At 36.3% G+C, this 72089-nt stretch overlaps 1 protein-coding gene across 4 annotated transcripts; it reads left to right on the top strand.

Annotated features, from left to right (window-relative positions):
- Nucleotides 1-13464: 13464 nt before the first annotated feature.
- LOC142352270 (uncharacterized) lies at nucleotides 13465-69646 on the top strand. Of its 4 annotated transcripts, none has more exons than XM_075404760.1 (5): nucleotides 13465-13570; nucleotides 15054-15387; nucleotides 18255-18515; nucleotides 68928-68959; nucleotides 69316-69646. In XM_075404760.1, exons 2-5 carry the CDS (start codon nucleotides 15135-15137, stop codon nucleotides 69439-69441), a joined length of 672 nt encoding a protein of 223 aa, XP_075260875.1. In that variant the 5' UTR covers nucleotides 13465-13570; nucleotides 15054-15134; the 3' UTR covers nucleotides 69442-69646. The 4 variants fall into 4 exon arrangements, with proteins under 4 accessions (XP_075260875.1, XP_075260876.1, XP_075260874.1 ...); XM_075404761.1 differs by lacking the exon at nucleotides 13465-13570 and adding an exon at nucleotides 14030-14430; XM_075404759.1 differs by lacking the exon at nucleotides 13465-13570 and adding an exon at nucleotides 14031-14417.
- The last annotated feature ends 2443 nt before the right edge of the window (nucleotides 69647-72089 follow it).

Here is a 72089-nt window from a genome sequence, read left to right as displayed (position 1 = left end):
TATAAAATGGTTTTCTTTGTTTGTAGTGTCAACGGCCTAAGTTTTAATGTGAATGACCTCGATGTTTTCCAACTCGAATAATCTTGGTCTTATTTGCCTTGCCCCAAATAGCGCCACAGTTTTGTGTACCTCTTATCAGGTGTTATTTGCCTTGCAGAACACCAATTTTGGTGTTGTTGGGCATTTGTGTGCTAATTTGGTCTTATTTTTGTTAGAACAAGGTATTTAAAATTTATCTCTAAAAATAATTTCATTCTTCAATAATTCTTCAAAAGGGAGAAAAGTTTTTTTTCTCGTTAGTACCACCGTCAGCCTCTGTGGCTATTATTTAGGCGCTGTCCTTTTTACAATCTTATGATTTCAATTACAGTTGGTTTTACTCAGCATAGGGACGCTCACTTTGTACTCTTTATTTCCATTAGCGCTTGTTGCTCAGCTCGTCCAACTTCATAACTTCCGACAAGTCGCTATTATAAGTTGGTTGCGGCTGTTGTTGCTCGCTTTGCTGATGTTGTTGCTCGATTTGCTTCGCAGCGAGAGACTTTATTCTCTTGTTGGATCTACTGTCTTTGTTAGTTTCTTTGTTTTGGTCTTGGAGACCCGAATGTTATGTCCGTGGTGTTTTTCCAGCCACCGGAGGTAGCTTATTGGAGCCTTTTGCCAGTCGCGCTTTTAAAATTTTGTTTTCCATAACGCGAGTGAGCTATAATTTATTAAAGCCTGACGAATAAAGGGGAATGTGGAGCAAGGCCAATTAACTAAGTTCAGTTTTGAACTGAAAAAAATGGGGGCTATAAAATGGTTTTCTTTGTTTGTAGTGTCAACGGCCTAAGTTTTAACGAATGACCTCGATGTTTTCCAACTCGAATAATCTTGGTCTTATTTGCCTTGCCCCAAATAGCGCCACAGTTTTGTGTACCTCTTATCAGGTGTTATTTGCCTTGCAGAACACAAATTTTGGTGTTGTTGGGCGTTTGTGTGCTAATTTGGTCTTATTTTTGTTAGAACAAGGTATTTAAATTTTATCTCTAAAAATAATTTCCTTCTTCAATAATTCTTTAAAAGGGAGAAAAGTTTTTCGTTAGTACCACCGTCAGCCTCTGTGGCTATTATTTAGGCGCTGTCCTTTTTACAATCTTATGATTTCAATTACAGTTGGTTTTACTCAGCATAGGGACGCTCACTTTGTACTCTCTTTATTTCCATTAGCGCTTGTTGCTCAGCTCGTCCAACTTCATAACTTCCGACAAGTCGCTATTATAAGTTGGTTGCGGCTGTTGTTGCTCGCTTTGCTGATGTTGTTGCTCGATTTGCTTCGCAGCGAGGGACTTTATTCCTTTGTTGGATCTGCTGCTCTTTGTTAGTTTCTTTGTTTTGGTCTTGGAGACCCGAATGTTCTGTCCGTGGTGTTTTTCCAGCCACCGGAGGTAGCTTATTTGAGCCTTTCCAAGTCGCGCTTTTAAAATTTTGTTTTCCATAACGCGAGTGAGCTATAATTTATTAAAGCCTGGCGAATAAAGGGGAATGTAGAGCAAGGCCAATTAACTAAGTTCAGTTTTGAACTGAAAAAAATGGGGGCTATAAAATGATTTTCTTTGTTTGTAGTGTCAACGGCCTAAGTTTTAATGTGAATGACCTCGATGTTTTCCAACTCGAGTAATCTTGGTCTTATTTGCCTTGCCCCAAATAGCGCCACAGTTTTGTGTACCTCTTATCATGTGTTATTTGCCTTGCAAAATACCAATTTTGGCGTTGTTGGGCATTTGTGTGCTAATTTGGTCTTATCTTTGTTAGAACAAGGTATTTAAAATTCATCTCTAAAAATAATTTCATTCTTCAATAATTTTTTAAAAGGGAGAAAATTGTTTTTTTTTCTCGTTAGTACCACCGTCAGCCTCTGTGGCTATTATTTAGGCGCTGTCTTTTCTTACAATCATATGAATTCAATAACAGTTGGTATTACTCAGCATTGGGACGCTCACTTTGTACTCTCTTTATTTCCATTAGCGCTTATTGCTCAGCTCGTCCAACTTCATAACTTCCGACAAGTCGCTATTATAAGTTGGTTGCGGCTGATGTTGCTCGCTTTACTGATGTTGTTGCTCGATTTGCTTTGCAACGAGGGACTTTATTTCCTTGTTGGATCTGCTGCTCTTTGTTAGTTTCTTTGTTTTGGTCTTAGAGACCCGAATGTGTTCTCACTGGTGTATTTACAGCCACCAAGTAGCTTATTGGAGCCTTTCCCTGTCGCGCTTTTAAAGTTTTGTTTTCAATAACGCGAGTGAGCTATAATTTATTAAAGCCTGACGAATAAAGGGGAATGTGGAGCAGGGCCAATTAATTAAGTTCAGTTTTCAACTGAAAAAAAATAGGGCTTATTAATTGATTTCCTTTGTTTGTAGTGTCAACGGCCTAATTTTTAATGTGAATGACCTCGATGTTTTCCAACTCGAATAATCTTGGTCTTATTTTCCTTGCCCCAAATAGCGCCAAAGTTTTGTGTACCTCTTATCAGGTGTTATTTGCCTTGAAAAACACCAATTTTGGTGTTGTTGGGCATTTGTGTGCTAATTTGTTCTTATCTTTGCTAGAACAAGGTATATGAGTCCTAAGTGTTTGGTTCATGAACCCTGGTGTTAGGACACATATTTGTATTTGAGACCTGTCAGAAATCCGACCTATGTCTTTTACCCGCAAAATTTTTTGGTGTTAAAGATAAAATTGTGATTAACAAAAGTGTCAACTAACTAAAGAAGCCACGCATGAACTAAATTGTACAGAAATATAGCTAATAACACAAAAATAGCTGAAGACGGAAAGAAACGGTTGAAGTAACGTGAGAAAAACATAGCTCGATAAACCCTGAGTGGGCCGCTGTTTGCCAGCGATACTTCTGTTTTGAGATTTCTGCCCTAAAAAGTCTGCAAAAATTGCCGCTAGCCATTAATCAGACTGAGTGGTAAACATTTTTTCTAACAATGTTTAAAAAACAGGGTCATCAAAGATTTCAGAAATTGCAAATTTTTTGAAAGCTTCAAATCCCAAAGAGTGATAACGAATTGTTGAACATACTACTGAACAAATTGTTTGTTTAGGGAGAATGCTTACTATTTGCTGAATGAAATTAAATGAGACAGAAAATTGTCAACAAAGGTTTCAAAAATTGTATTATTTTTTTGCATTCGAAGTAAGGTCATCAGATATTTTAATTACGCAGTCGCAACAGAAGATTGCTTTTTAAAGTTCATCTCTAAAAATAATTTCATTCTTCAATAATTTTTTTAAAAGGGACAAAAGTTTCTCGTTAGTACTACCGTCAGCCTCTCAGTGGCTATTATTTAGGCGCTGTCCTTTTTACAATCATATGAATTAGAGATAATTTTTACTCAGCATAGGGACGCTCACTTTGTACTCTCTTTATTTGCATTAGCGCTTGTTGCTCAGCTCGTCCAACTTCATAACTTCCGACAAGTCGATATCATAATTTGGTTGCTGCTGTTGCTCACTTTGCTGATGTTGTTGCTCGCTTTGGTTCTTTAACGAGGGACTTTATTCCCTGGTTGGATCTGCTGCTCTTTGTTAGTTTCTTTGTTTTGGTCTTGGTGACGCGAATCTGTTCAGTCCGTGGTGTTTTTCCAGCCCCTGGAGGGAGCTTATTGGAGCCTTTTGCCAGTCGCGCTTTTAAAATTTTGTTTTCCATAACGCGAGTGAGCTATAATTTATTAAAGCCTGACCAATAAAGGGGAATGTGGAGCAAGGCCAATGAATCAAGTTAGGTTTTCAACAGAAAAAAAATTAGGGGTAATAAATTGATTTCCTTTGTTTGTAGTTTCAACGGCCTAAGTTTTAATGTGAATGACCTCGATGTTATCCAACTCGAATAATCTCGGTCTTATTTGGCTTGCCCCAAAAAGCGCCACAGTTTTCTGTACCCCTTATCAGGTGATATTTGCCTTGCAAAACACCAGTTTTGGTATTGTTGGGCAAAAGTTTTGATGTGAAGGATAAAATTGTGATTAACAGAAGTGTCAGCTTCCAAGAAAGAAACCACGCATGAACTAAATTCTACAGAAATAAAGCTTATAACACCAAAATAGCTGATGACGGAAAGAAACGGTTTAATGAACGTGAGAAAAACATAGCTCGATAAACCCAGAGTGGTCCGCTGTTTGCCCGCGATACTTTTGTTTTGAGACTTAAGCCCTAAAAATCTGCAAAAATTGCCGCTACCCATTAATCAGACTGACTGGTTAACATTTTTTCTAACAATGTTTAAAAAACAGGTTCATCAAAGATTTCAGAAATTGCAAATTTTTTGAAAGCTTCATATCCCAAAGGGTGATAACGAATTGTTGAACATACTGCTGAAGAAATTGTTTCTTTAGAGAGAATGCTTACTATTTGCTGAATGAAATATTGAGACAGAAAATTGTCAACAAAGGTTTCAAAAATTGTATTATTTGCATTGGAAGTGAGGTCATCAGATATTTTAATTACTCAGTCGCAACAGAAGATTGCTTTTGAAAGTTCATCTCTAAAAATAATTTCATTCTTCTTCAATAATTTTTTAAAGGGGACAAAAGTTTTATTTTCTCGTTAGTACCGCCGTCAGCCTCTCAGTAGCTATTGTTTAGGCGCTGTCCCTTTTACAATACAAAGAATTTGAATTGTTTTGGTGAGCTTCTTTTCTCTTTACTTTTTTCTTTCTTTTGTCATTGAGAACTCAAATTAGAGTCGAGATTTTAATCACGGTGGAGTAGTATAAGGAGCGAAAAGTGAGTTGCTTTCAGGCGTGATATTCAAACTGCTTCAAAAAACAGGAAAACGTTTTCCGCTCGAGTGCGAACTTTGATCAAATTTCACCCTTCAAATCATTCGAAAAAATAGATCCCAAATCTGATCCGAGTCAAAAAGGGAAATTTCAGAAAAATTTAATTAGGAAAACTCAGTTGCTGATCTTGTTCAGCTAGAACTAGTGAAAGAATTGACTGGGTATTTTTTACTTTTTTTGCCAAACATGACATCGATTTTGGTTTGAATATTGAGCTAAAAGTCAAACTTGAACTTGAGCTAAAAGTCAAACTCTGGAACTTGAACATTCGAAATACTTTAGTCCAGTATTGGCTCAGCGCAAAGAATCAGGCTGGGAATTTTATTTGACGGTTGAAATGTCAATACGTCTGACCTTTAATGTCCCTGTCCGAGGTTTTGCCTACAGATGCCATACTCAAAGCTTACTTGTTAAGCTGCATACGTAATGTCCACATTATATGGATGGCATTGGTGGTGCAAGGAAAAATTTTGAGAAGTATTGATTATATGAGAAAATCTGAATATCTGGAGTGAAATTGTCCAACAGATGTGAAACTGAAACTGTAAAAGGTAATATTCTTGGAAAATACACGAGACCAACAGGAGTATCAGCTAAGAACGCAAAGCTGAAAAACTCACACAGTTGAAATGAGATCCTGAAATAAGTAAAAAAAAGATGACAAACTCGATCTCATCAAAGCGACAAACTTGACGCTTAGATTCCCAAAACGGTGCTTACATTGCGTCCTTTGCTCAATGCAAGTAAGTTAGCATAGCGCATATTTTTGACCTCATGACTGAAGATTACTTCAAAACAGACATAAGCTGCGCCTCATTTGCTTTTGGATATGGACTATTCAACTTATCAACAATAAAATTCGCGGCCTATTACCTAGAATTACTGTGATTGACATCTGTTTTAGATCATTTTACCCACTGTAATTGGGGAGCTGAAATGCCAGTTATTGTACTCCGACATTTCAGGCCAAGGCAATTCCCCCACTTCTGTGGAATTTCCGTTTTCGTTTGCTCTCGGTCGGAACTTCTCGCATTCCAGGGAGATCAAGCTATGCTGCATTTCAACATTTCAAAAACTATAGAGTTAAAATTAACAGATAGATTCGATTCCAAACGATTGCAAAAACGACAGCTGCATCACTAATTTCAATTGATAGAATTGATAAAACATTTGATCAACAAACATTGACGATATTTTCATTCACCAGCTAAGAGAAAAAGGCGTAAGTGATAATATTGAGCAAATAAAACAAACAAATGGAATAACTCTAGATTGTTGAGGAAGTTCATGGTTACATTAGATGCTCAGCTAGAAGTACAAAGATAAATGCAGGTTTGTTGCTTGATCCGAACAATTACCTCGTAAATCTCGTAGATCGAATTGAGTCTTTGCATGTTAAGACAGGACTTGAGAAAGACGAAGTGTTCACAGGAGTATTAAAAAGCAAAGAGGAAAACAATTAGGATTTCAAGTAGGCTTCAAATGAGATGAAAAAGTAGGGAAAATATTTTAGGAGGCGTGTACTGAGACAGCATGCTGTAGACCATTTTTCGACCACAATGGCAGAATACAGTGGTAACCGTATGCTTACCTGAACATTTTTGGGAAGAATTAATTTATAGATCGCATATTTAGATTAGCAGAACATGAAGCAATCGTCAAAACAGCTGCGTTTCGAAAACAATCGTTGTCCAAAGTTTGCAGAGTACTGTCATAAAAAAATGGCCTAACCTGCCTGCAAACAAATTTAATACCCAACAGTTCACTCCATAACTCTTTTAATCAATATCTTCATTACAGTCTCTCCCTGCAGACATGAATCAAATGGAACTGTGTGACCTTTCAAGTCCCCTGTCTTTAAATACTCATTAACCTGTATAGATGTGTCTCCAAACTACTTATTTGGAAAACCATTAATAAGTGCAAGTACTCAAAAATTTGCTACTGAATTAGCGTCAATTTTCTCACAGTTACTGACTTGCAGTCTTAGGCACGAATCTCTACAGACAACTAATTACGCGAAGGAAAACTCAAAGATGTGAAAACTGCCTCTGTTTGAGCAGTTTTCAGGGAAGTATGAATATGCCTCACTTATTGAGCTCAGAAGCTCCGCCACTGATTGCAGGGGGTTAGAGTCTTTGCGCCGTGAAAACTATCTAAGCATAGTTTTGGAAAAATCCTCACTTTTTGAGCGTTGAAGCTCCCCCACTGATTGGGCGAAGCAAAACTCAAAGATGTGAAAGCTCCCTCGGTTTGAGCAGTTTTCACGGAAATATGCATCACTTATTGAGCGCAATGTCCCCTCACTTGTTTAGCGAGGCGGAGTAAAGTTATTTTGTCTGGAACCCTTTGTGCATTTAGCGCAGTTTTTCCAATTCTATTGAGTACAAACAGCTTATAGCTGAATTTTTGGTTAGGCTCAAAACACTTCTCGAAAAGTTGCGGAAAAAGAAAGCCATTCTTTCATGATGACAAACTTGAGAGTGCCTCTAATATATAAGAAACCTTACGTTAAAATCGATTTCGTTCAACAAACGCACAATTTTGCATCAATTCTTGTAGAAATCAGTCAAGAAACGTTCATCAAATGGTTAAATTGGGTTAGATTGGTTGCCTCAAGGTACGTTCAACCATAACTGAGGTTCATACTTTTCTTGCAAAACAGTTTAAAAGTGACTGTTCAGCAACTGCGACATCTTGTAGTTTACGAATGCTCCCCTTTTGATTGGACGGAGTAAAAATCTTTGAGCAGTGAAACTTATCTCTTGTTGAGCATAGTTCTGAAAAAAGCCTGAATTATGGAGCGCTAAAGCTCCCCCTCTTATTGGGCAAAACAAAACCTCGAGATGTGAAAAAAGCACTCTTTTTGAACAGTTTTCACAGAATGCCCCACTTTTCGAGCGCTGAAGTTCCCCCTCTGATTGGGCGAAGCAAAACTCAGATTTGAAAACTCCCTCTGTTTGAGCAGTTTTCATGGAAATATGCATCTTCTATTGAGCGCAATGCCCACTCACTTGTTGAGCGAGGTGGAGTAAACTTATTTGTGTCTGGAACCCTTAAACACTTCGCGCAGTTTTTACCTATTTTATTGAGCACAAACATTTTATAGCTGAAGTTTTGGTTAAGTTTAAAACACCTTTCGATAACCTGCAGAAAAAGAAAGTCATTCTTTCATAATGAGAAACTTGACAGTGCGTCTACTATATAAGAAACCATTTTTTGAAATCAATTAATTGGACAAGCGCATAAAAACGCACCAATTCTTGTAAAAATCTGTCAAACTTTCATCAAACGGTTGCATTATTTGCTTACATTGGCTACCTCAAGGTACTTTCAACTATAAATGAAGCTGATACTATTCTGACAAAAACACTTCAAAAGTGGCTGACCATCTGCGACAACTTCTTGTAATTTACGAATGCTTTCCTTGGTTGCGGACCACGTTTGATGTTCGCAACTTGATTTCCAACTTGATAATAGATTTCCGGAGTCAAATGAATGCTATCTGCGGCCCACTTAATGCGCTTTTCTAATCATGTCGATGAAGTCAACAGTTTCTGACAGGGACAATCTGAACTCTTCGTCCGATTCGTTGCCTCGAGCCACGACATCGTTTCCTCCAAGCATGATTATCACAAGTTTCGCTCTTTTGATTTGCGGCAAATAGGGTTCAACAAGTGACCAACCGTCTCTGGTCTGTGCAAAGATTTCAAATTTCTCGGGAAAGTTAAAACCTACTTTCATTTTAAATTAATGCGAATCACCAAAGACAATTGTCGTCATTTCAACTGAAGAGTAAATGGAACCATGAAGTTAATTCGGAAGGTGAATTCGCTTCTAGCTTTTTCCGTTCTTGTTTTTTGTAGCCGATCTTGTTTTTTGTAGCCGTTCTTGTTTTTTGTATTCCTTTGTGCGTCCATTGGCGCTGGTGAGGTCAGGTAGTTCGATATAGTGCTAGCTTTCATGCATGACTTTCGCAAGTAGAAGTAAGTCGTCCACTTGGAGAAACATAGGCAAGGGGAGAATGTTGAGCAGAATGATGTAATTCACTCCTTTGTTTCCCGAGATCCATTTCACTGCTTTCTTCTGAAAGCGTTTGAGAATTTGTAGCTCGCTTCGTGATGGGTTTATGCAGGTGAAGCCTTACAGCAAAACGGGTAGGATTAGTGATTTGTAAAGCCCAAGTTTGATGAGTGGTTTAACTTGTACTGCGACGTTTCGTCTGAGGAGGTACAGTACTTTGTTAGCTTTCCTGTGTCGCTCTTCTATATGTTTACTCCAGCTCAAGTCATCCTTGATGTGAATTCCCAAGTTTTTTACTGTATCTGCATTTGCCAAATCTTCACCCACAATATCGAAATTTTGCTTTTTCCCTCGACATTTTTTCGCCAAGGTCAGGCGTGCTTGATGTTCGATCGCTACCGTGACCAGAAGGGGTCTAGGTTTCTCTCGCTCGGGGTAGAATTTGCCACGTCTTTTGAACTGGAGAACATGTGGCTCAGCTCCAATCGTAAACAGTATTTCGTTCAGTTCAGTTCGTTGGGACCAAATTTTCGGCTTTAGATTTCGATGGGTCTTCTTTTAACCCTTAGATTCTGAAAATTTGGTTGATATTGTGATTTGACTTTTGGGCTTCTGCATTTTGTGCTCTTTTGGGTTTCGCGCTCGTGGTTTTCTCCACGGCGACGACAGCTGCGTATGTTTTCTCCACTTTGTCGCAAGTGGTCGTCATTGCTTCTCCAATTTTAGAATCGACTAAGTCCGTTAGTCGCTTTTCCATGTTTTTTATTTTTTCACCTACTTCAAGGCTTTCCAGTTTCTCAGAGACACTTGCTAGCGCGCGTCCTCTGATGAATTTATCAGAAGTAAGTTTTCTCTTGGGCCGGTATGCCTCGCTTGCATGTTTTGCAGTTTCTACCTATGACGTGAGATCTTTTATTTCAGTTTCTAGGTTCAATTTGATGGGTTCCAAGGAAATTAATCACTAGGTACTTACAAAAGAAACTTAGAACTGACGACTGGTGGGAAGTTGTTGATTGGTTTTGATCAGTGCCAAGGAAATTAATCACTAGGACCTCACAAAACCAGGAACAACTTCAAAAATGAAGCCCGTACTTAGTACTTCTTCGCTTGCTCTTGCTTCTTTCTTCGTTGGGCTTGCGACGGGCTTTGTCGTTTCTTGATGATTGCTGTCAAGTTGCTGTCGTTTTTCTTGACAATAGAGAGGGTTTTTATTTCAAGGGCTGGTTTTCGGTATTCGGGTATCAGCTGTCGATCCTTGTTTTCGTCTCGACAGAAGGTCAGGAACGACGATTAGGGTGGGGATTCCTGTTGCCTTTAGGTCCTTGTAAACGTTGGGAGCTCCCGCTCGTTCGCAAATAGCTATTCCAACAACTTTTCGTTTTAACTTCTGTATTTCGGTGACTAGCTGTTCCGCAGTTAGGGGGATTCTGGGGTCAGACTTCGGATTGGTCGTGGAGTTGTTTATCAAATCGTACCAGAGGATGACTTCCGCCGAATTGGGGAGTCGATTGATTTGATGAGAAACAATCTTCAACTTATCTTTCGCTTTAGGATGCAGGTTGTAGCCAGACTTCGTGATGACTTCTGGAAGTTGTTGTCTCTGATGTTTCTTCCCAGGGCGTAGTGAAGAGAGCTAACTCCAAAAATATACACCATTTAGAAAGGGCCACCACGGCTGCCCTGATGAAACATATAACCTGAAACTGTTTATAAGCTTATTATGGCAAAAGTATAAGCAAATTATTAATTTATTAATTTTTTTTAGGCAAGCAAAAACAAAATTCCGTTCGGTGTGCACACTACATACGTTGGATATACCCCATACCAAATATGGTCTGATTTGGACAACTCCTTGATCCGACGAAAACTGCTTAATTTAAAATACGTTAGTCAAAAAAATAGCAAATTTGCATTTTAAAAACCAACTTCCATATGAAAAATAGCAAATTTCCATATGAAAAACTGAGCTGAGTATTTTGATGATTTTGGACTCCTAAAAAGAAAAATTCTGAAAAATGAATCCATTTTTTAGTTATAGGCTGCAGATTTTTTCAAAAATTGAGAAATATTGTAATTTAATGTTAATGCCGCAAGGGTTGGAGGAAAATATTTTGGGTTCAAGTTTTAATGCATTCAACGAAGTGGTTAAAAATAGTTTTGAATAATGTTCCTTTCAGTTACTTTGAGCTGTGTAATTTAACAATGTAGATAGAATGAAATATTTCTAATGATGAATGTGAATGTGTCCTTGCTTGACCTTAGTATATCATTGACTGTTGCTGCTTTCATGTAATAGATGGGATTATAATTGCCAGTTTGATTCGGTTCTCAATGCATCTAAGAAGAGACAAAATTGTGTTTGAGATGAAGCAGCTTATGTTAATGATACAGCGAGTGCACTGTATTTTTTGTAGTAACAGATGGTGCTTACGGTGAAAACAGTTTTAGAAAAAATTAATTCTTCTATAACTTTTTTTACAACCATCAGCAATGATTGAGACCTTAATCGACAGTGTAGTGTATGTCGAAGAAAATGCTGAAAATGGTGTGTTTGGAAAAGAAATGCGAAACAAACGTTGATCGAGATTTCGTATGGTGTTTGGAATTCGCAAGAAAGGTAAGAATTGGTAATCAACAAGCCAACATTGAAAGGTGTAAAATGTGATTAAGAAATAGTTTGGTTCGCGCTTTTTGGGACAATTAAACGTCTGGTGCTCGTTATGATTTCTATTTTTATTGGCGTGCTGTAATTATTGCGCTATTATTATATGAAACAATTGGTTGGTAAAGTTGGCATTAATGTAGATGGGAACAAAAAATGGTGCCATAAGCTGCATAATGCATTTGAAAAAGACAAAAATAATGACTTTGAATGAAAATACATCAGTGGGAATTGGCTAGCTTTCCTGTCTCGATTTAATATGGTCAGGGAAGTGTCCTCATTCTTTGGCTGATAGTAAATCAATTTCCTCTGATTAGGCGAGTTGATGCGTGGAGTTTAACTAAAGGCTCAAGGGGCTCCAGCTAGGAGCCTAGTTGATGTTCCGCGTGCACATCCAATAACAATAGGAAATCAAGTTCAAATATTTTTGCGACGTTAGTGCTTTGAGAGGCTTTTAGTTGACAGGTGTTTTCCTAACGTCGTTGAAAAATTGTGTCGTGGGATCAAGAGACACTTTACCTTTGTCAAGAGAATCCCGTCTGCCTCAAGGTACGTCAAATTTGTGCACATAATATTTTTACTGTGTTCTTGGCAATGAAAGAAAGTAGTGACAATCCTGTTGAACAGTTTAGAAATTGGTCTTCTCGTTTCTGTTTAAATTTCTGTTTTTTTTCGTAGCTACAAGTTTGCCATTCGATGTGCGATATATGATTAAAAGGAGAGCTCTTGGTTCTCTCTATGCATGATTATTAATACAGTGTTATTGATACGTTATTCCACCCCATAATACAGGGGAGTGTCCATCCTAATTTGTGCCTCTAAATTGCTTATTATTTCCATAGCCTGTTGTTATACATGGGTGTCCCCCTGTACCGGTAAGCTTACCTGTACTACTGAGGTCATCATTCGGGGACTTTTGGGGAATCTATCGGTGGAGAAATTTGGATGTTTTAAGCAGCGGTGAAAATTAAGAACATCTTACGATAAGCCTATTTATTGCGTTTTGCGACATTTTCAAGTAGTGAAACTTGCAGCCACCACATTTTATTAAGGCATCTTCCTTCTGGCGGAAAACCAAACCATTTAAATTTTTTATTCATGAAATTTATGGTCGTTGGTGACCATATAATTTGTGGTTGTGCTTTCTGATTTTTTTTGCAACTTAATTTGTCCCGGAAACTACAATAGATATTACCTAAAATTACCTACTTTATCATCGATATGGTTTTGGAAATTTCTTTTTTTAAACCAAAGAAATTGATTTATTTGCTGAACAGCGAAGATGTTTGCTCTTTATAAAACGATACAAAAAGTAGATAGAAATTTTTTTTGTGTGCTTAAATCTTGTATTTTCTAGATAGTTTTGAATCGCTTCAGGTTTTTTCTCGTAAGGTTGCATTGTTTTTCTCCCTTGCAACTCCTCTAAAAATTAGAATGCTTGTGAGTTCTTCTGTTTAAAATTTTACCAATATAACAGACCTAGTTGACCACTAAACGAACGTATCATAACAATACTTATTGAAAGAATATTAATCCATAATTATCCTTGAGGGCAAAATACAAAAAAGGGGTCTTCAAATAACGTTTTCAATCAAAATTTAAACTTGAATAGATACATTATATGTGCTCATTGGTAAACCATTCCTCAAAAACAATGGAATCAAGAGTCGTTAAGGAGATTTTCTTCAGGGAAGGACATTCTACCCCTTTTGTTTAAAGTCATTCGACTAGACCGCTGTTACGACGAATAATAGAGAAATATTTTAACGATCACATCAAAAACCAAATATGAATTACCAAGCGGTGATTAAAGAAAAAATAGTGAATGAAAACCGCGTCGTTTTGTCTCCAGAATGAATGCCATTAATTTTGAGAGCCATTTTGCAATCGTATGTTTATTCCTCCGTTTCACCTGTGAGCATAGGTTATTGAATAATTTATAGACTCTTCCATTTTGTTTCCAATAACACAACAAAAAGCAACGCCAAAGCAAATCGTATCGGTCGCTTTAACTCTTGTTTTGAGGAGTATTTATTTTGGTGTGGCTTTCAAAAGTAAGTTCAATTTCACTCCTATTTGAATTGGATTGTTTTTTGTTGAAATTTCTCTTCCAGTTCGGACCATGTATCTGTTCGGAGTGTGATATAAATTTAATTCAACTTTAATATAGCCTGACTATGTAACTTAAATTAACAGAAATTGTGAAACAATTGAAAAAATTTAAAAAAAATAAAGAGCGAACATTTTAGTTTGGTCGAATGGACATTTTTTTATCAGCTTTGTAGTTTCTGCTATTTTATTTTTCCCGTTTTTGATATTTTGATAAGAATTCTATAATAAGTTCTTTTTGCATCTTGTGGGCGAGCTCAAGTAATATAAACATCTTTTTAATCCAATTTTTGCTTCAAATGTGTTAATTTTTGGCCAATTGTTTTCTAAGCACGTTTTCATTTGGCCGTGCTTTTAATCTTCAAACGCTAAACTGTTTGTTAAGTTAAGCGTCATTAAGAGCTCTTTTGGCAATCAAAAAGTCAAATACAGAAAGCACTGTTTAAGACCATTAAAATCTTGTTGAACTGCTGTTGAAAATAAATCAAAATAACTGCAGTTAAGAATAAATCTAATTTAGCTCGGTATGATTCTTGGAGATTTACGTGGTTGTAAAAATTAGCTGGTTAAGTTATATTATGTTAACCAAAACCAGCTCTCTACAGTTTATCTAAAAAGTGCAAATACCACTGAAAGTGAAGCAGTATCAAAAAAGTGTCTTGGAAATTTGACTTCATTGACTGGTGAAGTGTTTATTACATGTATAAGTTACAAAATTAAGCGACGCTTTAGCTTGGCTGATTCTTACTCGATTGCCATCTATCGCGTCATTACACACCACGACCACGCCTGGTTAGTGAGATAGGTTAGTTTTGACAATTCTTCAAAAATTATTTGTGAACTAGATGTTCAACATTTAGGCTTAAATTGTTTTTCTTCTCTATCTAATTGTAGCCAGTAGAAAAACAGTTAGACTATGCAGCAGGTGTAACGAATGTCGTGAACAGGCGCTGTAAATTTTTTCTGTTTCAATTTGACTGATTTTCAAAACTAAATTCATATTAACGGTTTGTTTTTCTTTTGTTCGCTGAGAATTTTTGGAATAAGGTTTGGTAAAATTTTCTGGTATAATTTTTCGATTGGAGCTGTTTTGTTAATCTTTATTGTTCCGTGGTTGCCACAGAAGCGCGTTTTTTGTGGTCGGCGAATTAAACATTTTCCTGACGATCAAGCGCCAAAAATTACAAATTATAACAATTGCGAAACTTGGCAAATTTAAACCTCTATCTCCATTGATTGGCGGTATTATAAAATTTCAAATTATAACTATCAGAAAAACACGAAACATGAGGTAATTTTTAGTACTTGTCAAAAGCAATGTTAAATACCAGCAATTTGAAAAGAAAATAAAATTTATTTGTAAACTTCCAGATGACGTGACCACAAAAATGGAAGGAGTTTTAGCAATTTTCATGTGCCATGTTTCAGGTTAGTCAGACGAAAAACGAAGAAATTGTCGACAGTCGGACACAAGGAATCTGAATTGCCTGCTCATCGTCTGATTGAGACATGGCAGCCCTCTCCACCAATCCCTACATGGATGCCCACTTCAACAACGCCCCCCTCACCCGACCTGGAGTGCCTCCTAACCCCGTACATCGATCCAACAGTCTGGACGTGGTACCCTTGAAAAGGATCACGGGGGTGAAAGTGGACCAGATTTACAACCCCAGACTGCCATCTCTGAGACGCATAGAGATGGATCACCTGCTAGGGAAGTTGCCCTACGAGCACTGCAGGAACACGACATGGCTTTCAAAACGTAAATATTACCATCTAATGTAAAGGTGCTATTGTCTTAAGTCTGCGATTGAACATGAGTGTGTGTTTTTTTCTGATTATTTTGTTCAAAGAAAATGTAACGACAACGACTAGCGCAATAGCACCTATTCAACCGACTAGAAAAAGAAAATCACAGTCATCTAGAAAAATGGAGAGAAAAAAGCTGTCCATTGTTTTAGAGATTAATATCTAACAGTAAGTTTCCTTCACAGAAAAAAAATTGAATTCAGCTGCTTGATTTTGGAAAAAATTTTATATGCTGTATATTGAAGTGTATAAACTGCCTATCGGTTGACATTATACAGGTTCACTATAACAATGAGTTAATTAATAGCCGCCCTCATCTTCTCAGCCGGCTATTATGGCGCTCCTATTTTTTTTTACTTCGTCGAATAAAAAAATGTTTCGCTTTACCTCATTTTGCCGCTTTTTCAACATTTTGCGTGATATCTTTTTGACTTCTCTAGGCTAGTTTCTCTCTTCTCTCATTCTGCTAAAAGTGATTTTGAACATCGGTCGCTCAGCAAAGCAATTCAAAATGAACAGAGTCAGTATAAAAAATGAAGTCAGAAGTAGAAACGGGATAAACCCATAAAGCCCAGTTTTAGATGCCCGCTATTTGAACGTCGTTCCTATAAGTCTTAGTTACCATCTCTAATGCTTATTGGTATTGATATTAGCCCCTGTAGCCTCTTTCTAAGAAACAGAAGTACGTTATGTTCAACTACGAAATGCCATCAAAATAAATCGGACTTTTCAATATCTTCTATTCTTTCAATCCCAATCATGCTTATTGGAATCAACGGCGGCTATTTTCCGGCAATCTGTCGGGTATGTTTTGATATTTGTCATTATTCAATTCTAAATAAAAGTAGTAGGGATTTTGTGGGAATTTTTTTGATCAAGATTATACAGCTCAGCTGGTTCCAACGTTTTGCGCTTATCTCACCCTGTCTCTAATTATGGAATGAACTGATGTTAGCATGATTTTCTACTGGTCTGGATAACACAGATTTAAAGACGCTGCGAAAGTTTTTCGAAAGATAATGACGAATAACTAAGAAATACACAAAATTGTTGCAAAGTATTTGTGCGCTCTTAAAATAGAGCCTGATTTTATATTCTAAGATTGTTCTTAAATGGAGTGAGAAAAAATTGGTGCCGGTTTTTGAGACATGAGATGCTTGAAGAAAACAACTGTAATTGAATTGACGACGCTTGCCAAAATTGGGAAGACTTGATATTCACTGCTCTTGTTTCTTTTTCACTTTGGTGGAACCACAATAAAAGTTGTTCCTGTTTCTCAAAATAAACCAAACAGAATTTTGATTACTTAAATATGCAATCGTCGCCAATTAGTGCTTCGCTCACATCGTTTCGGCGAACTTATGGCAGTTGCAACTATATTTATGAGGTATATGCTGAATGAGTGAAATTACGAAAAAATTTTTTCTTTGCTGTATTACAAATTAGGCATGCATTATTGCAGGTTTAAATGAAAATTCAGCATTGTCATAATTTGTCGAGATTTGCATGAGTCCTTGTTGCAGATCTTCGAAAAATTGTCGAAAAATTTTGTTTTTTTTTTAGTTGCCTTGTTGTGTATCTCACCTTCGAACAAAGTCAATTGTTTTGTGCTAATTTAATTGCCATGACCGAAGACGGGATTTTGATTTTATTCTCGAAAACTGTCGGCTAGAATTTCTCGACGCCGCATTGTTGCTCTGAAAGTAAAATCTCGTTGTGTCCTCTGAAAAAAACTTTCGTGGAAATTTTATCTATAAAAACTGCAAAACAATTTTTTTTATAGAAACGAAATATTAAATTTTTTACTGTATAATCAGCATTACACCTGTGCATTGTCTTTACGTGTAGGTTTTAAATGGCATGCTGTTTTAATCTGACTAGTCTTCTATAATTTTGCATTGCTTTTTTGGAAAAAGCAAACAGAAACAGTTGATTTCTGTAAATTTTTTAAGGCATTTTCCCCGTCTTCACAGTTCAGTTGCTGGTTTTTTCTTAATATTTGCCTTTGTTTAATTTTCGTGTTTTAATTGCTCGCGAACGAAGTTTGAAACAATTATTGTAAAAGTGTTGTTCTGTTTCGAGTGACTTTTACGCCCTTGACTTAATCGTTTTGCGTGATCTAAATTTCTCTCATTCACAAATGTCAGTAGTTGAACTCAAGTGGCGGCAGTTTTTTTTTACTAAAAGTCAAATTAAAGGTGCTCCGAAATCGTAATTTTTGTCACTTAAAATATTTGTGGTTATAGTGGTATTTAGTAAGGCGTCATTTCAATCACCCTTTGTGAATTTAAGTACCTCCCTCCTCGACTGAAGCTGGCTGCAATAGATCAGAGCTCCCACTAGTCGTTCGAGAGCAACTTCTCCGACGTTATTTGGTTATTTTTGTTAAATGGGGACACATATGGTTTAACTCACTGCCTAAATTGAAGTGCCAGCAGATGTTTATTGAGTTGTTTTAAGTTCTGTGTTGGAAAAAAGTTCCTTTGTTCAGTATTAAATTGATTAATTGTTCTGTGCAGACGGTTATTTTTGGAAAATATATTAGAATCAATCATGAATGTAAAGGGGCGTTCAGAGTTTTCAGGAGTTAAAATGAAAAACTGTTTGATTTTTTTTCCAGCAGCTTGGCAGTGTCAAGTGCTGTTTCATGGGGACCACTGTGGTCCCTCAAAGTTTCTGGGCAAAATTAAATTCCGTGTCCAGTTGAAAAAGTCGCATCTGAATTTTTATGCTAAAAAGTCTGATACTCTCTAAAAAAGAATTGATCTCAACTAATTTGACGATAAAAATCATAGTCAGGTATATTTTCTTCAATTATAGGCGAGTTCGACCAACCAACAGTAAAGATCTTCGAGGACCGGCAGTTCAACAAACAGGTCTTCAAAGGGTCCTCTACAGACCACGCTGCAACCGGAGTGGGTGTGCCCTCTGGCGATGCTCTCTACGGAACAACAATGGCACAGAGGGTACCCAGTGCAACTGCAATGACCAGAGCACAGGTTGCCAGACGGGAAATGGAAGAGATGGCCAAAAGTCAGGATAGGTTCTCGAAGTACTTGGCAACCAACTTAAACGCTGCAGGTTCGAAAGTTGGACATTCTGTATTTGAACTCAAAAAAGGTCAAGATTAATTCAGAATTTGACTTATTTCGTTTTTTAATGTCTGCACTTTGAAATATGACAGCCCTTTCGAAGAAACTGAAATCGAACAAGGTGTTGCGTACTGGCAAGTAGTTATTAAACTGCTAGCTGTTAAGAAGAGTTTTAACTACTTAAAGCTTAAATAGATCATAAAAAGGGAAGTTATTTAAGATACGCGTATTTTTTCCCTACTAAAAGATCACTGGACTGCTTTTAGGGAAGTGGAACCATCCATCGGTATGCAAAATTATGATAGTTGTCAAAAAAAGTAATTGCTCATCTTGACGCAGTTATTTATTGTTTTTCAATTTTGTCAATCGGATCAACATTTTTACCATTTCTATCATTTTGCTCGTGTTGACTGATTGAAGCTGTGATCGTTAATGATCAATCTCGTATTGCGTAAATCCTCTTATGAAATCAGCATTAAATAAATGTGCATTCGAAACTCTGACGATTCGAAACTATATATAGAACTACCGCTTTTATGATGAATTTGCGTTTTAATGTAACAATACTCTAAGAAAGAGTACAAAAAGATATAGCAACCTTCTATACAAACTCCAGACTTGATCAATTAAAATGGTAATCGAGTAGATATTAAAATACAAAGCTGGATGAACCCAGCACGGGCCGCCGAAGGTTTTATCCGTACTTTATAGCTATTTTATTTGCGCTAGAAATTATATATTGTGTTTATTGCCAAGCTGAGATCATCTCTCGCGCCCTGTTAAAAATAGGGAACGGTTAAAAAGAAGATTTTCATCTGAAGTTGCAAAAATAGCATTTTTCGCTACTTTTACCCCCGCAAATCGTGATTATTTGCTTTCTGGTAGTTTTTATCCTCTGATTTTTCCTCCTCAAAAACGGGATAAACAGGTAAAACCAGTCGGATATTAAATCGCTGAGCAGTTTTGTTAGTTAAACTAGTCTCTATGTGTACGAATCTGCTGAGAAGACATAAAATAATGGTACAAGAAGCTGTTTTTGGCGGTTTAGGCCACCTTCATTCTACTCCCCACACTCACTTCACCCCAAGAATTTGAGACCAATTTGACCGAATTTGATAAGTCGGTTGTTAAACAATTGCAGATTAACAATATCCACGGTTAGGTTGATAGAATAGAGAAATGCTTATTCGATTGGTGAAAACAAGAAAATATTTGAAATTTTAGCAAAAAGTTTTAAAATTTAGCACACTGTTGAAGTCAGTTCTTGAACAATGAGAACATCCGATATTCTGTTTACGCAGACACAACCGAACAAGGCCATTTAATCAATTTTCTATTAAAAAAATACCATTCTGTTTTTTGCGCAAAAAGTGAGAGCTTTAATTTTCGCGATTTTGGTACTTTTGTAAGCAATGTCATCATTGGGCATTGACTTGATGTGATATTTGAGAAAATATCATGCATTGGTGGATAATAATTTTTAAAAACTGGAAACTTTTGTCATGCTCATGCAGCTACGCCTCATGATCATGAGGTTATCGTGACCTGTCATTAGAGCTATTACCTTTTTAAGAGGTTACTTGATTATTATCATTGAACTGTAAATATTTAGTTTAAATATTGAAGTGACTTGCTATTAAACTAATCTTTGTCAGGACATGTTAGACTTCGATAGCTGAAGTTAGACAGCTCTAATAGTGCCTGTATTTTCTCTGACCCTTTGAATTAAAGCAAACATCTAGGTCAAACCTTTCTTCAAGTCTAAGTTGAGAAACACCAAAAAACCCAATTTTCGCATCCGTAGAAAATGAAAATTACAAAACCCCAGGCGAACCGCTAATCGCAGCGCAATAATTTTGGCACCATTCGAACCGCGACTATTTGTTTCGTGTTTTAAACTACTTTCCGGGCCGCTCGTGCCATGGTGACTGGAGTCATTTGGTGTTTGAACAGAATTTTGAGGTTTTTGAAAATTATCATTCAAAATGGCACAACCTACCCAACCCTTTTTGAATTTGCAAATTGACCAATTCGAGCGGCAATTGAGAAGTTGCATTAGTTTGGTTCAAATTGATGCGGCAAATCAACATTTGTACCTACATCTTCAGTTGAAAGGTAACGCTTTAACTTTCTATGATCAACTTGCACAAGCTACAAGAGAAGATTTGGATCTAGCTTTGGCAGCTTTACGTGAAAGGTATGTAGGTCCCGAAATCGTTGAATTTTATAAATTGCAATTTTAGAATCGTAAGTTTAATAAATCAATAGAAACAGTTCAAGACTACCTGAGTTACAAAGATTGGCAAATTTAGCTTTCCCAAATACAGCAGCACAAGCTGCCGCTGGTGGTTTAACTGCAATAGCTGCAGAAGACAGAGCAAATGATAGAACTGGAATAGTTAAAGAAGTTTTTATAAACGGTATGCCAAACAAACTTAAAAAATATCTGTTAACTCTACCAGCAGCGACCCTCGTCGAACAACATTGCGAAAAAGCCTCAAAAAGGTTAATGTTAGATGATCAGTACCCCGAGGATGATTCAGAGTCGGCCTTTAATAAAATATCTACCTCACAGTTTGAAACAATTGTTGCTAGTATTTCAGCTATTAACAAAAGCCAAAAAGAACTAAGAGTCTAATGAAAAACTAAATAAAAAAATGTCAAATTTAGAAAACAAAGCTCAAGTACAAAATGTGAGTTCTAGTAACTGGAACACAGGACGATACGGACAAAACTATCACGGAATCGCCCACGCAGCAGCAATCGACCCTCCTTTCGACTGGCATGGCATGATGCAGCAAATGATAGCAATGCACCAGGGTGTTCAGCCTAACAACAACGGAGGAAACTTTCAATCACAAGGTGGATCTGGAAATGGAAACTTCAACAGATCTAACGGCAGAAGAAACCGCAGAAGGTTCTTTTGTGACATTTGTGGAAAGTATGGAAACACACCGAAGTATTGCTGGTATCGTGAACAAGCTGAGCGTGACCAGAAGCTACCATTCGACAAACAACCAAAAAACTAGGTAAGCCACGATTACAGCGCAAAGTCCCTCATCTTAATTCAGTGCTACCCCCTTATTGTGCTAAATTATTTTATGTCCCTTTATCTTTTCAATCATTCTCAACATCATTTTTAGTCGATTCTGGAGCTTTTTCTAGTGCTAATTCTCCCTTAATTATTGACAAAATCAAGCAAGTATCGCCAACAAGCATCGAAAACTTACCATCTAATCCATTCCCTGTTGTAAAAGTGGCTAACGGTTCCTATGCAAAAACTTTAGGCCTAGTTAATATTTCCTTTACTGTAGCTAATCAACCATTCACTGAGCAATTTTTAATTTTGCCAAAAATGAAAAAACCATTCCTAGGTTTACCCTTTTTTGAACGAAATGATATTTTAATTGATCTTAAGTCCCGTAAGCTCCTCTTGCCCGATATTACTTTGCAAATTAACTCTGTGGCCGAAGCCAACGGCTATAAAACTATTCATCTTAAGAACAAATTTGCGCAAAAAATCACTCTGCGCAAGATTACTATTCAACCACACAGTCAAGAAGTTTTGAAGTGCGCAATAGATAAAAAATTCTCTGAAGAAATCATAGGAATAGTTGAGCCTAATGCTGGTTCTGAAAAGAGTTCGGGGTTATGCTTAACAAGTTCCCTGTCCCAACTGAAGAATTCTGAAACAGAAATTGCCCTTCTTAATGTTACTCCAATAGCAATTACTGTGGCCAAAGACAGCCATTGCCAAATTTAAAATTTCAACCCCAAAACAAGCCGAATATATTCAACCAATTGATCCTAGTTTGTTTAGTTTAGACAATTTGCAACTTAATGAGCTAATAACAAATCATGAAAAAAGTCGATCCCTTTCCCAAAAATGAGTTTTGGTTCCCTACGCCCGAAACCTGATCGTCATCGCAAAACTTGACCGGAATTCATAAAAGAATTTTCGAAACTTTGGTAGAACTGAAACAACTTGAGAAGCTTGATCCTTTACAAAGTCAAGAAGAAAAACTTAAATTTTTAAGTAATTTTAATTGGAATAAATCTGTACTGAATGTTGAGCCAAAATCCAAAGTCGAAGATCTTTTAGTCAAATTTAATGATATTTTGGAAGACATCGTTTCGATGTTGGTGGAAACGACGAGTTCAAAAGCAAATTTACGCCGGAAAAACCCAAACCCGTTTACACGCGAAGTCCCCCAACTCCAATTCATTTGCGTGAAGAAATTTTAGTCGAACTTGCAATAATGCAATATTTTGGACTTATTACAACTTTGCCGTATTCAATATATTCAAGTCCTCTTTTTGCGCTACGCAAACCATCCGGCAAACTCCGTTTGCTTTTAGACCTTAGACGTGTTAACCATTTAATTCGCCATGATTATAATTGGAATAATTTTCCAATTTCAACGCTCGAGGATGTTGGTATCCATTTAACCGGTAAAAGCCTTTTTGCAAAATTAGATTGCCACGAAAGGTACTATGCTGTAAAAATGGCAGACCCCCTTTTCGTTCAACTACTTGCTTTCAATTTTGCATCAAGAATTTTTGCCTACACACGATTTGCGCAAGGATTAAGCCGCTCTGTAAGTGCATTTAGTTCCTTCATGCGTAACTAGCTTGACCCATGTATTGCAAATGAACAATGTTTTCAATACGTTGACGATCTTGGCACCGCTGCTCGCAATTTCGACGAATTGTATTCCAATCTAGAAAGCATTTTTCATTGTATTCGCCTTTCAGGTTTGAAACTTTCGATGGAAAAATGTGAAATAGGAGTACCAAACATTACATTTTTAAGTCGTTCAATAAGTTCCGAAGGAACAATGCCTAACAAAAGTAAGGTTGATAAGTTCCTGTCAACGATTAAAATGCCTAAACATGTAAAACAAACAAAACGCTTGATTGGATTTTTCCAGTATTTCCAACACTATATGCCTAAATTAGCTGATAAGCTTTTGCCATTTTATTGTCAAAAAATGATACGCCTTTTTGAAATTACCAACGAACATCACACCTGTTTGAAAGACTTGACTAAAATGTTGGAAAACTCGTGTAAAATTACTCTTCGACTACCAAAACCAGATTTTCAGTACGTTATTTTAGCAGACGCTAGCTATTATTCGGCTGGGTATGTTCTCATGGTTGAAGATTATGTTCAAAAAGGTGATGTTGAGCACATACTTTATGCACCAGTAGCCTTTGGTTCAAAGATTTTTAACGCTACTCAGCTAAAGCTGTCTATTTATGCTAAGGAATTTCTAGGCGCTCATTTTGCTTTTGACTCGTTTGCCCATATCTTATGGGGAGCGACGAAACCGATTTTAGTTTTAACCGATAGCAAAAGCTTAACGTCATTTTTCCAAGCTAAAACAATTCCAGCGCCACTTTGGAACGCAGTTGACCACGTTTTGAATTTCAATTTTGTTCTTGAACATGTACCTGGCCGCGCCAATACCGCAGCTGACTTTTTTTTATCTCGAATTCACATTAACCCGTCAACAAAATTGAGGCTCAAAATATCAACCAAAATGCCAATTCATGGAGTAGAAGTGGAAATGAAACCTTCCGTACCGGATAATAGCCTGACAGCCCTCCAATGTTACGAAGATGATGACTTTCAAATAAGTGACCTGAACGTGGAAATCAGTGAAATCTTGTGCGACCTCGAATTGAACTCTTTGGCAGAACGGAACCCTTTATATGAGTTTGAGTTTCACGATGACAATCAGCCATTGAACCTCATAGAAGAGCAGAAAAAAGATCTCAACATCCGATGTCTCATTGAATGGATCCAACAATCATAGAAACTGGACTATCCATAGTTTAATGATGAGCTACAAAATTATCGTAAGCATTTACATCGCCTAATTGTCAAAATTGGTATTCTTTATAGAAAGTTTTATGATCATACGGGAAAAATTTTGGATAATCAATTTGTGGTTCCCAAGCACTTGCGTAAAAAATTTTTGTATAGGATTCACAATAGCAGGTTCAGTGGTCATTTAGGTATCAAAGCGACAGCTTCTGAATTTCGTAGAAGGTTTTATTTTCCTAACTTTACTGTAATGCCATTAGATTATATCAAAAACTCTTCTTCATGCCTGCAAACAGAAGCTGTTAAAAATAGTGACCTTAGATCACAAATGCTTTCTGTCGCATCTCAGCAGTGCTATCCTGGCGATTTGCTTGAAGTTGATCTTGTAGGAAAATTGAAACGATCTCATCGATAAACTCATATTCTAACAGCAATGGACGTTTTTAGTCGTTATTTGTTTGCCATTCCTATCCGAAATGCTAGTGCTGAAACTACTGCAAGTCATTTGTTTCATTTATTTATGCAACACTCATACGTGCCAACCACTATTTTATGTGACTTAGGAACTGTTTTCACTTCTAAAATAATGTAAGAATTGTGTTCATTACTTGAAATCAACCTTAAATTTGCAACTGTCAAACATCCACAAATTATTGGTGCTATTGAGCGTAATCATGCAACTGTGAAGCGAATTATGAGTATTTATGAGGATTCATTAGCTAAAGACTGGCATAAATATGTTGATATTGCACCGTTTGTCTTTAACACATCATATCACTCATCTCTGGGTTGTACACCATCCCTGTTATTTCATGGCAGAGATCCATTCAAACCAATTGACTATCGCTACAGCAATGTTGCTCTAAAAACTTGACACCTACACATGATTTTCTTGCTGACACCCAGGAGAACCTGAATAGAGTTTTCGCAACTGCACGTGATAATTAATTACTTGCATATTAAAAATATCGCAAAATCTATGACAAAAAGGCAAATGCTAAGCCACCATCACTCCATAGTTTTTGTTCTTTACTGAATCCAAACTTGTGACCACTAGTGATTTTGCTGGTAAGTCAATCACTAAATGGTTTCCTTTGTATCGTGTAGAAAAGGTTTTAACAAACTCCAACTATATTGCCCGTAAATTTAATTCTAATCATACTCAATGTGTAAATCGAATGCGCTTCCGTCCTATTTCACCTGAGTACGAAATCATTGATCTACCTAATGTCGATTCAAAAAATTTTCTCCCTGATCCATCAACTCAGCGAATGTCTGAACCTGAAATACCTGATGGCGTGATTGATCAAATGATTTCTTACGAACCAATTGTTGGTTATCCAGCGATACCAGGCCATACAGTGGTCTTTGGCTTTGATTGTCCAAATTGAGCAGCACCACCCATGGCAACCCCAGTAGCTGTTGCGCCAGCCGTTCAACCTTCAGCCGAATAACCTGCTTTTGAATTAAATGAACCAGTAGCAGCTGAAATACAAAATCAAAATCCTAATTTTCATGCTCAATTGCAGCCTCAACCTGATAACCCAGACGCATTCATTGTAGAAGGCACTACAGCCCCTGATGAACCTTTTCAACCGGATGTTATAGATGCTGGAGCTTAACAAGTTCCTTGTCCCAACTGAAGAATTCTGAAACAGAAATTGCCCTTCTTAATGTTACTCCAATAGCAATTACTGTGACCAAAGACACAGCCATTGCCAAATTTTAAAATTTCAACCGCAAAACAAGCCGAATATATTCAACCAATTGATCCTAGTTTGTTTAGTTTAGACAATTTGCAACTTAATGAGCTAGTAACAAAACATGAAAAAGTCGATCCCTTTCCCAAAATGAGTTTTGATTCCCTTCACCCGAAACCTGTTCGTCATCGCAAAACTTGACCGGAATTCATGGAAGAATTTTCGAAACTTTGGTAGAACTGAAACAACTCGAAAAGCTTGATCCTTTACAAAGTCAAGAAGAAAAACTTAAATTTTTAAGTAATTTTAATTGGAATAAATCTGTACTGAATGTTGAGCCAAAATCCAAAGTCGGAGATCTTTTAGTCGAATTTAATGATATTTTTGAAGACATCGTTTCAATGTTGGTGGAAACGACGAGTTCAAAAGCAAACTTACGCCGGAAAAATCCAAATCCGTTTACACGCAAACTCCCCCAACTCCAATTCATTTGCGTGAAGAAATTTTAGTCGATCTTGCAATAATGCAATATTTTGGACTTATTACAACTTTGCCGTATTCAATATATTCAAGTCCTCTTTTTTGCGCCACGCAAACCATCCGGCAAACTCCGTTTGCTTTTAGACCTTAGACGTGTTAACCATTTAATTCGCCATGATTATAATTGGAATAATTTTCCAATTTCAACGCTCGAGGATGTTGGTATCCATTTAACCGGTAAAAGCCTTTTTGCAGATTGCCGTCAAGGGTACTATGCTGTAAAAATGGCAGACCCCCTTTTCGTTCAACTACTTGCTTTCAATTTTGCATCAAGAATTTTTGCCTACACACGATTAGCGCAAGGATTAAGCCGCTCTGTAAGTGCATTTAGTTCCTTCATGCGTAACTAGCTTGACCCATGTATTGCAAATGAACAATGTTTTCAATACGTTGACGATCTTGGCACCGCTGCTCGCAATTTCGACGAATTATATTCCAATCTAGAAAGCATTTTTCATTGTATTCGCCGTTCAGGTTTGAAACTTTCGATGGAAAAATGTGAAATAGTGAGTACCAAACATTACCTTTTTAAGTCGTTCAATAAGTTCCGAAGGAACAGTGCCTAACAAAAGTAAGGTTGATAAGTTCCTGTCGACGATTAAAATGCCTAAAAATGTAAAACAAACAAAACGCTTGATTGGATTTTTCCAGTATTTCCGACACTATATGCCTAAATTGGCTGATAAGCTTTTGCCATTTTATCAATTGTCAAAAAATGATACGCCTTTTAAAATTACCAACGAACATCACACTTGTTTGAAAGACTTGACTAAAATGTTGGAAAACTCGTGTAAAATTACTCTTCGACTACCAAAACCAGATGTTCAGTACGTTATTTTAGCAGACGCTAGCTATTATTCGGCTGGATATGTTCTCATGGTTGAAGATTATGTTCAAAAAGGTGATGTTGAGCACATACTTTATGCAACAGTAGCCTTTGGTTCAAAGATTTTTAACGCTACTCAGCTAAAGCTGTCTATTTATGCTAAGGAATTTCTAGGCGCTCATTTTGCTTTTGACTCGTTTGCCCATATCTTAGGGGGAGCGACGAAACCGATTTTAGTTTTAACCGATAGCAAAAGCTTAACGTCATTTTTCCAAGCTAAAACAATTCCAGCGCCACTTTGGAACGCAGTCGACCAGGTTTTGAATTTCAATTTTGTTCTTGAACATGTACCTGGCCGCGCCAATACGGCAGCTGACTTTTTTTATCTCGAATTCACATTAACCCGTCATTGAAATTGAGTCTCAAAATATCAACCAAGATGCCAGTTCATGGAGTAGAAGCGGAAATGAAACCTTCCGTACCGGATAATAGCCTGACAGCCCTCCAATGTTACGAAGATGATGACTTGGCAGAACGGAATCCTTTTGATGAGTTTGAGTTTCACGATGACAATCAGCCATTGAACCTCATAGAAGAGCAGCACAAAGATCTGAGCATCCGACGTCTCATTGAATGGATCCAACAATCATAGAAACCGGACTATCCATACTTTAATGATGAGCTACAAAATTATTGTAAGCATTTACATCGCCTAAATGTCAAAATTGGTATTCTTTATAGAAAGTGTTATGATCATACGGGAAAAATTTTGGACAATCAATTTGTGGTTCCCAAGCATTGGCGTAAAAAATTATTGTATAGGATTCACAATAGCAGGTTCAGTGGTCATTTAGGTATCAAAGCGACAGCTTCTGAATTTCGTAAAAAATTTTATTTTCCTAACTTCACTGTAATGCCATTAGATTATATCAAAAACTGTTCTTCATGCCTACAAACAAAAGCTGTTAAAAATAGTGACCTTAGATCACAAATGCTTTCTGTCGCATCTCAGCAGTGCTATCCTGGCGATTTGCTTGAAGTTGATCTTGTAGGAAAATTGAAACGATCTCATCGATATACTCATATTCTAACAGCAATGGACGTTTTTAGTCGTTATTTGTTTGCCATTCCTATCCGAAATGCTAGTGCTGAAACTGTTGCAAGTCATTTGTTTCATTTATTTATGCAACACTCATACTTGCCAACCACTATTTTATGTGACTTAGGAACTGTTTTCACTTCTAAAATAATGCAAGAATGGTGTTCATTACTTGAAATCAACCTTAAATTTGCAACTGTCAAACATCCACAAATCATTGGTGCTATTGAGCGTAATCATGCAACTGTGAAGCGAATTATGAGTATTTATGAGGATTCATTAGCTAAAGACTGGCATAAATATGTTGATATTGCACCGTTTGTCTTTAACACATCATATCACTCATCTCTGGGTTGTACACCATCCCTGTTATTTCATGGCAGAGATCCATTCAAAACAATTGACTATCGCTACAGCAATGTTGCTCTAAAAACTTGACACCTACACATGATTTTCTTGCTGACACCCAGGAGAACCTGAATAGAGTTTTCGCAACTGCACGTGATAATTAATTACTTGCATATTAAAAATATCGCAAAATCTATGACAAAAAGGCAAATGCTAAGCCACTATCACTCCATAGTTTTTGTTCTTTACTGAATCCAAAACCTGTGACCACTAGTGATTTTGCTGGTAATTCAATTACTAAATGGTTGCCTTTGTATCGTGTAGAAAAGGTTTTAACAAACTCCAACTATATTGCCCGTAAATTTAATTCTAGTCATACTCAATGTGTAAATCGAATGCGCTTCCGTCCTATTTCACCTGAGTACGAAATAATTGATCTACCTAATGTCGATTCAAAAAATTTTCTCCCTGATCCAGCAACTCAGCGAATGTCTGAACCTGAAATACCTGATAGCGTGATTGATCAAATGATTTCTTACGAACCAATTGTTGGTTATCCAGCGATACCAGGCCATACAGTGGTCTTTGGCTTTGATTGTCCAAATCGAGCAGCACCACCCATGGCAACCCCAGTAGCTATTGCCCCAGCCGTTCAACCTTCAGCCGAATTACCTGCTGTTGAATTAAATGAACCAGCAGCAGCTGAAATACAAAATCAAGATCCTAATTTTCATGCTCAATTGCAGCCTCAACCTGATGACCCAGACGCATTCATTGTAGAAGGCACGATAGCCCCTGATGAACCTTTTCAACCGGAAGTTATAGATGCTGGAGCCAATATCTTCATTGACACTCCAGCTCAACCTCATGGAATGCTTGCCAATGCCCGAACGTTACCAGTTCAACAAACACAACGGAAAAAGAGAAGACGCCCTTCGCATTTTTCACCACAGAGTGGTCCCCACTCAGGAACAAACAGAGCTTATGAACTTCGCAGGAATGTCAACCTTGTCAGGAGATTTCAATCGAGTTCAAAGTAAGTAAATATGAACTCTTAGATTAAATGTTACACTTCATAACGCCCCCTTAAACTTTTTTGTTGATTAAACTCCCCTTTTATCAACTGTCCTTTTGTTTGGTGAAACCAATTCCAAATGTGTTTGTTCAACATTTGCTCTCTAACTTTAATCATTATAATCTGAAACTCAGTCAATATCAGTTGATCTTCTTAATCAGTATTTTTTGTCAAACTCCAAAATTGAAAATTCTTTTGATTTTCGCTGTTTTTATTGCACATCATATGTGCAGTACCTGATTCAAATCACAATGGTGTTGTTTTTAACTATCAGCGAAAAATTCTCTTAGCCGAAAAGTTTGAAAAACTACAATTTTTTTTGCCTTTTCCCGTTTTTGATTAATTTGACAAATTTGTTCACAAAATTGCTAATAAAATGGACGAGTTATGGAACACTCCTAACTGTGGTTGCAAATTGGAGTACAGTAACATCAATTCATTGAACTTCACTTGCAGCTGGATACTACAAGATGTTTTGGCTGAAAAGAAACGAGTGAAACAGGATTTGGAACTTCTCCGTTTTGAGGTAAGCTCTCTTATCCAAGTTCTCTTACTGATCATAGAGTTCATTCAAGACATGCCCGAGCTGTTCCTTTTGCAATAATGGCTGGTGCTGGAATTTTTGGCCTTGGTCTCGGACTCAAAGTTAGTTGTCATGTACCCTTATGAGGATCTTTGGTGGATGCAATGAGTTGGCTAAGCAAAATAGAAAGGCAATCAAAGAATGATTTGGATATATCAGTGCAGCGCAAGAGCAATGGACCGCAGTTCAGAACATCACAAATGAAAAGTTTTTCATTGTTGGTAAGGAAATTCATGAACTTCGCAAAGCTTCTGAACATTTAATGGATATTCCATCACAAATTGCTAAGACTTTGCAGAAACAGTTTCAAGTGTTGACCGAAAGCATTCATTAAATTAGAAACTGTGCCCAACTTCTGTATGTTAGAGGTGAAACTAATCATCAGCTTTCTCTCCTAAACTCTTTTTTAGGATCTGTTTACGCTAACTTAAGGTCTTATCGGAATTACTTGTATGCTTTTAGATTAAACTTTTTACAGCTTCACCTGCTATTGCTGAACGAATGCTACCTTTATCTTCGATACCTAAACGTGTTCTTGTCGATATGTTACAAAGCTTTGTAATACGTTCTCAGTTTACAGCTAGCCGGTTAACTTTGTCAATTTCAATAGCAAATATCATGTCTTATTACGAAACTCAGCTGGTTTCAAATGTCATTTCAACTGATTTTGGTTTAAGGTTCACACTATCAATTCCCTTATCTTCAGGCGAAACAGTTTTAGATGTGTTTCACGCTATTCCCCTGCCGATGCCGACGACTGATTCGATCCGAGCAACAATGTGGGTTTTGGAAAACAGAATATATAGCGGTTACCGAAAACCAAAATGAAGCAGCATTGCTTGCTGCTTATGATTTAGAAGAGTGTATAGAATCTAAGTCTTATTCAATTTGTTTTTGGTCTTTTCCTATGGAAAAATCTAAGGATTCTTGCTTAGCGACTTTGCTTTTTAATGATTCTTTGTCTGCTTTAGAAGTTTGCCGAATCCGCAATGTTCAACTTCCGCTGAAAGATCCTTGGGTCATGGTCGGTGGTTGATCACAAGTGCCTCGGAAGAATTCATCATGTCAACAACTGCCTCCGATTCAAGACATCCTCTTAACAAGGAGCACAGAAGTGGTTGCAAAGTCTGCATTGTGGTCAAGAACTGGAGGGTCCCAACATACATCTGCGCGCTGACTGGTCAACATGTCAGAATACTGAACCAACAGTTCTAGATCTTGCCTTGCCAATTCCTCTTGCCTTTTTGTTTAACAAACTACCATCCATTGATGACATGCCACAAATCAAAGATGTGGATATGGCCAGAACTCATCTCATTGAACAAGTACAATTGCAACTCGTACAGGTACCACAACACAAAAAGCGAAGCCTATACGCCATTGAAGAGATAACTCAACCTATTCTTTCTAAGATGAAAATGCTTCATCCTCAACTTGATGCCAAATTTGATAATATAGTAAGCTGGACAACCTACTTAGTTTTTGGAGCTGTTATGTTTGTAACTTCCTTCCTTTTGAATCTCCTTATGAGCTATTTACTCCACAGATATCAAGAAGTTCATAAACGTTTCCCCTTTCGGCTTCAAATTGACAAAACGGCTAAATCGAAACCAATTATTATCGTTTCTGACGCAGGTTTTGAATCGTACAAATCGATGGTCTTGATGATTTTACAAAATCATCAAGACCATCGCTTTTCGAAAAAAGGTGTTGTTATAGCACTTTCTCAATTACAAAGCCAGCTACTAAGTTTAAACCCCAATGACCCCAGTGCTAACAATTATATCCCTAAAGTGTCTCCCGAAGAACTTGGTGGGATTTATCCTCCCCTAGGTGATTCACACTTGTGATCACCTAACTTTCTTTGACGATGCTCTCTATGTAGTCTTGAATAAAACATTTGTGCTGTATATTAAATTGTATTTCAATCTAAAATCTCATAACAAAATTCTTAAAACGGAGCCATAAAAAGTCTGAATCTGTTTTACAGTAACTAAAATTTGCTAAGAGTCTCTGATGAAAAGCTTCTAAAAGTATCTAACACGACGCACACAATTCAAAGAGCTACAGTCTATTGAACGGTTGCAGTAAACAACATCATCAACAACAGCGCGTTATTTGGTTTTCCATTAACTTTCTGACTGTGAAAACAGTCTCCATTTTTAGCCATCAAATTTCCATCCAAGTACAACTACTCCTTCCTTCGCAACATTTCCATTCCAAGTGCTGTTTGTGCTCTCATAACTCTTGCAACAATTCGCATTTTTCATTCGCGCAGTAAATCAATCCAAAAAAAAGCAAAACACCCAAGAACAATCGAAACATTTTGCAATCTGGAAATAATCTGCTGAAGTTACTAACTTTACATAAAGGGCCCCTACGTAATGTTATCGTTACTGTTTAACATGGTTTCAACAACAAGCTAAGGAACTGAACTTCATTATCACACACTTTCATTCTTTTTGTCTTTGGAAAAACTGTTTCAATTGAATCTTAATTTAACATAAATAGCACCAATAAGGCGTGGCAAAACTGAATAATTTCTAAGGCACTGTATATAATTGAGATAAATACAAACACAACTACTGAATCATTTCAAACGTTTGTAAACAAAAAACTGATTCCATCGGCGCAGTTGTCGATTACTGGCTGTTCTCATAAATTTGACAGATTTAATGACTTGACAAGCTCTGAAAGGAAAAAAATCAAAAATTAAAACTTACAAAAAAGTGTATTCATTCTATCTTTTTGCTTATCATTTACATAATATCCAAGTTCTTACTTATTAACTATTAATAAAAAAATATGTATAAAAAATTTTTGATAATTATATATTTGATGCTAATTTTCGAGGTATCAATTGCAAATTCCAAAACCCCTGAGCTTTGAAAAATTGTGCTAATTTCATCGATAGTGATCTGAATTCTCTTAGGTTTGCTGATTGTTATTACCTATCCTCCATGGTGAATGTATTAGTACTTTCAAAGTTATATGCTTTTGTAATTTCATAACACCGATTTTCACGAAAATGCAGTGACTTTAACTTTATAAATTAAAAAACCCTTGCTCTTCGGAAAAACTTGAAATCTCAATGACATGCTTATCTATCTCTCCTCGTTGTGTAGATTGTTATGATCATATTTGCCAGGTGGTTCACAAATTTTGCAACATTTTACACACATTTTAACCTTAATACTACACTATATACCTTGGAATAGCAAAATGTAACATTCATATATTAATAAAACTAGTGTTTGTTTTAACTATTCTTAGTCAGTGCGGTGCTAACTAAATTCTCAAATCACAAGAGAGTGCAGTAAAATAATTTCTTAACTAGTCATCGGCGACCTTTTCGACCAAATGTCGACTTCCTTTTCTTCTTGTACTTCTTCGACTCAGCAGTCGCCTGCCATGTCCAATGGCCGGGAGCCAAGTACCAAGACTTCTGCAGGGTGGTTTCGTCACCGTCCGTCCGGGAGCTCGCTTACCAAGAGGATAGGAGCACTGCGCCGACATCTTCGGTCCTGAAGTCCTTGAACTCCCGAGGAATGCCGCTCACCGTCAGGACCCAGTGACCAACTGCCTTCTCCATGAAAACCGTCTGACCAGGACGCTGCACACAAAGAAGCCAGCTGCTCCATCACCCTACACAACATGCAAACGACAGCCACAGGACAAACAAGAGGATTAGTGGATTAGTATTCATGCGGGTTAATCAATCTTTATTTGGTTTAATTACACACAATTATTACCTGCAGGCAAGCGAGCATCGAGTGAAGATCAAACTCCTGGTTGACCCAAAACTTCGTCGTTGTGCGGTCGGTCGAAGAGAAGATCCACAGCTTGAGACCCCTAAGAAGCACAGCCAACGTCGGGACCAAGTCAGGGATCTCATCAAGATGAGGACTTCTCCACTATGGGCCATCAGCAATCAGGGGCGATGCATCAGGAAGTCGATCCCCGCCAAACACCTCGAATTCATACAGCTGCGGAGCGTTGCTGGGCTTCTTCTCAACAGAGTGTACACGCCCTCTTAGATGGTCGTGCGCCCAAACGCCCACTCTGGCCGAGGATCCTCCACACTGCCCAACATCTGTCGGTTGCTCACTCGACCAGTCGTCGCCACCGCAGCTGCCTTTTACAAAATAAGTTTTATTTTTATTCTAAAAACAAGTTTTTCATTTCATTGGCTCAAGCCAACAACAACAAAAAGAACAACAAAGAGGAACAATCAAGGAGGAAATAGAATAACAAACCTGAGCTTCTTCCGAGGCAAGCTTCATCATTGGGGCCGGCACCTTCCCAAGCCGCACCCTCTCTTCCTCCACATCCTCTTTGGTGATGAGCGGCGCCTCCTCAAACTTGCCGACTTGACCACCAACTCCCAAATTTTAGCTGCAACTCCGTAATTATAGCAGGTGTTGTCGTCAGATAGCCTTTCAACTACCGACGAACGAGCACACTTAGCTGAAGAAGAAGGCATAGCAAAAACTGAAAATATCAAAACTCATGAAACTTGCAATTTTTTTCTCAACGTGCGGGTGTGTCATGCTCATGCAGCTACGCCTCATGATCATGAGGTTATCGTGACCTGTCATTAGAGCTATTCCCTTTTTAAGAGGTTACTTGATTATCGTTGAACTATAAATATTAAGTTTAAATATTGAAGTGAGGTGCTATTAAACTAATCTTTGTCAGGACAAGTTAGACTTGGATAGCTGAAGTTCAGCAGCTCTAATAGTGCCTGTATTTTCTCTGACTCTTTGAATTAAAGCAAACATCTAGGTCAAACCTTTCTTTAAGTTTAAGTTGAGAAACACCAAAGTAACCCAATTTTCGCATCCGTAGAAAATGAAAATTACCAAACCCCAGGCGAACCGCTAATCGCAGCGCAATAATTTTGGCACCATTCGAACCGCGACTATTTGTTTCGTGTTTTAAACTACTTTCCGAGCCGCTCGTGACAACTTTTTTCTGTTTATCTTGTATTATCAATACGGTCACCACCAACTTATGTTTGACTTTAGAGTGCATTTTTTTTCATTAAGAAGAATTTGGTACTCCGACTTTTGGGTTTTTCAATAATTTTGAAAAACTGACCCTTCAGGAGCTTTGTTGGGCAACTGCTAAAATGTAGGAAGTGGTTTTTTTGCAAAAACTGAAAGTATTAGTTGAAAATTAGTTTATAGGTCGCAGTTTAATCTGGATTAGGTTTGGTGAGTTTAGCTGGCATCTCCTTCTAACAATACGATGCTAACTTTTTTTAGGGGTCTGATTCTTTAGGGGTCTGAAATTGCCTCTGTTTTTTTATGTCTTATCTAACCGAATACGGTGACCCGTAATTGTTGTCACTATAAAGAGGTTTCAAAATACTTTTCAAAACGCTTTGTAGATGATTTTTAAAGAAACTTTTAAAGCAAAATTTGGGAAATGTTGCGGAACTGTGACAACGGCCATTTTCGCTTCTTATCCACGTACCTCTGCCAGACTACAAAAATTTGGTGGTCTGAAAATGAGCAGATTGTGATGACGACAAAGAGGCCACCATGTTGTCAAGAAGGGCTTCTGCCCTGCACTGCATTTCACGGACCTTAAAATTGGCGGCTAGTTGACGATGAACCAATAACATCGCCACGCAGACTTTCACGAAAAATTTGGATGTATGGAATGGGCCTAGTAATTAATTGCCTACCCAGGTCGAGGTGGCCAGACCGAAGTGACCCCTGATCAGACGAGTTTCGAGCGCACACATGTTCCGGGTGCGCTCGAATTACATGGTCTGGAAAAAGCTTCGAGCGCACTTTCGTCTGGACAATGGTCTGGAACTTGTCTGATCAGGGGTCACTTCGGTCTGGGACGGTCTGATCAGAGGCAGTTTCGAGCGCACACTAGTCTGATCAGAGACAATTTCGAACGCACACTAGTCTGATCAGGGCGGTTTTCGAGCGCACACTTGTCTGATCAGGGGAGGTTTTCGAGCGCACTTTAGTCTGATCAGAGGACGTTTCGAGCGCACTTTTGTCTGATCAGAGACGTTTCGAACGCACTTTTGTCTGATCAGAGAGACGTTTCGAGCGCACTTTTGTCTGATCAGAGGACGTTTCGAACGCACTTTTGTCTGATCAGAGGACGTTTCGAGCGCACTTTTGTCTGATCAGAGACGTTTCGACCGCACTTTTGTCTGATCAGAGGACGTTTCGAGCGCACTTTTGTCTGATCAGAGGACGTTTCGACCGCACTTTTGTCTGATCAGAACCCAAAAAATCGACAGCACGCCAACTACGTCCCCAACATGAGGTGCACAAAATCCCAGCGGGGGGGGGGGGGGAAACCGACTAACCGGCGTCTCAACGGGGCAGGGAGGGGGGTGCACCTCATGCGGGCCCGAGGCCCTCACCTTAGAATAATAGTAAGACTGAAATAAGCGAAAAAGTCGAGATTTCCGATTGAAATACGAACTTTTTTTCTAGGAAAGCTAAGCCGGCCATTCTTTTTGTATTACAACCTAAACGTTACTGGTAGTCTGGGATATCAATTTGGTTCACTTTGAAAAAGTCCTTGATCCGATAAAGTTTCTCTATTTTTGAAAATAGAATAAGCGAATAAATCGATATTTCCGATTGAAAAACGAACTTTTTTTCTAGGAAAGCTAAGCCGGCCATTCTTTTTGTATTACAACCTAAATGATACTGGTAGTCTGGGATATCAATTTGGTTCACTTTGAACAACTCCTTGATCCGATAAAATTTCTCTATTTTTGAAAATAGAATAAGCGAATAAATCGATATTTCCGATTGAAAAACGAACTTTTTTTCTAGGAAAGCTAAGCCGGCCATTCTTTTTGTATTACAACCTAAACAATACTGGTAGTCTGGGATATCAATTTGGTTCACTTTGAAAAAGTCCTTGATCCGATAAAATTTCTCTATTTTTGAAAATAGAATAAGCGAATAAATCGATATTTCCGATTGAAAAACGAACTTTTTTTCTAGGAAAGCTAAGCCGGCCATTCTTTTTGTATTACAACCTAAATGATACTGGTAGTCTGGGATATCAATTTGGTTCACTTCGAACAACTCCTTGACCCGATAAAAATAAGATATTTTTTAAAATTGATTAAAATTAATTATTCGAATTAATCGGAAATTAACGTACGAAAAACTAACTTCCTTCCTATACAAGCTATACCAAAAAGTCCTTTTGTTTTATGGTCCAATTAGACAGGGAATTCTCCATACCGAGTTTGGTTCGATTTGAACAACTCCTTGACCCGATCAAAAAGACCTATTTTTGAAAAAAATATTCGAAATAATAGCAAATTTCCGTATCAAAAGCTAACTTTTTTCCTAGGCGAGCAATACCAAAAATTCTTTCTGTTTTACACTCTACATACCCAGGGGATACTCCATACCGAGTTTGGTTCGATTTGAACAACTCCTTGACCCGATGAAATTTCTATATTTTTGAAAATAGAATAAGCGAATAAATCGATATTTCCGATTGAAAAACGAACTTTTTTCTAGGAAAGCTAAGCCGGCCATTCTTTTTGTATTACAACCTAAACGTTACTGGTAGTCTGGGATATCAATTTGGTTCACTTTGAAAAAGTCCTTGATCCGATAAAATTTCTCTATTTTTGAAAATAGAATAAGCGAATAAATCGATATTTCCGATTGAAAAACGAACTTTTTTTCTAGGAAAGCTAAGCCGGCCATTCTTTTTGTATTACAACCTAAATGATACTGGTAGTCTGGGATATCAATTTGGTTCACTTTGAACAACTCCTTGACCCGATAAAAATAAGATATTTTTTAAAATTATTTAAAATTAATTATTCGAATTAATCGGAAATTAACGTACGAAAAACTAACTTTTTTCCTAGGCAAGCTATACCAAAACTTCCTTTTGTTTTACACTCTACATACCCAGGGGATACTCTATGCCGAGTTTGGTTCGATTTGAAAAACTCCTTGACCCGATGAAATTTCTATATTTTTGAAAATAGAATAAGCGAAAAAGTCGAGATTTCCGATTGAGATACGAACTTTTTTTCTAGGACAGTTAGACGGACCATTCTTTTTGCATTACAACCTAAATAGTACTGGTAGTCTGGGATATCATTTTGGTTCACTTTGAACAACTCCTTGATCCGATAAAATTTCTCTATTTTTGAAAATAGAATAAGCGAATAAATCGATATTTCCGATTGAAAAACGAACTTTTTTTCTAGGAAAGCTAAGCCGGCCATTCTTTTTGTATTACAACCTAAACGTTACTGGTAGTCTGGGATATTAATTTGGTTCACTTTGAAAAAGTCCTTGATCCGATAAAATTTCTCTATTTTTGAAAATAGAATAAGCGAAAAAGTCGAGATTTCCGTTTGAGATACGAACTTTTTTTCTAGGAAAGCTAAGCCGGCCATTCTTTTTGTATTACAACCTAAATGATACTGGTAGTCTGGGATATCAATTTGGTTCACTTCGAACAACTCCTTGACCCGATAAAAATAAGATATTTTTTAAAATTGATTAAAATTAATTATTCGAATTAATCGGAAATTAACGTACGAAAAACTAACTTCCTTCCTATACAAGCTATACCAAAAAGTCCTTTTGTTTTATGGTCCAATTAGACAGGGAATTCTCCATACCGAGTTTGGTTCGATTTGAACAACTCCTTGACCCGATCAAAAAGACCTATTTTTGAAAAAAATATTCGAAATAATAGCAAATTTCCGTATCAAAAGCTAACTTTTTTCCTAGGCGAGCAATACCAAAAATTCTTTCTGTTTTACACTCTACATACCCAGGGGATACTCCATACCGAGTTTGGTTCGATTTGAACAACTCCTTGACCCGATGAAATTTCTATATTTTTGAAAATAGAATAAGCGAATAAATCGATATTTCCGATTGAAAAACGAACTTTTTTCTAGGAAAGCTAAGCCGGCCATTCTTTTTGTATTACAACCTAAACGTTACTGGTAGTCTGGGATATCAATTTGGTTCACTTTGAAAAAGTCCTTGATCCGATAAAATTTCTCTATTTTTGAAAATAGAATAAGCGAATAAATCGATATTTCCGATTGAAAAACGAACTTTTTTTCTAGGAAAGCTAAGCCGGCCATTCTTTTTGTATTACAACCTAAATGATACTGGTAGTCTGGGATATCAATTTGGTTCACTTTGAACAACTCCTTGACCCGATAAAAATAAGATATTTTTTAAAATTATTTAAAATTAATTATTCGAATTAATCGGAAATTAACGTACGAAAAACTAACTTTTTTCCTAGGCAAGCTATACCAAAACTTCCTTTTGTTTTACACTCTACATACCCAGGGGATACTCTATGCCGAGTTTGGTTCGATTTGAAAAACTCCTTGACCCGATGAAATTTCTATATTTTTGAAAATAGAATAAGCGAAAAAGTCGAGATTTCCGATTGAGATACGAACTTTTTTTCTAGGACAGTTAGACGGACCATTCTTTTTGCATTACAACCTAAATAGTACTGGTAGTCTGGGATATCATTTTGGTTCACTTTGAAAAAGTCCTTGATCCGATAAAATTTCTCTATTTTTGAAAATAGAATAAGCGAAAAAGTCGAGATTTCCGTTTGAGATACGAACTTTTTTTCTAGGAACGTTAGGCTGACCATTCTTTTTGCATTACAACCTAAACGTTACTGGTAGTCTGGGATATCAATTTGGTTCACTTTGAACAACTCCTTGATCCGATAAAATTTCTCTATTTTTGAAAATAGAATAAGCGAAAAAGTCGAGATTTCCGATTGAGATACGAACTTTTTTTCTAGGAAAGCTAAGCGGGCCATTCTTTTTGTATCACAACCTAAATGATACTGGTAGTCTGGGATATCAATTTGGTTCACTTTGAACAACTCCTTGATCCGATAAAATTTCTCTATTTTTGAAAATAGAATAAGCGAATAAATCGATATTTCCGATTGAAATACGAACTTTTTCCTAGGGAAGCTATGACAAAAAATTCTTTCTGTTTTACACTCTAGATACACATGGGATACTCTATACCGAGTTTGGTTCAATTTCAAGAAGTTTTTGACCAAACGAAAAAGACCTATTTTTAAAATTCGTTATTCGAAATAATCGCAAATTTCCGTATGATAAAATAACTTTTTTCCTATACAAGCTATACCAAAATGTCCTTTTGTTTTATGGTTCAATTAGACAGGGAAATCTCCATACCGAGTTTGGTTTGATTTGAATAACTCCTTGACCCGATAAAAAAGACATATTTTTAAAATTCGCTAACCATGAAATTCGCAAATTTCCGTTTGAAACTTTCCGTTTTATGATCACAACGTTTTATGACTACATAATATGGAAGTTCTATGGTTACTACTTCTCCATAACAACAGAAAGGAGGCATTTAACGAGTCTTGGTTTTTCGTGAGTCCTCATGAGCTTCTTAAACTACAAGGAAACAGATTTGACTGTTTTTCTTGCAGAATAAGCAAAAACGGAGGCTCTTTTCTTCCCAAGACATGATATATATAGTTAAAATCCCGGATAGGCCAGGACTAGAACATCATTAAAGCAAAGAAACAAAGCACAATTAAAATACAGCACATGGGAGAAGGTGCCTGTAAGGGCACAAAGGGATGGACATTTAACAAAAAATCATTTTTTTTTTAAAGTTTACCCCCAAAATTTAAACAAAGACGCCAAAACAAAAACAACCTAGTGCCTTACAATCCTTATGGATAGAAGGCACAAGCAAAGCAGTATGGATAACATTGAACAACTCCTCGACCCATAAGGTCACATCATATTTTTGAAATACGAAACGACTTTAGAGAAGCATTTGAAAAAATTGCAAAACTTGACTTCATATATAACTAATCTTGAATTTCTTCAAACCATGGCCAACGTTAGCCTGCCACACGCTTGTTGTATCACTTTGAGCCGCCTAGACTCAATAGTCGAGAAATAACAAGACATTTTACAAAAAAAAAACAGACCAATTTTTTGCGTTTCCGAACTTAACTTTTCTACTCTACCACTTTTTGAAGTATTGACCCCAAAGCAAAAATTGCCAGTTTATAACAATCTAATTGAATAGTAGATTCTATGAAAATAGTCTGAGCAACATTGAACAACTCCTTCACCCAGAGGGTCACATTATATTCTTGAAATACGAAACGACTTTAGAGAAACATCTGTCGAAATTGCAAAACTTTACTTCATATATCACTTTTCTTGAATTTCTTTACATCATGGCCAACGTTAGCCAGCCATAGGTTTGATATATTACTTTGAGCCGCCTAGACCCAATAGTCGAGAAATAACAAGACATTTTACACAAAAAACAGACGAATTTTTTGCGTTTCCGAACTTAACTTTTCTACACTACCACTTTTTGAAGTATTGACCCCAAAGCAAAAACTGCCGATTTATTACAATCTAATTGAAGAGTAGATTCTATGAAGATAAGCTCAGCAACATTGAACAACTCCTTGACCCGATAAAAATTAACTATTTTTTAAAATTGATTAAAATTAATTATTCGAATTAATCGGAAATTAACGTACGAAAAACTAACTTCCTTCCTATACAAGCTATACCAAAAAGTCCTTTTGTTTTATGGTCCAATTAGACAGGGAATTCTCCATACCGAGTTTGGTTTGATTTGAACAACTCCTTGACCCGATGAAAAATACTATATTTAAAAATTCAATATTCGAAATAATAGCAAATTTCCGTATGAAAAGCTAAAACTTTTCCTAGGCAAGCTATACCAAAAATTCTTTTTGTATTAGACTCTACATACAATGGGGATACTCCATACCGAGTTTGGTTCGATTTGAACGACTCCTTGACCCGATGAAATTTCTATATTTTTGAAAATAGAATAAGCGAATAATAAGCGAATAAGTCGAGATTTCCGATTGAAATACGAACTTTTTTCCTAGGTAAGCTATTACAAAAATTCTTTCTGTTTTAGACTCTACATACACTGGGGATACTCCATGCCGAATTTGGTTCGATTTGAACAACTCCTTGACCCGACGAAATTTCTATATTTTTGAAAACAGAATAAGCGAATAATAAGCGAATAAGTCGATATTTCCGATTGAAATACGAACTTTTTTCCTAGGCAAGCTATACCGAAAACTCTTTCTGTTTTAGACTCTAGATACACAGGGGATACTCCATACCGAGTTTGGTTTGATTTGAACGACTCCTTGACCCGATGAAATTTCTATATTTTTGAAAATAGAATAAGCGAAAAAGTCGAGATTTCCGATTGAAATACGAACTTTTTTTCTAGGAAAGCTAAGCGGGCCAATCTTTTTGCATTACAATCTAAATGTTACTGGTAGTCTGGGATATCAATTTGGTTCACTTTGAAAAAGTCCTTGATCCGATAAAATTTCTCTATTTTTGAAAATAGAATAAGCGAAAAAGTCGAGATTTCCGATTGAGATACGAACTTTTTTTCTAGGAACGTTAGGCTGACCATTCTTTTTGCATTACAACCTAAACGTTACTGGTAGTCTGGAATATCAATTTGGTTCAATTTGAACAACTCCTTGACCCAATAAAAAAGACCAATTTTTAAAATTCAATAATCTCAAGTTATTCGAATTAATTGCACATTTCCGTATGAAAAACTAACTTTTTTCCTAGGCTAGCTATAGGAAAAATTCTTTTTGTTTTAGACTCTACATACAACGGGAATACTCCATACCGAGTTTGGTTCGATTTAAACGACTCCTTGACCCGATGAAATTTCTATATTTTTGAAAATAGAATAAGCGAATAAATCGATATTTCCGATTGAAATACGAACTTTTTTTCTAGGAAAGCTAAGCGGGCCATTCTTTTTGCATTACAACGTAAATGTTACTGGTAGTCTGGGATATCAATTTGGTTCACTTTGAAAAAGTCCTTGATCCGACAAAATTTCTCTATTTTTGAAAATAGAATAAGCAAAAAGGTCGAGATTTCCGATTGAGATACGAACTTTTTTTCTAGGAACGTTAGGCTGACCATTCTTTTTGCATTAGAACCTAAACGTTACTGGTAGTCTGGAATATTAATTTGGTTCACTTTGAACAACTCCTTGACCCATTAAAAAAGACCAATTTTTAAAATTCAATAATCTCAAGTTATTCGAATTAATTGCACATTTCCGTATGAAAAACTAACTTTTTTCCTAGGCTAGCTATACCAAAACTTCCTTTTGTTTTACACTCTACATACCCAGGGGATACTCTATACCGAGTTTGGTTCGATTTGAAAAACTCCTTGACCCGATAAAATTTATATATTTTTGAAAAAAGAATAAGCGAATAAGTCGATATTTCCGATTGAAATACGAACTTTTTTCCTAGGCAAGCTATACCAAAAATTCTTTCTGTTTCACGCTCTAGATACACATGGGATACTCCATACCGAGTTTGGTTCGATTTGAACGACTCCTTGACCCGATGAAATTTCTATATTTTTGAAAATAGAATAAGCGAATAAATCAATATTTCCGATTGAAATACGAACTTTTTTCCTAGGCAAGCTATACCAAAAATTCTTTCTGTTTCACGCTTTAGATACACATGGGATACTCCATACCGAGTTTGGTTCGATTTGAACGACTCCTTGACCCGATGAAATTTCTATATTTTTGAAAATAGAATAAGCGAATAAATCAATATTTCCGATTGAAATACGAACTTTTTTTCTAGGAAAGCTAAGCGGGCCATTCTTTTTGCATTACAACGTAAATGTTACTGGTAGTCTAGGATATCAATTTGGTTCACTTTGAAAAAGTCCTTGATCCGATAAAATTTCTCTATTTTTGAAAAAAGAATAAGCGAAAAAGTCGAGATTTCCGATTGAGATACGAACTTTTTTTCTAGGAACGTTAGACTGACCATTCTTTTTGCATTACAACCTAAACGTTACTGGTAGTCTGGAATATCAATTTGGTTCACTTTGAACAACTCCTTGATCCGATAAAATTTCTCTATTTTTGAAAATAGAATAAGCGAAAAGGTCGAGATTTCCGTTTGAGATACGAACTTTTTTTCTAGGAACGTTAGGCTGACCATTCTTTTTGCATTACAACCTAAACGTTACTGGTAGTCTGGAATATTAATTTGGTTCACTTTGAACAACTCCTTGACCCAACGAAATTTCTATATTTTTGAAAATAGAATAAGCGAATAAATCGATATTTCCGATTGCAAAACGAACTTTTTTCCTAAGCAAGCTATACCAAAAATTCCCTTTGTTTTACAATCTACATACCCAGGGGATACTCTATACCGAGTTTGGTTCAATTTGAATAACTTCTTGACCCGATAAAAAAGACCTATTTTTAAAATTCAATAATCTCAAGTTCTTCGAAATAATTGGACATTTCCGTATGAAAAAGTAACTTTTTTTCCTATACAAGCTATAGCAAAAATTACTTTTTTTACCTTCTAGGTACACAGGGGATACTCCATACCGAGTTTGACTTGATTTGAACAACTCCTTGACCCGATGAAAAAGGCCGATTTTTGAAATTCGCTAATCGCGAAATTCGCAACATTGCAAATGAAAAACTAACTTCTTTCCTTGTTGTTGGCTAACACTTATTGTTGACTTACAGCCTGCATATCAGGGCTAGTCTAGGATAGCACTACTCTTCACTTAAGGAAAACTCCGATTAAGAAAACTTTCTAAATTTAAAGGATCAAAATTTCAAATGAGAATGGCCAGATTGCAGAAATGAAAATAGAAGAGCTAAGAATTAGTCTATCGTGAAGTTGACTTAGTTGTGCTCATAATGCTTGAGGATTGATATCAGATAAACAGAATCATTAAAGCAAAATCGGAATAATTTTCTAATGATAGCAGTCATTGGTACTTCAACAACTTCCTTATGATCACCCACAAGGAAACCGAATGGCAACTCATTGGCAACATCAGTTTTGACAAGCCTAAGTTTTCTTAATATCTCCAGTTTTCGAATAACACATCCCGTTGTTTCATTTCTATAAAAGAACAAGATTTCGCCAACGATGAGACTGTCCAGCTTTACGGCAACAAAGTTGTCAGCAGCTGAACCGCGTCCGTAAGCCGCCGATCCCAGGAAATGGTTTACAAAACTGCGACAGAAGAGTTGGGACGAGGGATTTTTGTCTCGAAATCTTTTTGTTTCCTGACTTTCAAGAAACGCATAATTTTCATCAAATTTTTTATTTTCCTGGAAATCTTTTATTGAGGAAGTCAAGCAGTCATCCTGAATGCTCATTTTTGCCAGCATTTTTGCGCGAATAAACCTTCTGACCAACAACTGGCATTGATTAACAGTACCTGTTAAGGGAGCAATCAATAATCTGTTGGCTGATTCGAACATAGATGCTGACGTAGTGAAGAGTGGGCCAATACTTTTTACTTGCCATGCCAGGTGCCTCAACAGGTGAAAATTGATTGACTCCATGCGTTCTGTTTTATCGGCCATGCTTCTGCAAAATTGGTTTAACAGGGTGTCACAGAAATCGGAAAGCTCAACTGTATCGAAAAGTTGTCGAGTGGCGAAGACAAGCTTTTTGAGGTCTAATTCGTCACTAGATCTGTCTTCGCCGTGGAAAAATGGAGGCAAAACTATTGGCGACAAATAGAATAAAAACGCCTTCAGCTCTTTAGCTTTAAAATTCGACAAACAATCCAAACCTCTAACGGAATTTTTCAGCTCTTTCGGGAGTAACACCGAGTTGAGAAATTCGTTGAGCTCTTTTTTCTCAGAGGAAAACATTTTATCGTAAAAATAACCCAGAAGTTCTTTGGTAACACCGAGAAATAATTGGTGCATTGGATCTATTGGTGATGAAAGGGGCTGATTGGGTATGACACTCAAAATCTTGCTCCTTCCTTTTACACCCTGTGTTCGGACCTCGCAGTCAGCATTCCTGCCGTATTTCGATTTCAATTCATCAATGCTTCCTTTTTCTAACTCCGAAAGATTTACCAAGTGGGAGTCATAAGATCTCATAGTGAAAGATTCTCCGTGCGGGTAACGGTGAGCTCCAGCGTAATGTACTCCTCTTTGTGTGCATAAAGTGCAACCGTAAAACCCATTGCACTGTTTCATTTTCAAAACTTTGGATTTGCCAATCAAATCTGCGATAAAGAGTATAGGTTTGAAGACAACTTTGATCTGTTTCCCATTAAAAAGAATTGACTCGGAGACTGATACCTCTTGTTCTATATGAGAAAGCACGGCATCGAAATCAGGATAGCCGGACCCTACAAAGAGGCAACCTAGCACAATGTTTTCGAACGACTGCCTTTTCTTTGGAGGAAGGTCTGCCACAGCTAAAAAGAGTGGCCATGTCGATAGGGGGGGTGATTTGGAGAGAGCAGCACCATCTGTGTTTATAAGAAGTCTAACTGTTGCTACATCTTGATTAATACAAAAATTAGGCATGAGTATGTCTTCACCACTTATCTTCTCATTCGCATATGAAATAATGTCCGCAAGCAACCTGGAAACGATATCTAATAGCAATATACGAAATTTGATGAGGATTAGCTCGCCATTTGAGCTAATTATTTTTTCAGATTGATATCGGTCACAAAATTCTCGGAACTGTGTTTTAACGGTCCAGGGCGTGATGGCACGTTCACCAAAAAGCGCTTGGTCTCGTTTTAAAAGATCGTTCAGAAGGGCATCCGAACCATTATGCTTGGACACCAGGGTAATCAGAGATGCGGTCAAATTGACAGGAGAGACAACAGAAACCGCATTTAAACGATCAGAGCAGAACCGTTTATCAAAAATTGAGTTTTCATTTGCCTGATTGGAGCTGGAAGAGCTGCTGCCACTTATGACAAGACTCCTAGAACTGCTGCTGTTCTCATGCAACTCAATATCACTGATTTCTTCTAAAGAGGTAACGGAGCCTTCGAACGGAAACGTTTCAATGTCTGAATTTTCATGAATTTGCACAGGGAAATTAATTTCAGTAGAACTTTCGACCGATAACAAGCTGGCATTTGAGCATTCATCATAAAAGTTGATTAAACTTTCCAGAGCATTCTGTTTTTCTTCTACAAACAACTTAATTCTGGGCAGAACGCGTCTTCGCTTTGAGGTTCGAAAATTTTGAGCAGTTGATGAGGACTCTTGGGTACACTTTACTTCATGGTGCAAATCATCGTGACCGCAGAGACAATTAACATTTCCATCACCAAAATAATCGCCGCTATAAAAAGTCAGCAGCTCAGAACCGTCCCGAATATCATCCAGAGCACGAAGCCTTACGCATAGTCTGCCATTGAAGCCCCCACTCATATAATATTCACAATTCGGGCGGCATGAGTGGTTGGCCCATCTCGCGACTCCAACTAAGATCTTCTCTCCTTCCATCATAGACCAGTCATCGAGCTCTCGATTCTTTGGTTTTTTCCCCAACAGACCAACTGTGTTTTCTATTACGCCAGATTTAATTGTTCGACCACTTCGATTTACTAGACAAAAACCACCAAAATTATCTCGCTCAATCCTTAAGCCAGCGTCAAAGGATGCTGAATAGATTTTTACCATGTCATCACACAATTTACTGAATTGACGATTAGATTTCTGCATTCTTTTCATCTCATCATCCGACAATAACGAAGTTAAAACATGTGGACTGATTTCCGTATCTTGGATAAAAGATTTGGAAACCCAACCCTCAGCTTGTGACAGCATTTCACACAAATCCATATCTGAAGCGTAAATACAATTGAAATCTAGAGCAAAACAATACTTATTCTATCCTTCTGATCTTAACAGTACCAAAAAAAACATTTCACAATCTTTTAAATGAACAGGAAAGAAAAGCCATACAAAAAGAAAATTCAGGCAACTGCTAACCGAAGAAAACGTCATTCAAACAAATTTTAGGAACTAACTGAATATCATTTAAGTCATGAACCATCTTTACCAAATTAACAAACTTCACATTAAACTGACATTAACTGCACAAATCTGTTAGAAAATGAGTTCAAATCAAAATTTATTGCACTAAATCAATCCTGGTTAAAAGCAATTCCAATCAGAAATTAAAGTAAACAATTTTTCAGTTTGAAGTTTAAGCAACACGTAAAGCAATCGAGAATTAAAGTTTTCTGCAAGGTATTCTAGATTACAGACTCAACTAAAGACTGCCTTGTAATTTAGTCCTTATCAACAGCCGCAATTTGATTATCTTCTAAATCATTGACAACATCATAGTTGGCCACCTCGTTTTCATCACTTCGCCGCATGTAGCTTTTCCGCTCGAGACCAGCTTGGTTTGCCGCATTTTTTGCCTTCAAGAGTGCAAGTCGTGGGGTGACTGGATATTTTTGCTCGACAACATCTAAAAGCAAACAAGTGTTGCATCAATTAAATCGAATGCCTTTAGTATAGGACAAACGTCGAGCTAGTTACTTCATTATATTATTATTATTATTAATATTGGTTTAAACAACATTTAAAATCTCAACAGTGCAGGAAAATTAAAACAGATAAGTTTTCATCTTAAAATCAAATCTATATGGAGCAAATGGCAACTGACCTTTAAAAACTCTGACCAAAATCTTATCAGCTTCTTTTCTGATAGGGGAATTCTCGCTGTCAATCATATCTGTGGTCAAACCGTCCAAGCCAAACAAATCCTTTCGCAAGTTTCTTCCGAGGGTTGATGGATGCGGCCCTGTCTTATAACGCTTCATAAGATCTTCGCCGTTGAAATCAACACGTTTTGTGGGGTAGGTCGCCAGAAGATGAGGGTACTCGTCAATGCTCTGAAAGCCGTACTCTTGCAGCTTTTCAATCTCTGTCATATCTTCCAGCTTAAAAAACGGAAATTACACAAGTCTTCATACTTTCTAAGAAATAAACTCTGTCAAGTAAGGCTTAAAAAAGCGTTGAAAAGTTAAGTATAGGTAAGCTGGGACACACAAATTTCTTACTTCGTATATTCATTTTAAGTAGGAAAAATTTTGACAAATTTTGGCCAACCTAAGCTTAATCTGAGAAACACATTTTGCAGCAAAAATAAACAAGCAAGTTTACCAGCTCGTTCAGTTCAGCAACATTTCTCTTGCGTTTCTTGTCAGATTTCTGCTTCAAGATTACTCCCACAGACTTAGCGCGCACCATTCGTTGCTCATGCTCTTGGATAAATTTGTTGAACTCCTCGCAGACAGCTCCACAGATATTGTCACTCGCGATTGTCGGTGTAGTTGGATCAATTACTGCTTGCGAGCTGCCTGGTTGTATTGGGTTATTTGGCTCATCTGGAAACAGCACCCTATTTGCGTTGCTCACTGCAGGTTGCACATTTGACACGTACTCAGAGGCTCTTGACGGTTCAGCATTTGCACGAGGCGCGTGGGTTTGTAGTTGTTCGGGTTCTTTAAGGTGCAATGGCGGTAGTCCTCTTTTAAGACGCTTGTAGGTTTTGTCTTTGTGATCAGAGACAACTTTTGCTGTTCCTTTTCCTAAGTACAGACACCTGGTTGGTTTCCTTAGGTAAAATGCGTCTATCCAAGTACCTGGCTGGAGAGACAATTTGTCATCGGTAGTGGTTCCTATGGGCCAGTTATCGCTGTTCAATTGGCACGAAAAAAGAGCACGGGTGCAGTAAAAGAGAAATCTTGTGTTTAAGTTTTCTTGCTGACTGCTACGCTCAACTAAAGTCTCTGGATCAGTTTCAAATTCGCGGCTTTTGATCAGTCTACCCGAAGCTGATCTTTTAGACACAGGTTTTTGAGACATCTCTGAAAGAACGGTGTAGATTTAAACAAAATTTTATGCAAATATAACATTCTAACAAACATGCGACTCACAAACAGTACCTCAATGCGATAGACAAATTACTAATCGAAGATTGTAACCATATAAATTAAAACAGGAGAGGAGTGATTTTAAATTAAAATCAGTGAAGTAAAAGAAGACAATCATCTGGGGACAGATATAAATCAAAAATCTATCAAAAACATTAAATCTCAGACTACGATAACTAATACGCATTTATACGTCAGAATTAGAAGTACATGGTAAAATACACAAATTTATGATAAAAAAGCGAAGCCTGTAAATGTTCTGAAAACCAAACAGGCAAGGATTCGAACTACTCTATGTAATCTACGCTAAACTTTCTCGAAATTACTTCTTTGGAGTGCCATTCATTTTGGCCAGACGGTTCTGCTTTTTCTTGGCTTTTGTTGATTCGCTGTACTTTCCAGTTGCCTGTAACCTCTGTCGTGCATTTAAGCCCGCCTTGTTTGCAGCAACTTTCGCCTGCTGCTTTGCGTTGGGATAAGTATCTCTAGGAAACTTTCGCTCCACAGAACCTAAGAAGAGACCATACATGCCACTTCTCAATTCAGTGATGCAAAAATCATGCAGTATTTTAAAATACGAATAGAGATAAGATTTCTGATTGCCACAGCTTAAAAACCTAAGAGCAACAAAAAATCCTTCAAAAAGAATTCGGAAGTTCTAACGGAAAAATTTCAGCATCAACTCCTTGGAAGCACATTTTCGTCCTCCATCGAATGTTTTTGAGGGCAAAATCATTTCATGTGCCAGTCCGTTAATTCCAAATATCCACTTCCGAAGAATTCCCCCATATGTTGAAGGCAAATGACCGCTGTACACAAGATCTAAATTCTGATTGTTCAAACCAAATTGCACAGGGGGATTTCTTTCAACGAGAAGAAAGAGATCAGTCTCTTCAGCGTCAGCTGTTACTTCGGCGATGTCCACATCTTCATCGAAGAGAGGTACATTTTCTGTTGTATCAAAGGATTTCAGGGCGCTATTCACCTATGCAATCAGAGTTAAAAAAAATTAGTTTTAAAGGGTACTGTCCCCAAGAAACATTGAACTGATAAGAATAGTGAGACTAACTAGGATTCTATGAAGAGATATCTACTTAAGGAATTTATAAATACGTTTTTCCCCTATACAACATTGATATTTTCTAGAAAAGATCGTATGTGTTTTGTGGAGAGCTTCGATACTATTTGGAAAATCAGATAGCAAACGAAACGTGACTTACAATGGCCGTCATTCTTCTTTTCAGGTTAGCAAAATCATCGGCTGATTGTTGAGATGATTGCTGCATCAATTCGACAGTCTCACACAATCGTTCTTCATTTTGTAGAAGTGTTTCTGAGATTGCACGATGAGCAGCGCAGCACTAAACAATAACTGATTTTCGTAAAGTTGAAAAAATCGTTGAGCCTAGTTTGTGAAGAAAACGAAACAACAGAAAATTGAAATTGTCTTTTGTTTCAACAAAATTTTTCGAAATGCTTGCTAAAAATTAAAAAGTTACCGAGACAGCCTTGACAGTTGTAGAACTTTTGTCGGTAGATTGAGGTGGAGCTTCAGTTTGACTTATGCCCATATTCGATGTAATTTGCATATTATACTTCGATCTCAGCTCTGCCAAATTCTTTTCAAAATTTCCCATTCCTTGCTGCACCACAACGTACGTGACTTGTTTGTTTCCCACAAGGAGCTGAACTTCTGTCCCCTCCGTCTTTGTAAATTTGTCAAAATGACTTGTTGAACCCCACAACTCCGATTTCGCATCAATAATTCTGGCATCCTTCTTGTCCGTAGAGAGAAGTAACCATCCAAAACTGCATTTGACAGAAGACATTTGTCAGATTATCTGAAAATAAGTTGAAAGTGCAATTAACGAAGAGAAAATAAAGCGCCGACATTCAAATTACGTTCGCTAAAAAAGAAACTCGAAGAAATTAACTGAAAACACTCTTCATAGCTCAAACATCGCTTCCTTATGAAAACCAAAATAATGGTACATTGACTACAAATTAACAAAACTTCATCAATAAAGCAAAGTAACAAAATATTGTCACAGACAACTCGTAAACAATTACCTAATTAAACAATTTTTTCAGCTAGTTCAAGGCATACATCCAATTCAAAATCAGGGATTTTAGAGGGAAACATTATGCTCATATCTAATGTATCAATCCATTCTCAACTGGACTTAGATCTTCAGAGTGAACAGAGGCAGTAGTCGTAAAGCTATCATCTTGAGTCAAGTCTATAACTTCAGCTGAGGCTTTTTCCAACTCTGTGACCCGCCTGGTTAGATTTTCAAATTGAGTTATAAGGAGATCGATTTCGCTTCTCAAATTGTCGTGTTGACTTAAAGTCTCTTCTTGAGCATTTGATAACACTCGAGGCCTTTCGCAAAAAACCCCCTTCTCACTTACAACAATTGTGGTCTGTGTCATAATGAAAACTGAAAACATACCAAGTTTGGTTCGATTTGAACAACTCCTTGACCCGATAAAAATTAACTTTTTTAAAATATAATAAGCGAAAAAGTCGATATTTCCGATTGAAATACAAACTTTTTTCTAGGAAAGTTACGCGGACCACTCTTTTCGCATTACAACCTAAATAGTACTGGTAGTCTGGGATATCAATTTATTTCACTTTGAACAACTCCTTGACCCGATAAAATTTCTATATTTTTGAAAATAGAATAAGCGAATAAGTCGATAATTCCGATTGAAATACGAAATTTTTTTCTAGGAAAGTTAGGCGGACAATTCTTTTCGCATTACAACCTTAATAGTACTGGTAGTCTGGGATATCAATTTATTTCACTTTGAACAACTCCTTGACCCGATAAAAATTAACTATTTTTTAAAATTATTTAAAATTAATTATTCGAATTAATCGGAAATTAACGTACGAAAAACTAACTTTTTTCCTGGGCAAGCTATAGCAGAAATTCTTTCTGTTTTAGACTCTAGATACACATGGGATACTCTATTCCGAGTTTGGTTCGATTTGAACGACTCCTTGACCCGATGAAATTTCTATATTTTTGAAAATAGAATAAGCGAATAAATCGATATTTCCGATTGAAATAAGAACTTTTTTCCTAGGCAAGCTATACCGAAAATTCCTTTTGATTTACACTCTAAATACCCAGGGGATACTCTATACCGAGTTTGGTTCGATTTGAACAACTCCTTGACCCGACGAAATTTCTATATTTTTGAAAATAGAATAAGCGAATAAATCGATATTTCCGATTCAAATACGAACTTTTTTCTAGGAAAGTTACGCGGACCACTCTTTTCGCATTACAACCTAAATAGTACTGGTAGTCTGGGATATCAATTTATTTCACTTTGAACAACTCCTTGACCCGATAAAATTTCTATATTTTTGAAAATAGAATAAGCGAATAAGTCGATAATTCCGATTGAAATACGAAATTTTTTTCTAGGAAAGTTAGGCGGACAATTCTTTTCGCATTACAACCTTAATAGTACTGGTAGTCTGGGATATCAATTTATTTCACTTTGAACAACTCCTTGACCCGATAAAAATTAACTATTTTTTAAAATTATTTAAAATTAATTATTCGAATTAATCGGAAATTAACGTACGAAAAACTAACTTTTTTCCTGGGCAAGCTATAGCAGAAATTCTTTCTGTTTTAGACTCTAGATACACATGGGATACTCTATACCGAGTTTGGTTCGATTTGAACGACTCCTTGACCCGATGAAATTTCTATATTTTTGAAAATAGAATAAGCGAATAAATCGATATTTCCGATTGAAATAAGAACTTTTTTCCTAGGCAAGCTATACCGAAAATTCCTTTTGATTTACACTCTAAATACCCAGGGGATACTCTATACCGAGTTTGGTTCGATTTGAACAACTCCTTGACCCGACGAAATTTCTATATTTTTGAAAATAGAATAAGCGAATAAATCGATATTTCCGATTCAAATACGAACTTTTTTCCTAGGCAAGCTATACCGAAAATTCTTTTTGTTTTACAGTCTACATACCCAGGGGATACTCCATACCGAGTTTGGTTCGATTTGAACAACTCCTTGACCCGATCAAAAAGACCAATTTTTAAAATTCAATAATCTCAAGTTATTCGAAATAATTGCACATTCCCGTATGAAAAACTAACTTTTTTCCTAGGCTAGCTATAGCAAAAATTCTTTTTGTTTTAGACTCTACATACAATGGGAATACTCCATACCGAGTTTGGTTCGATTTAAACGACTCCTTGACCCGATGAAATTTCTATATTTTTGAAAATAGAATAAGCGAAAAAGTCGAGATTTCCAATTGAAATACGAACTTTTTTCCTAGGCAAGCTATTACAAAAATTCTTTCTGTTTTAGACTCTACAAACACTGGGGATACTCCATGCCGAGTTTGGTTCGATTTGAACAACTCCTTGACGCGATCAAAAAGACCAATTTTTAAAATTCAATAATCTCAAGTTATTCGAAATAATTGCACATTTCCGTATGAAAAACTAACTTTTTTCCTAGGCTAGCTATAGCAAAAATTCTTTTTGTTTTAGACTCTACATACAATGGGAATACTCCATACCGAGTTTGGTTCGATTTAAACGACTCCTTGACCCGATGAAATTTCTATATTTTTGAAAATAGAATAAGCGAAAAAGTCGAGATTTCCAATTGAAATACGAACTTTTTTCCTAGGCAAGCTATTACAAAAATTCTTTCTGTTTTAGACTCTACAAACACTGGGGATACTCCATGCCGAGTTTGGTTCGATTTGAACAACTCCTTGACCCGACGAAATTTCTATATTTTTGAAAATAGAATAAGCGAATAAATCGATATTTCCGATTGAAAAACGAACTTTTTTTCTAGGAAAGCTAAGCCGGCCATTCTTTTTGTATTACAACCTAAATGATACTGGTAGTCTGGGATATCAATTTGGTTCACTTTGAACAACTCCTTGACCCGATAAAAATTAACTATTTTTTAAAATTGATTAAAATTAATTATTCGAATTAATCGGAAATTAACGTACGAAAAACTAACTTCCTTCCTATACAAGCTATACCAAAAAGTCTTTTTGTTTTATGGTCCAATTAGACAGGGAATTCTCCATGCTGAGTTTGGTTCGATTTGAACAACTCCTTGACCCGTTCAAAAAGACCTATTTTTGAAAAAAAATATTCGAAATAATAGCAAATTTCCGTATCAAAAGATAACTTTTTTCCTAGGCGAGCAATACCAAAAATTCTTTCTGTTTTACACTCTACAAACCCAGGGGATACTTCATACCGAGTTTGGTTCGATTTGAATAACTCCTTGACCCGATGAAATTTCTATATTTTTGAAAATAGAATAAGCGAAAAAGTCGAGATTTCCGATTGATACGAACTTTTTTTTCTAGGACAGTTAGACGGACCATTCTTTTTGCATTACAACCTAAATAGTACTGGTAGTCTGGGATATTAATTTAGTTCACTTTGAACAACTCCTTGACCCGATAAAATTTCTCTATTTTTGAAAATAGAATAAGCGAAAAAGTCGAGATTTCCGATTGAAATATGAACTTTTTTCCTAGGTAAGCTATTACAAAAATACTTTCTGTTTTAGACTCTACATACACTGGGGATACTCCATGCCGAGTTTGGTTTGATTTGAATAACTCCTTGACCCGATGAAATTTCTATATTTTTGAAAATAGAATAAGCGAAAAAGTCGAGATTTCCGATTGAAATACGAACTTTTTTCCTAGGTAAGCTATTACAAAAATACTTTCTGTTTTAGACTCTACATACACTGGGGATACTCCATGCCGAGTTTGGTTCGATTTGAATAACTCCTTGACCCGACGAAATTTCTATATTTTTGAAAATAGAATAAGCGAATAATAAGCGAATAAGTCGATATTTCCGATTGAAATACGAACTTTTTTCCTAGGCAAGCTATACCGAAAACTCTTTCTGTTTTAGACTCTAGATACACAGGGGATACTCCATACTGAGTTTGGTTCGATTTGAATGACTCCTTGACCCGATGAAATTTCTATATTTTTGAAAATAGAATAAGCGAAAAAGTCGAGATTTCCGATTGACATACGAACTTTTTTCCTAGGCAAGCTATTACAAAAATTCTTTCTGTTTTAGACTCTACAAACACTGGGGATACTCCATGCCGAGTTTGGTTCGATTTGAACAACTCCTTGACCCGACGAAATTTCTATATTTTTGAAAATAGAATAAGCGAATAATAAGCGAATAAGTCGAGATTTCCGATTGAAATACGAACTTTTTTCCTAGGCAAGCTATTACAAAAATTCTTTCTGTTTTAGACTCTACATACACTGGGGATACTCCATACCGAGTTTGGTTCGATTTGAATAACTCCTTGACCCGATGAAATTTCTATATTTTTGAAAATAGAATAAGCGAAAAAGTCGAGATTTCCGATTGAGATACGAACTTTTTTTCTAGGACAGTTAGACGGACCATTCTTTTTGCATTACAACCTAAATAGTACTGGTAGTCTGGGATATCAATTTAGTTCACTTTGAACAATTCCTTGACCCGATAAAATTTCTCTATTTTTGAAAAAAAATATTCGAAATAATAGCAAATTTCCGTATCAAATACTAACTTTTTTCCTAGGCAAGCTATACCAAAAATTTTTTCAGTTTTACACTCTACGTACCCTGGGGATACTCCATACCGAGTTTGGTTCGATTTGAACGACTCCTTGACCCGATGAAATTTCTATATTTTTGAAAATAGAATAAGCGAAAAAGTCGAGATTTCCGATTGAGATACGAACTTTTTTTCTAGGAACGTTAGGCTGACCATTCTTTTTGCATTACAACCTAAACGTTTTTGGTAGTCTGGGATATCAATTTGGTTCACTTTGAACAACTCCTTGACCCGATAAAAATAAGATATTTTTTAAAATTATTTAAAATTAATTATTCGAATTAATCGGAAATTAACGTACGAAAAACTAACTTTTTTCCTAGGCAAGCTATACCAAAAATTTTTTCAGTTTTACATTCTACATACCCTGGGGATACTCCATACCGAGTTTGGTTCGATTTGAACGACTCCTTGACCCGATGAAATTTCTATATTTTTGAAAATAGAATAAGCGAAAAAGTCGAGATTTCCGATTGAGATACGAACTTTTTTTCTAGGACAGTTAGACGGACCATTCTTTTTGCATTACAACCTAAATAGTACTGGTAGTCTGGGATATCATTTTGGTTCACTTTGAACAACTCCTTGATCCGATAAAATTTCTCTATTTTTGAAAATAGAATAAGCGAATAAATCGATATTTCCGATTGAAAAACGAACTTTTTTTCTAGGACAGTTAGACGGACCATTCTTTTTGCATTACAACCTAAATAGTACTGGTAGTCTGGGATATCAATTTAGTTCACTTTGAACAATTCCTTGACCCGATAAAATTTCTCTATTTTTGAAAAAAAATATTCGAAATAATAGCAAATTTCCGTATCAAATACTAACTTTTTTCCTAGGCAAGCTATACCAAAAATTTTTTCAGTTTTACACTCTACATACCCTGGGGATACTCCATACCGAGTTTGGTTCGATTTGAACAACTCCTTGACCCGACGAAATTTCTATATTTTTGAAAATAGAATAAGCGAATAATAAGCGAATAAGTCGAGATTTCCGATTGAAATACGAACTTTTTTCCTAGGCAAGCTATACCAAAAATTTTTTCAGTTTTACACTCTACATACCCTGGGGATACTCCATACCGAGTTTGGTTCGATTTGAACAACTCCTTGACCCGATCAAAAAGACCTATTTTTGAAAAAAAATATTCGAAATAATAGCAAATTTCCGTATCAAAAGCTAACTTTTTTCCTAGGCAAGCTATACCAAAAATTCTTTCTGTTTTAGACTCTAGATACACAGGGGATACTCCATACCGAGTTTGGTTCGATTTGAACAACTCCTTGACCCGATCAAAAAGACCTATTTTTGAAAAAAAATATTCGAAATAATAGCAAATTTCCGTATCAAAAGCTAACTTTTTTCCTAGGCAAGCTATACCAAAAATTCTTTCTGTTTTAGACTCTAGATACACAGGGGATACTCCATACCGAGTTTGGTTCGATTTGAATAACTCCTTGACCCGATCAAAAAGACCTATTTTTGAAAAAAAATATTCGAAATAATAGCAAATTTCCGTATCAAAAGCTAATGGAATGTTTTCAACGATTCTGTTGGTAATCTAGGGTTTCCCCTGCAGAATCCTCAAAAACAAACCATGCAAAAGTTAATAGAAGCAGTACAAATAAATGATAAAGAAAAAAAGCTCTCAGACGGGACAATTCTGAATTCAGATTAGCTAAATCATAAGCATCAAATAAACAATTTCTCAATATGTAAGAAAAAACTACAAGGCAAACACTAAAACAACACTGCTATAACAATTACTCTACTAGCACAACACCATTTGAAAATAAGCAATCAAAAACGTCATCCGCAAATCGACTTTCGTTTATTGGGGACCATCGTTTACCCCAACTGGAAAATTGCCTAGGCACTTCTTTTTTCGCAGGTATTCTTTTTTTTGGTACAGCTACAACCTTCTTCTTGGTATGAAAACCGAGACATCTGATCCTGCCAACTTTTTCAATGATCATTTCGCCATATTTTTCTCTCTTTTTCTCGATAACACTCCTGGCACGTTTGCAGTCTCCACTGCCAAAAAAATTGACCCAGCCATTGTAACGCCATTGTTTTTTTTCGACTGTTTTCTGATTTGGTCTTAATTTGCCCAACTTGATCGATTTCGCATTCTTAAATATCTTCCAGACTTTCTCTAGTACTTGCCCAGGTTCGCACTTAGCTTGGAAATTGACGAACCTTATAGAGGTTGCGAGATCTAAATCAACTTGAGGTCTTGTCCTATATAATTCCTTGTCTTTTTTAAAACCTTCGAAACATTTAACTCTTATCTCCTTTCTGCGTCCTCCTGGACTCAAGAACTCATTAACATTAACTCCCTGTCCAGGTACATGATCGTCAAAATACCTTGTCTGCATCTCACTTGATCTAAAATACTCAGTTCCTGCTATTAAAATGACCTTGGGCACGCCCGACACTCTGATCTGCGCTCTACAGCAGCGCGCGCAGCTATTCTGCGACGTGCAACACTCGTACGGTACGACACGTAGCACGGGCGGGGGTATTCTGGTGTAGCTGCCGGGTTTGGGGGGGGGGCTGGGTGGGGGGGGGGCTCTGACACTTTCTCATTGCTTTCACTAATCTACTATCACCATTTGAATGTTTCCGATACATTTCATTTCATATGCACCTCTTTGCAGGTTAATTATAATGGTCTAGCCGGACAGCGCTTCATAGCACTCCTCCTGCTGTCAGATGACATGCTCAGATTGTATAGCAATGGTCATTTGGCAATGCGGCAGCTCATTCGAATATTTCACATTGCCAACACATATAACTTACCTGTTGAGAGGCGAAATACAACTTGCATTCAAATTTCATATTTCAAAAGCTGTTACTAAACGGAATTAACGAAAATGAAATTATTTCAATTTCGTTAGAACCAGCGACAAGTGGGGGGATGGGGAGTTTGTCGGGCACGGGAGTAACGAGGGGGCTAGATCTTCAAAACGCCATATCTTCAAGACTACTGAACCAATTCTTAAAAATGAAGGTGTTTTGGAATCAGGAAGAAAAGGGCTATCATCTGAAGCATAAAAAAGTTCCGAAAAACAGTTTTTAAATTTTGACGATTTTTAGCTCCAGACACCGGAATTCGGCCAAACTGACACCCCTTAGAAAAAGTTAAAAATTTAACTACAAACTAAAACAAAAGTACCCAATATATATATATATATATATATATATATATATATATATATATATATATATATATATATATATATTCGGAAAGAGCGTAAAAAAATGCAAGAAAATGAGCTATAGTGCGTTTCCCAATTCGTTCGTACTAAAAAGTTATTAAACATTGAAACTTTAAAAATGACAAAAATTTCGTAAATTTTGCAACTATTACTAGCACTACAGAGGCTTATTACAACGCCAACGTTGAATGAACTACAAAGATTTTTTGGGGTTGTAAGACCCGTTAAATAAGCTAAATTTTAGTCATAAGAACTTTGCAAAATATTGTCTAAAGAAAAAAATATTAGTGAAAGATTCTTGAAAAAGAGGTAAAATTCTTTGTCGAAAGTTACTCTTTTACAAAATTTCTGTTTTGAACTACCTTAAAGTGAAGAAATATATTCATAATTAGAAAGAGCGTAAAAAATGCAAGAAAATGAGCTATAGTACGTTTCTCAATTCATTCGTACTAAAAAGTTATTAAACAACGAATCTTTAATAATGACCAAAATTTCGTAAATTTTGCAACTATTACTAGCACTACAGAGGCTTATTACAGCACCAACGTTGAATGAAATACAAAGATTTTCCTTTAGATTGTAATACACGTTAAATAAGCTAAATTTTAGTCATATGAACTTTGCAAAATATTGTCTAAAGAAAAAAATATTAGTAAAAGATTCTTGAAAAAAAGATAAAATTCTTTGTCGAAAGTTACTCTTTTACAAAATTACCGTTTTGAACTACCTTAAAGTGAAGAAATATATTCATAATTAGAAAGAGCGTAAAAAATGCAAGAAAATGAGCTATTGTACGTTTCCCAATTCGTTCGTACTAAAAAGTTATTAAGCAACGAAACTTTAATAATGATAAAAATTTCGTAAATATTGCAACTATTACTAGCATTACAGAGGCTTATTACAGCGCCAACGTTGAATGAACTACAAAGATTTTCTCTTGGATTGTGAGACATAATAAATAAGCTAAATTTTAGTCTTAGAAACTTTGCAAAATATTGCATAAACAAAAAAAATGTTAGTGAAAAATTCTCGAAAAAAAAGGTAAATTTCTTTGTCGAAATTAATTCTTCTACTCAAACTTCACTAAAGTTAACATATATCTATATTTAACCAGAAACAACTCCAAAACTTCTAAAAAATGGACTTTATCACCCGAATGATTTCACCCTAACTAAAAAGTTATTAAACGAGAAAGATTAAGTGACCAAAAATTCGAAAACTTTGTAACTCTTAGTAGCACTACAGAGTCTTATTACCGTTCAAAAAAAACTACAAACGTTTTTTTGGTTTGTAAGAGCCAATAAAAATGCTAAAATTTAGTCTGAAAAACTTTGCAAAACAATGCCTGAATAAACAAATATAAGATTCTTAATGATTTTCTTTTTTAAACCAAGATTTGTAAAAAACCGTGACTTTCTTTATTAAATTTAGCACTCGCCCGTTGAACTAAGTTGTTTTTAGTGCTGTCAAAAATTATTTTACGGCTCATTTACTAAAAATGTTGATAATTTATTATACTCGCTAATTTAATTTTCACTCCTTGACGATTCAGTAACATAATGAAGAACAAATCCTTTTTAATGATTGTTTTATGTATATTTTTTTGTACCAAGGCCTGTTTTGACATTTTTTATATCAGAATACGACGTCTGTAATGTTTTTTAAATGATTTTTTCATGTAAATTGGTTTCAGTTGACCGAATAAGATCCGGCACATCACTCTTTTAAAAGGAAAGCAAAAATCAGAAATGATAATTTGCAGATTTTTCTTAGTCTTTCGTTTTAATATCCAATAGTCGTCTCGATTTGTGAAATCATTCTTCAGCTCTTTCCCGTGAACCAAAAATAAGGTAACTAGAAGTGGTTTCCTAGAAAATTGTTTACAGTGGCGATTGTTCCAGGAGAGCTAATGATACTCAAGATGCAAAAAAATTGAAAATCATCAGAAAAAGATTTGCTGATTTTCTTAAAAAGTTTTTTCACAAGAGCATTTCTATTGATGAAGTAAAAACAAAAAAGTCAATGTGAGAAAGGACCTTTTAACCCGCTTGATCAGAAGGAAACTATAAACTTGAAAAAAAATACTTTGCAAAAAAATAAACAATTTTTTTTTTATTGTTTTATACTTATTTTCCCAGTTTTTTAATCTAAGACTACCCACAGACCGTCAATTTTTGTTCCACTTTTTGTTGTTATAGACTCCCACTATCTTTGATTTGTTTTTGAATTTTGATGAAGAAGTAAGTCATGTGAAATTGAACTTTGAAATAAATTGAACTTTGAAAAAAAGAAACTCTATTTAAGAAGTTCAATTTTTTTGAACAGCCTAGGGTTTTAACAACAAGGATAAAGCTTTCTTAGTAATTTTTTTTGATTTTTTGTTTTTGCTGTTCTTTTTGTATTCATCTGACATATAATGAATTTTTAAAAACTTCCTATGTGGTTCCACATATATTTTGTTAATGTGGCGAGTTGATATGTATAGGTTCAAATCAATTGGAGGATTGCTATTTTGAAAACAAAAACGTATGTTTGATCTTTGCCTCTTTTCTGTTCTTCGTCGACCTGTTACTACATCTCATTACTGAAAGTTCTCGTATCTTATCTAGTGAGAAACAGGTTAATTTGTTGAAATCACGTTTTAGCTGATTCCTTTTTCACTTTGTTAATTAGAGTTGTATTAGACACCAACTTTTATGTCGCAGTTATTGTTTTCTGTTATACGGTTTTATTGTTTGTGATGTCTTTTACTTTCATTAATGGAAAGTCTCATCGGCCAAGAAGTCCAGCATATTTGTTCACTTAATCCAGCATTATTTTTCACATTGTTTTGTGGAATTTTGAAAATTTTCCATCTCTTCCTCATTTGGTAGACAATTAAATAAAATCGTGGATGAGTGGGGTCGGATCATTGTGTAGGAGCGTATATGACTGAGCATCCCTGTCTATTTTAAGAATCCACTAAACCAAAATTTAGCATTCCAGGCATTTTGTTCATCTTCAGTATGGACATACTCTCTTCGGTACTTTAACCTGGGTTATATACGGACTCGTTTATTGGTAAAATTTATTTTTATCATTGATTTATTTTATTTTTTTATTTATTGTCAATTTTGTGCAATTATTTCGTTATTGAAGGTCTGCAGAGATCATCCATGCATATGGTCTGGGACAATATTTCGAGCGCACTTTAGTCTGGACAATGGTCTGGAACTCGTCTGGGCAATGGTCTGGAACTTGTCTGGGCAATGGTCTGGAACTTGTCTGATCAGGGGTCACTTCGGTCTGGAACTCGTCTGATCAGAGGCGACTTCGAGCGCACTTCGAGCGCACAACGATCTTCGAGCGCACACTCGTCTGATCAGAGGTCACTTCGGTCTGGGACGGTCTGATCAGAGGTCACACTTGTCTGGGACGGTCTGATCAGAGGCGATTTCGAGCGCGACCTCAACCTGGGTAATATTTGTCTGGAAGAGGTCAAAGTGTGGAGATATTTGTGCGAAATATGATTTTGCTAAGCTCCGCTGTCTGTCTGGTACTCATAAATCTTTTTTCGAAGGTTGCTGAGACAAGTTTTGATGTCAGTTCAGCATTTTTTATTCAAATATTGAGGAAATCGTCGTGGGAACGCATGACCTTTTGTGCAGCATTATTCCACGATTTATTTTTTGCTCTGAGATCAACTGTGGTCAATATTTTCTCTTACTTGTGGGAAGAAGATACTCATAATATGCAATGCGTGCAATAGTCCGTTGCTGCATTGAACTTTTTCTCTGCTTTAGGTCACTGGTTTCAGCATTTATCGAGAACTAGGCAACGGTTCGAGATGTCGAGCCAGAATATTGTAGTGACTACAGAGTCTCGTAACATTGCGCAAAAAATGCGAAACTTACGAGATACAAAATTACAAGTTATGTTGGAATTCATTTTTGCAGCTCTGTACTCTAAGTTCTTTTGGAATTTTAATATTTGCAGGTACCTGTTTTAGTCGTTGTTCAGTTTCATTTGTTGGCTTGTATCTTGTCGCTGTTCCCCGCTGGTCCCAGAATTCTTGTTTGGTGTCTATCTCCTGGGCCGTTAACTAGTTGAGAGTGCAATTTTTTATATGCCAAAGTATTTTTGGCAACAATCAGTTGACAGACTCTTTGTTCGTAACCTGTCTTGTAAGTGATTAATATTGTAACATTTTCTGAAGTATTTTGCCATTCTAAACTGATCAGCACACATTTTTTCTATTAATGGTTCTGGTTATGCTAATAAAAATTATAATTTGTTTTCAGAACGGATAAACAAAAACAACTAAACGTTATTTAGACATCTTCTGAACACCAGAAGGCAGTGTTACCGCGTCGTGTTGTGCCTCATGAAGCAGACAATTCGCCGTCTTTTTACTTCCATTTTATTGGGTTCAAAAAAATATGAACTCAAAACCCAGTGGAAAATCAGAATGCCTATTTTTCAGTTTTCACGGAACCGACGAGCAAAATCTTTACAACTTATTGTCGACAGTTTTTTCATTTCTTCAGTAATTTAAGTTAGAAATTTTGGTATTTTTCCGAACAGTTTTTGTCTTGTCGAAATGATCTTACTGTTAACTGATCCTTCATATAAAAAATTTGAAGTTTTTTGCATATCTTCTCTGTTTTAATTTATGTTCTCAATTGTTCAATCTAGTTCGATTCACGGCACACATTTATCGCCTTTTTTCCCTGATTAATTTTAAAAACTGATATAAGTGTAACTCCAACAATTAATGACTGTATTACGAGTACACTTTTTTTCGAAAACAATCATTGGTGTAATACAGTTATTCATCTTTACTAACATAATCCCTATACATTGAACAGAGCACTTGCGAAAAATTGTCAGGATTCAAATTGCCATTACATTTATGGTTTATTTTTTCTGCGACAGAAGTGAAAAATTGGCTGAACTCTTGACAATACTCGGCTGACGTTTTTGGTGCCAATCCAGAATCTTTCCTATTGAGATTCTTTTTTTCCAGCGATTAGTGTCTGAAAGTGTTACCGTTTCTTTTTGTCGACATGTTTTCGCTGCCTTTTGAAAGCGCAAAGACGTTCCCATTCTCCTATTTCTTTTTTTTTTGTGTTCTTTAAAAGACATGCCAAGTCTCCCAACTCTAATTTTTTGTGTTTTTTTGATATGATTATCAATCCAATTTTTGTTTTGGCATGTTTTTAGTTTTTTCTGAGATCATTCTTTGGACTAATGACTGGATATTCAAGTGAAGTTGTTCAAAAGATGAGTGTACATCCTTTTCTTGTTAAAGGTTGTTGGAATTTCGCTGCTTAGTAAACGTTAAAAGGTTCAGTTGTTTTTTGAAATTTTTCAGTAATTGCATTACTTTTACATGTGTGTTCCGGTTGCAGTTTTTGGTAATGTTAGAATATACTGTTCAGTAATTGAGGTCTATAAAAGCTCTGTGTGAAGTTTTTCGCTACAGTAGACGACATAAATGTTTGACCTACGATGCTCAGTTTATCACATTGGTTTGTTTGAGATCAAGCGGTTGAAACCAAAAACAATTAAAGAGTACTTAGAGATCTGTTTTCTGCTAGTTTCTCTGCTGTGATCAATGTTAAGTTCGTTACATAGAATATTTATGTCATTCGGTTGTAAGTAGATATCCTTCAATGGTTTTCCAGAGGAATCACGGAATCATTTACCTGAGAATTAGTTTCATCTAAATAGCTGTTAAATAGGTAAACAGCGCCAAGACTTTAGCTGTTAAAAATTGTGTTTTCTTAGTTTGTGTTTTTTTTGCAGTGGCGTTCCTAGTTATTTCCGAGACAATAACAACACGAGTCTTTTCTGTTGACGCATGTTTAGCGTTTGCCATATCCCTCAATTGCGGATAGCTGATTTGTATGACTGTCCTATAATCATGTTTCAGTGAGACATAAAACTGGTGGCTCAATTTCTATGATTTTTATAGGACTTGTAGTTTATGCATATTTTTCCTTAGGGACGTTGTTTTGAAGAAGTGATCGATGCGTTGAAAGCAGCAATGTTGTTGAGAAAAATGTGGCGGTTGGTTTTCCCCCTATTTATTGTTTTCTTTCTGCTGTGTCCATTACTGTACAGTTGATAAAGCACTAAACAATATGCCAGTTTTGATGTGGAGTCTATCTTTGTACAAGAAGAGCATTTATTGGTCAACTTTTTCCAGGAAAACTCAGTATTCAGTTTTCAGTTCGGATTTTGCAGAAGATTTATCTGAAACTGATGAAAAGAAGTGGTTGAACTGTAGTTGGACAGTGCGGATTTCGCAAAGCCAAAGAATGATTGTTGGTATTCTCAGGCATGATTGGAGGAGAATGTCGTGTTGTTGCCTTTCGACAAAACGGAAAGAAAGGAACATTATGCGGAGGAAAGGAAAATCTTTTTTTTTGATACATTGAAAAAATTTTTTAGTGAACGATCGAGTGCAAATCGCAAAAGGTTTTGAAACAGGAAGCGCCAATTGGCGTTTATTACTGGAAGACTTACATTTGCTAGCATTCAGATCATTACAAAGATCACTCATATAATTGATACGGTGATAACCGATCGTGTTGTTAGAATTCGATGCCAAAACAGAAACGTTGACGTTATGGAATCATTTTTCAGTTCAGCATCAATTTTTTGCAGGTGCTCAGTAATATAAATGTCTCAATTTTTTTGTTTTTCTTTAACAATTTGCGTGACTAGTATACATTATTTGTCCAAACAAACGAAATTATTAATAACTGATGGCAAATCTTAATCGGTTCTAGTCCCATAACATGACATGTTTTTAATTTCGTTTCGCGTTATCGGATTCCAAGATACGCTTCAAGTGATTGAAGACAAATGTCCAACGCCTCTTTTGACTTTATCGCATTTGAGCACGAATTTGATCTTGCAAGATGTTTTGCTCAGATTCAGGTTTTTTTATCCTGGTTTTACAGCTAGATAATTGTGCGCTTCATTTCATCTAGAGGCTTATATAGTCCTTTAACAATTCTTGTAACGAATTTTTCCGGACAATCGTTTTTTTCCAGCTTTTCGGCGTTTTTGTTAGCCTCCATTTCTGAGTGTTATTTGACAGTAGAAATTGGAGAAAAATTGAAATAATCGTTACTGAATAAATCGGATTTTGAATGTTTATTACTGAGCTTTTGATTTTGATTGTTTTTGTGTAGGTGGTACTCACGAATATTACCAATTCGTCCTCTCTAGAAAATACTTCCACTTGCTCATTGACAATAATAATAACAAAAAAAATCGAAAAAACAACGTAATCAATTAATTGTCAAAAAGTTTACAAATTTGAACTAACTCGAAATGATTCGCTATAATTTTGAAACGTTCTCCGACTTCAATGTTAGAGTTTCCCTTCAAACTTGATTAATTTTGAGCTACTGCTCTTTTTCAGTGAGTACCGTAATTTGAAAATATATCTACTCAGATATTAGGTGAATATGAGATATGACCAGTTTTTAAAAATTCTAATAAGGAATTTGTAATTAGGTTTTCAAACATAAAATATTTAACTGAATTACGCTGTTTATTTGCGCTGATAACACAATGCACAGGAGCGTCGATTAACAATTTTCTTGATTTTGCACAAGTTTTTGTATCAATTTTTGTGCCGACGTGGGAACTTATTCATGTCTCCTACTGAAAATTAGTGGATTTGGTTTCATGCAGCTCAATATTCCCTCATACAGAGCTGGAGTCAAGAACGCTCCAGTATGTTAAAATACAAAAGTAAACCAACCCCTAGCTCACTCAACGTTCATTGCGGGCTCGCTCTTAGCTTTTGCCTACCTTGTCAAAATAATTACAATCAAAATCAGGGAAAGACGCCGATTCCTGGGAAGTTGAAATCAAAGTCAAAAAGGAAAACTGCGAAATTTGTTCTACCGCCAATTTGTAGTGATGAAAGTAGTAACAGCGGAGACCTGAAACACAAGCACTATATAACAACACAATGCGAAGGAATACCTTGCGTCAAATTAAACAGTAAGGTGTTCACAGACACAGATAGGGATCTTTTCCGTCGTTACCCAAGCCCCCCCCCCCGCCGCCCCAGGCCACAATACGTTTTGCACCCCGCAATTATAGAACACATGATATGGCATAACAAATGTTATATTGGACATTGCTAGACATGTATTATACTTGTGCTCATTGGGGTGCAGTTCAAAAAATTATGCACCCATTAAACTGCGTGGAGGGGGAGGGGCGAAAAGGAAAAGATCCAATGATAGAAATTGTTAGAACTGCCTCTACAGTTTTTCTTTTTATCAGTTTCTTGGTAAAGTGTAGTACCTATTCTGTTTTTCAATCATTGTTATGACCTTGCCAGTTCCATAGAACAATTTGCGGCAGTACATTTTTTTTCAGCTATGGGATGAAACTCAAAGGATCCGGCGTTGCTTTTTTTACGGTGCGAGGGAGATAATTATCGATGAACTGTTATTGTTTAAATCCTATTAATATAAGTTTGTCGATTGTTTGTCAAACTACAACTACAAAAGAATTAAAAAAAATAGATAGTTCTTCACATAGAAAACACTCTTTCGAAACTTTTTTAGAGCACTTCGTTAGATTTTTCGAAATTCTCAATTTGTCACCTCTAATTGTTTTTGTTATTGTTTCAGAAAACAACGCACTGCCACCAATCAAATATTCGGTAAGAGAATTCACTATTTTACATTATTTTGAGTGGTTATTTCTGACCTCAAAAGTCCGTGACATTTTCAAGGTCTTCAACGTTTATGAGATTCAAAAATGAAAGCGCATGTTCTAGGAAAAGTTATTAGCTAATTATATCGTCGCGGGATTCCGAGGAATCAGTTGATATGTCATCACATGCACAAAAATCGCCACAAGCATATCAATTCCAATTATTCCCGTTAATCGAATTATTCTTATTAGTGGTTCTCGGAGAATTTTTTCGAATGTGTATCGTTTCCGTTTTTTTTTAATTTTCTTGGGAGAAGGAATTTTTAATTGTAGTTTTCTTAAATTGGTTTATATTGTTCCTAGCAAACCCTTCGTGAAGAACCCAGCATTGACTGGAAGGGACAGGTACCAGTACCCGTGAGGTCACTGGATAAACATCGGTTTCTACCCAACCAGCACCTCTCGGTCGCCAACAGTGCCTGGAAATAATCATATACAATCACAGACCTAATTGGCTCATTGTCTTGGAAACTGTTTCCTTAACCCCTGCCTAGACCACTTCTTCCATTTATTTTAGCCGATTGTAATTGATGAGTTCGCTCGATACGAAGCGATCTCAGAGACATAGTTAACATATAAGACCTTCTGTGGTACTGGAACCGCTTTCACCCGCACGCTCAGTTGATATTGTCCAAAAAAATTAATTTAAAAGTCGGAAAGGGGGGTGGACACAAATTAGATATTAGATATTCCGTTAGCATTTGAAACAAGGGCGATTATAATTTTTCCTTCAGAGACACAGTTTTTTTTCAATGTTCATCAAGGCAGGAAACAGTATCTAACTTTTAAAGAATTCTGATCGTACGAAAACATGAAATGACCAGTTTCATTCCGTTATTAAAAAAGTGCCATAAGAACTAAATCTCTATACTGCCTATTAAAATAAATTGTGTCAAATTTGAGCTAATTGATAAGTCCCTAATGTTGGGCTGATAAAGTTAGCGTAAACCCCATTAACCTTACGTGCTCAATTGATTAATTTAAATGAAAAAATGATGTGCTCATATTACAGTATAATCATAATTTGCCACCATGTTGAAAAAGAGCCGCTTTCATGCATTCACACCACATAATACCTGCCTCCTAAAGCCACCAAAAAAACTGTATTAGACCTCTTCCATTACCCTTTGAGGGTTTATTTCATGCAAAGTAGCTCGCATAATTTTTTGCGATAAGCATTGTAAGAGTGTTGTCGGAATAATATACTGAGGCGGGATGTGTTACCTGAAAAGATTCATGTATGTACTTTTCGGATCTATTCTGCCCCCCCCCCCCCCAGCTTAGTGGGCATAAATCTTTTATGACCCTCAGACGCACATGCTATTTTCTTACATAGTAATTTGCTATATAACAACATAAATTGTAACTGGGGGTCATAAAAAACACGGGGGGGGGGGGGGGCGAAACAGAATAGATCCTACTTTTCATACAATAATGGAAGCTTTGTTTCAATATGGTTCAAAGTTAACACGCTAATAATGTTGCTCTGTACCTTGAGTGCATATTGTTTTGAATAAAACGCTTTATTTCACGATTTGACCTTTTTCTCAGAACCAAAAAGAAAATCGTCACGATGAACGGTTTTTCCAGAACTATTGTGTGATTGTCTTTTAGTGGGTGTAGTAAAAGTTCAAGCAATGAGAACGGAAGTGCTAGAAAATAAAGAAATAACTTTAAAAATAAATATTGGGCAAATAGTATATTACACTATGGTGCCAAAAAGCTGCGTAAACATCAAATTTGTTAAGAAAGCATTACAAGCATCAAGTATCGCAAAATTTTTAGTTCAAATTTATTTTCTAATAATGGGACATTAAACATTAGCTTTTTAACGTCTAAAAAATGGTTTTTATAGTAATTATGGTTTTTATAGTGATTAAAATTCGGCAATAAGTTTTTGATAGGATTCAGATCTGGAATGTTAGCCGGCCATTCCAGTACCTTCTACTCCTTTTCTTGGAAGAAATTGATGATAATATTTGATTAATGCACATGATCATTATCTTGTCCTGAAAATACATTTTCGCATTTATTAATATTTTCCAGATAACCCACATCTTTTAGCTTGTTTGGAAGCCTGACTATCATTTCCGTCCATCTGATCATAGTGCATCCCAGAACATGTGATCCTTTGCTCGATCTTAAATTTTTGTGAACAATTCTGTCACTGGGGGTGCGCTTTCTAGTTTCATCAGAAAACAAACATTTTTTCAGAAAGAGAACGGCTTCTTGAATATATTGATACAACGTTTTGAAAGCACACACGTTTTTTTTTCAAACTGACTTTTTTGCAGCATATCTTGAAAAAACACCGTATTTTTTAGTATTACGTTCTAACTTTACCTCTGAAATTGGTATCGTAACAATAAAAAGCGTTATTAGTCACTCTATTAAGCTCCAGTTAGGTTTTGGGGTATTTTAAAACATCGTTAACTAACTTCTAGTTTTTTGACATTTTTGGGGTTCTGTCCGACTGTTGTACTCGAAACTTATTTTTCAGGTAACTTTTCTATGCATTCTGTGCGCGGGATCTTGAATTCAGGTTATTTGAGTTAATTTCTTATTTTTGTGGATGAAAAACCGACATCTCGAAGCGTAATAACTTGACAAACTGAGAGAGTAATTGGGAATGAAATTTTGCTTAAAACTTTTAAATTTCACACTTCAAAAGTTTTAGGCAAAATTTCATTCTCAATATGCAAATCATGCATATGAACCACGAATCGTGCTTAAAAGGTAGAAATAATGCTTCACGTAGCTTTTTGGTACCATAGTGTAAATTCCATCGAAATCTTTCCGTGTCTAAAGTTCCGCAATTGAAAATAATTCTTAATTTTCTTCATTGACATAGCTTACTGACATAGCGAATGCAATTTTCCATTTTATGATACTATTCGTCGACTTAAAACAACATAAAAGGCGCAACTCAGAAGAGGGGGTTGTTCTGACTTCATTCCCAATTGTAAATTGGAATTTTTCTGTTTCGATCCCGCAACCAAGTCGGCATGGACCACTTCAAGAATAACAGTAACGAACTGAGGATATTAATAAAGGAAGTGGTAGTAGTATGGCTCTGT

Source organism: Convolutriloba macropyga, chromosome 13 (assembly GCF_964194025.1).
Source record: "Convolutriloba macropyga chromosome 13, txConMacr16.3, whole genome shotgun sequence".
Classification (NCBI taxonomy): Eukaryota; Metazoa; Xenacoelomorpha; order Acoela; family Convolutidae; genus Convolutriloba; species Convolutriloba macropyga.
This window is presented reverse-complemented; position numbering and strand designations above follow the sequence as displayed.

Excerpts from the sequence above, each read along its gene's own strand:
- LOC142352270 (XM_075404760.1), top strand. The coding sequence starts at position 15,135 with ATGGCAGCCCTCTCCACCAATCCCTACATGGATGCCCACTTCAACAAC. Across the intron at positions 15,388-18,254 it reads CACGACATGGCTTTCAAAAC|GCGAGTTCGACCAACCAACA; the intron begins GTAAATATTACC and ends CTTCAATTATAG. Across the intron at positions 18,516-68,927 it reads AACCAACTTAAACGCTGCAG|AAAACAACGCACTGCCACCA; the intron begins GTTCGAAAGTTG and ends TTATTGTTTCAG.